The 71,576-nt window shown below is 39.5% G+C and overlaps 1 protein-coding gene and 1 pseudogene across 2 annotated transcripts; both read left to right on the top strand.

The window, feature by feature from the left end:
* The first annotated feature begins 37,771 nt into the window (after positions 1-37,771).
* Positions 37,772-39,198, top strand: LOC123936815 (annotated as a pseudogene).
* Positions 39,199-41,860: 2,662 nt separating this feature from the next.
* On the top strand, positions 41,861-69,631 carry TMEM33 (transmembrane protein 33). Of its 2 annotated transcripts, none has more exons than XM_045997096.1 (8): positions 41,861-42,003; positions 42,182-42,253; positions 46,834-46,928; positions 47,365-47,552; positions 52,488-52,555; positions 53,461-53,594; positions 59,312-59,395; positions 64,166-69,631. In XM_045997096.1, the coding sequence occupies exons 2-8, from the start codon at positions 42,209-42,211 to the stop codon at positions 64,293-64,295; spliced, it is 744 nt and encodes a 247-aa protein (XP_045853052.1). In that variant the 5' UTR covers positions 41,861-42,003; positions 42,182-42,208; the 3' UTR covers positions 64,296-69,631. The 2 variants fall into 2 exon arrangements, with proteins under 2 accessions (XP_045853052.1, XP_045853053.1); XM_045997097.1 differs by having other exon boundaries at positions 41,877-42,072.
* Positions 69,632-71,576: the final 1,945 nt, after the last annotated feature.

Here is a 71,576-nt window from a genome sequence, read left to right as displayed (position 1 = left end):
TACACGTCTGAGGTCTGGCAAGGGTGAAGACAATAGATCTATGAGTTTACAGAGTTGAGTTTTCTTAGGGGTTTGCAAAGGGAAGAAAGATCTATTCAAATGGGGGCATAACTTGGGGAGCCTGGGTGGCTTAGTGGGCTAAAACCTCTGCCTTCAGCTCAGGTCACCATACCAGGGTCCTGGGATCGAGCCCCATGTCTGGCTCTCTGCTCAGCGGGGAGCCTGCTTCCCCCCTTCTCTCTCTGCCTGCCTCTCTGCCTACTTGTGATCTCTGTCTGTCAAATAAGTAAATAAAATCTTAAACAAAACCAAAAACAAATGGGGGCATAACTTGTACTTTATTCTTTGCCATGAATCGGAGAACTTGCTGCCAAATCCGGGGGAGGACTTAGGTTGGGGAGGAGGATTCTACTGCTGATGTCAGCCCTGAGAAGACAAAACGATGCTGGCAGCATTGGTGGCTGGGATGCCTGGAACATTTGCCTCCTACTATTCAGAATTGCCCTGGCAGTTCTGACCTGAGCTTCCAATCCCGATCCCTAGGCAGAGGTTCTGATCCCACTGGCCGTAAGTGCAGTCCTGTTGCACCTGGGCATGAGGCAGAAGGAGAGGGCTTGGTAAATCATCACTGGAAGATCGTGAAAAGGGAGCTCCATATTTTTTGATGATCTAGAAACTCTGATCTTCACTTCTCAGGATTCCTTGACATCCGCGACAAGTCATTTTCTCGTAGGTGAATTTAGAGCTAAGGGGATATCCATTAGCTTAACTAGGAAAATGTTCTAGTGAATAGATTCTATGAGACATTCTATGAGACTGACGCGCTACCTACTGCGCTAACGAGGCACCTAGATTCTATGAGACATTCTAATTTCGATTTATTCTTCACTCTGTATTACACCCTTACTAAGTACAAAAAAAAATTGCCACGCCATTCTCGGCCTCGGAGGCCCATATCTCTGTCCGACAGTAATTATCATCAAGGAGATTTTATCGGAGACCTGCCTGCCCCTCAGATTCATTTCAGAGACACAGTGCAGTCAGGCAGTGTTGTGTGGGTCAGTTCCTTTTTTGGCATTTCGTCAAGGGGGTGTTTCACGCAGGAATATTTCCACAGTGTCCGGAAGAGGGGGCCAGAACGTGCCCACGCATTGATTCTCTCTAGTTTGACTCCTCAAGTAACTTGCCTCCTAAACTCTGTAATTTCCCGGCAATCCACCTCTTGGGCAATCCCTCCTCTATCATTTTAAAGACTTTTTTTTTTTTTAAGATTTCATTTATTAATTTGACAGAGAGAGAGCACAGTAGTGGGAGCAGCAGAGGGAGAGGGAGAAGCCAGCTCCCTGCTGAACAGGGAGCCCAACTCGGGGCTCGATTCCAGGACCCTGGGATTATGAACTGGGCTAAAGGCAGATGCTTAACCAGCTGAGCCACCCAGGCACCCCATAAAGTCTTTATTTTTGTAGCCGGTGCCCAGTTGTAACTGTGGCCTCACTTCTTGAGAGTGATAGTGCTTTTTTGTTTTTTTTTTTTTGTGTTTTTTTTTTTAAAGATTTTATTTATTTGACAGAAGAGAGACACAGCAAGAGGGGAACACAATCAGGGAAGTGGGAGAAGGGAGAAGCAGGCTTCCCACTGAGCTGGGAGCCCAATGTGGGGCTCAAACCCAGGACCCTGGGATCACGACCTGAGCCAAAGACAGATACTTTACGACTGAGCCACCCAGGTGCCCCGAGACTGATAAGACTGATAGTGTTTACTATATGGCAGCATCTGGAGTTGGAGGAACTGGCTTTGAGTTACAGCTTCACACATTCTCACTGTGTGTGGACAGAGTAGAAGAGGAAGGAATCTCTTGTGTGATATTCTGATTTAATTTGACTGGTTTCCAACCCGAGCCTCAGTACCTTTTACAACTCACCAGGGCATTCTTAGATGCAGCAAAGCTTAAAATCCTCTGCTCACTGGGGTGCTTGCCTGGCTCAGTTGGGGGACTGTGCAACTCGACCTTGGGGTTGTGAGTTTGATTCCCACACTGGGTGTGGAGCCTACTTTAGAAAAGGAAAGTAAAATAAAATTTAAGACCTCTGATCTCACCTTAAACTTACACAATGATATATGTCAATTATATCTCAATAAATCTGGAAGAACAAAAAAAAAGAACTTCTGCTCTAAACCGATGCATGGACAGAGTGCTTGGGGTACATGAAACCACAAGGCCAGGACCAAAAAGACGGGAAAGCTAATGGTAACTATGTGACTGAGGCTCTCACTTTGTTATATTCTTCAAGGAAAAAAAAAAAACCCAAGCCCTCTTTATAGTATCATTCATATTTTTTTGTGAATAGTGTCTAGGAGCATGCAGAGAAAAAGGAGAAGACATGGATGAGCTCAGTTCCAGGTTCTGACATTTCAGCTTTGTGACCTTGGATATGTCACTTGATTTCTCTTGTTCCTCAGATGTTCCAAAAGCTGGCAACATGAAGATGGTGATCTCTACTGCACGGGATTGTTGAAGGATTGAAGTATAATAACAACAGCTGCCATTCATTGTGGTCTGGTTCTGATGCTCAGGCAACCTCCAGGGGCTTTGTGTGAATTACCTCATTACTTCTTGCAAAATCCCATCTGAAGAAAGTCTTATGGGGAGACAGTGCACTGCGAAGACGGTGCTTTGTAATTGGGAAAGCTTTACAAATATCTGATATGATTATGATCCACATGGTTGAGGAACTTATACATCTGACTTGACTTTATTTCTTCCTCATACTTTTTTCTTTTTTTAAGATTTTATTTATTTATTTGACAGACAGAGATCACAAGTAGGCAGAGAGGCAGGTGGGGGGTGGTGGAGGGAAGCAGGCTTCCTGCTGAGCAGAGAGCCTGGTGCGGGGCTTGATCCCAGGACCCTGAGATCATGACCTGAGCTGAAGGCAGAGGTTTTAACCCACTGAGCCACCCAGGTGCCCCTCTTCCTCATACTTACAGTTATTAGCCATTTGTAGTTTTCCAAAACTCCCTTAACTTTGTAATGCCCAAGGCTGCATAACTGCAAAGTAGAGATGCTAGACTTTGTATTTGGCTCTTTTAACACTGAGATCATTGATCATTCCATTATATCTGATTAGTCCCTTGTAAACTGTAAAGCAGAACATGCTTGAAGCCAGCTCTTCCCTTAGTTCCTTGTTATACGAAGTGGGATCCGTAGACTTGCAGCATTAACTTCACCAATATCTGGAGAACTTTCCAAGTTTATAATGTTTGGTTTCATTCTGTCATTAAGTATGGTTTCTATCTTCTGGTATTGGTCCACATCTATTCTAGCCCTACTCTGAGCATATGAAATAGGACCATTTCTTTGAATGACACTTCCTTCACCAAAATAATTCTGCATTTAGGCATGTATTTCTTTTTTTTTTTTTTTTTTTTTTTTAAAGATTTCATGTATTTATTTGACACAGAGAGAGATCACAAGTAGGCAGAGAAGCAGGCAGAAGGGGAGGGGGAAACAGGCCCCCCACTGAGCAGAGAGCCCAATGCAGGGCTCAATCCCAGGACCCTGGGCCTAACCCACTAAGCCACCCAGGCACCCCCAGGGATGTATTTCTTAACTGAGAAGTCCAGGGTTGTTCTGGTTTTTATAGATGCTATTTCTCTCACCACATTTTAGAGGAACCAGGAGACATAAAACAGTCTTTGGTCTATAGGTAGTGGCTCAGTGGTTAAGCAGCTGCCTTCGGCTCAGGTCATGATCCCAGCGTCCTGGGATGGAGTCCCATATTCCCTATATATCGGGCCCCGTGCTCAGCGGGGAGCCTTCTTCTCCCTTGCCTGCTCCCCCATGTTTGTGTACCCTCTCTCCCTATCTCTCTATGTCATAAATAAATAAATAAAATCTTTTTAAAAATAAAAAATAAAATTACAGATTTTATTTATTCTTGTTATTTCTGTCCTTGGTTTTAATGAATGGACTGCCCTCTGCTGGACAAGAACCGTTAGCTCACTTGAAAACTGGACTTTTGCTACCTCAGATAAATCTGAATTATTTTCCTTCAGTTAATATGAATTAGATTCATACAAACAGTAAGAATTGAATCCATAATATGTCAAATTCAATAAAATACAGAACTCTCAGAGTCTTCTAGATAGACTTGCAACATCCTCAAGTCCAAAAACAGGATCTTCATCTTTGTATGGTAATTTTCCATTTTTCTGGAGTGATTGGAGAGTTGTGAATTCTAACTGGTAGGTCATCTCACAGTCACTGGTAATGAATTTCACCGATTAATCATTTGCAAAAACTTGGGACACAGCATGGAGCAGCATTCATGGACTGCTAAGTGACAATTTCAGCAGTGTTCGATGACAATAGCTAATACTTAGAAACTTATAACAAATGCTTTTGGTAAACTCCTACTCTGTGGGAGAGATATGGCTGCTATCCCTCTTGTGCAAGCGAGGAAACAGACTGTCACATAGCTAGGAAGCAACAAAGCTGGAATTTCAACCCTGGTAATCAGGCTCCAGAGAGTCTACTTTTAGCCCCATGCTAAATGGCCTTGCTTCCGAGTCCCAGCACCCTTCGAGATGCTGCAGGATCTCTACTGTGTTTTCGACGCAGACGTGGTCGTCGATTAAAATTAACCTGTTGCAGACCCATCTCCTTTTCCCTTCTGGCACTTTCTGCTCCCTTCAGCACAGTGACACCTGTCAAAGCGTTGTACATATCAGGAGGGCACAATAATTATTTCTTCTCAATGAACCTAGATTAAGGAGCCAACACCGAGGCAATCACACGAGGGTTTATTCAACAAGCTTAAAGTTGGGGCCAAGTATACCCGACACAGCGGAGTAGGGACTTGGACCCCGAGCTTAGTTAAGGCAGGGGTATTTATGGGTTCCTGTTACTAAAGCAGGGTGGGGCTTCCTGTTACTAAAGCAGGGTGGGGTCCTTAGAACTAAAGTAAAGTAGGGGAAAGTTCAGCCCTTGGGCACAGGGGTCTGAGATGGCTACCAGAGCTAAGATGGCTGTACTTATGCTAAGGCTAAACCTGAGGTGGGATGGCCTTGATTTTCTCGGCCTCCACACAAAGTGTTCTTTCAAAAATCTCAGCTCTCGGTTTATTTGTTCTTCGTTTCTTTTTCACACAGTCCTGGGGGTCTTACGTCAACCAGATCTTGTTACTTGACTCTTCAAGTCAGTATAACCTATTGGATTCATCACTGGTCCTGGAATCAAGTGTGGCACGTCCAGACCAAACTAGACCGTATTCACTTTGGCAAGCTTTCATCCTTCCCAGGCACTTTCTCTTGTTCAAGCCAGTGAACCAGATCTACATTTTTATATATAACACCTTAAAGGGGATCTTTGACATTGGACTTTGTGAAGGTCACAGAAGGATTTTATTGAAAATCACTGAACTCCAGAACAAAATCTGTGCAACAAACTCTAGTATCCCGTGGGTTCATCCTTCCCCCTACCCCTCCCCACTGCCCCCCACCCAGGGGTGACTGTGATGCATGCTCGGTCCTGAAACATTCCTTTTCCGGGTGAGCCATGTTATTCCTGTTGAAATATTTGCTTCCGGTTTCAGACTCTTAGAGACTTGCTTACCCACAAAAAGCATGGCCGCAGGAGCCACAGCTCTCTGTCTACCATCCACTGCTCCATGACTTTGATCTTCCAAGGAGTTTGATCTCCCTTTTGGTAGCAAGGCCCACTTCCTATTCAGAAAGCCTAAAACATCTCCCATTACACAGAAATGTGGACTCTTGACTTTCCTGAGGCCACAGTATTTTATCACTTCATGTTTGACAGCGTGGGTTTCCCCACACACCACTCAGGATGTAATAGCATTCCTAAGTGATGCTGGCTGTTGTACTTACCTGGGGGGACTCCGCAAACCAATTTTGTCTCTGTACAACCATTTTCCTGGGAATCAATGAGGCTCTTGAAAACTGCTTCGGGACTCTATATAAAATCATACACTGCAAAGATATTTTTGAAGAAGGGAGGAGAAGGCTACCTCAGTGGCCTAAGAATAGCATGGTTTTAAAATCCAGTCAATTATATCTAGTAAGGCAGACATGTTACTTTGTCTTTAAACTAAGTCTTTAAACTAAGCAGCCAGAAAACTTCCTGCTTCTCCCTGTTCCTAATAAAGCTCATTTCAAATAGTATTTGTTTGGTTTTTAGTAAATCTAGAAAGAGGAAACACTCCAGTAGGCAATATAACTTTAAAACATTACATTTGACACACATACAGAAATGAAATTGTAGAAACTGTCAGGCTTGAAGGATTGATATAATTAATATAGGTTTTAATTAAGTTTCCTTTTTTCCCCTTAAAGGAAAAAAAAAAAAAACCTTACCATCTGCATTCACCCAGAAGCACTTAATGGTTGAAATCAGACTGTCTGGGTGTTTGGGACACAAAAGAAACCTTTGAAAACTCTGATTTGGCCATATGAGTGTCAAGAACCCCCACCACAGAGCCAATCCAAAACGTGCTACAGTGTTTCCATTCAGAGAGTATCAATGTGCCTCTTTAATGGTTTTTCAGAATCCCAGGAAATTGTGATTACATGGCATTAGCTTTTCATTTTCTGAAGAATGGATGAAAAGCATGAGAGTCCTCTAAACAATGTGAAGAAAAGTATTTTTGGTTCTGGTAAACTTCTGCTGTTCTCCGATAAAAACTACACAGAAAATGCTTTCAAGATACCACACAATTATAGATACAATTGTCGCTCAGTGGTATGGGTGCTGGAGAGACTACAACCTTATTCAGCCTGAAAAAGACCCCCAAATGGCTATTGTCCCTCCACAGTTGCTTAGTCAAGGATGGTATTCATTCTAGGGATATCATGAATTTATTTTCCCTTCTCTATTAGATATGGATGGGTATTTTTCCATGGATCTGGGGGGAGGAAAGAGTTACAAGTAAATCGCTGTAGGTTTTGGTGGAAATTTATTTCATCTAGTTAACTCTGTATTTCCTATAAGGAGGAGGAAAGTACATGGTACTCCATTACAAGTTGTACAAGCTGTGGAAGTAACATTGACCTGATTATATTACATACGCACTAGTAGTACTTATCTACTATCGGTATCAACAAAAAACACTTGGCATAGGGCCAGATTGTCAGTGGAGTCTAATGACATGTCCAGAAAACCCAAGACTGTTCCTTCAGGACTTAGGTAAGAAAGCAAAGTCAAAAATCACAGAATATTTTAGGGCAAGATAAGGATTGGGACTACCATCACTCACATCATTATCCATTCAGTGTCTTGTGAGATCATCAAATGATACGAAGTCTTATCAGTGAACTCAAAGGCTCTACCCTTGTGCTCCTTGAATTTTAAAGTGAGTAACAATTACCTGGATGGACTTCAGATACTCGGCCCCTCCCCTTGAAGACCATGAGTCATTCTATCTGGGGTGGACCCCTGGAGCCAGCATTTGAACAAACATAGCAGATAGTTCTTAAGATAGACTCTTAAAGAAATAGAATTTAACCCTTTTTAACCCACTTTGAATATTCACCCAATCTGAACCTGCAGATCGTCCCTACCTGTTGAAGTGCTTTCAGTCATCTTGTTATTGATTTGAAGGTTCAGACAAATAATGTGCATTTTCTTTTCACATAGTAATATAGTCATAAATATCTCCTCCACTGTTACCTGGGGGCTTGGGGGAGGCTAAGCGGATACATTGTGGGAAAACCCTTTCACAGTCACAGGTATCTTGAAACAGTTCAAGTGACAATGGGTTTTCCTAAGCCTGGACATCTGTTTACTTAGCAACCCTCAAAGAAAAAGAGATCTGCATTTTTCCCCTCTTCGTCCATGGTGCGTATCCTTGCCACCGAAGATGTGGTGGGGGGACCCACAGCCTCGGCATCACCTGGGAGTTTACAGACTTTTGTGTTCCAGCCAGATCTATGGAATTACATTCTGCATTTGACCAAGATCCTCAGTGATCCCTGTGCACATGAAAAATGCATGCAATGAACAGCTATTTTTGGAAAGGAACCCATGGGGGAAGTATGGATTTCTTGGCAGGGAAATTAAGCATGCTCTAGATAACATCATATCAAAATGACCAAGTTAGTTTTATGGACTAAGTGGACAGTTTTTTGTTTATTGTTTTTTTCTTCCAGGATCTCTTATTTGACATTATCACAGTCGATCTGATCTCCATCTCCCAAATTTCTCCCCTTGAGGCTGCCTCAGGATTTTTATTGCTGTGACGGGATTTTACCACAATGATAGGATTTTACCGCAATGTAAAAGCCAATGTAAAATCCCCAGCCTCCCCGCAAATCCCTCCAGATGCTAGATCTCACTTGAACAGACTCAACCAGCCTCTCCTCTAAGCAAGGCTCTGGGCAGAGGTGAATGCTAAGGAGAACCGAGAAAACCTCTGCCCCTGGGAGACTTTTGGGTATTAACAAAGTCTCCACATAATCCTGTGGAGTATGTGAGAAGTCACTGCCCAAACACTGCCCAGCTAGGAAGGCCACACAACTGGGAAGGGACAGAGGGCGGGCTGCAAAGCCTGAGTTCTGAGCTTTCACGCAAAGAAAAAGGCAGCAGAGCTGCGAGGTGATTGCTGAGGAAACGGGGCATATTCAGCACCAAGAAAGCCCCTGTCTTCCTAATGAAATCGACAAAATCTCAGTCTCATGGAACCTGTGAAGCAGGCACAGCTCCAAGCCCCCACCCCTACATTGACCCCGGCACTAACTCCTCTTGAAGAAGGTTCTAGAACTTCCATGGACCGTTGAGTGCATTTACACAACTACTAACTGCAAGGTGGGCAAGCGCCACGGAAGGTAAAGGCAGAGTACTGTGGGAGCATCGAGAGCTAAGAGGGCAGCAGATCCTGTGAGGCAGTCAGGGACAAAGGAATCTCCTTGGCAAAGTAATCTCTAGACTTCCTGGAGGAGGTGGCCCTGGAGTTGGGCCATGTGGATCACGCGGATGCCTAAGGAACAGAGGGCCTCCTGGGCCTCAGTGCCATTGAAGTCATGAGTTGTGTTTAGTGCTTGGAGGGTCAAGGGAGGGGAGCCGTAGGAAGAACTGTCACCCTCTCCGGCTATGTCATAAAGAGAGTTAAAATCTCCAGGGAGGCCTGGATGGCTCAGTCAGTTAAGCGTCTGCCTTCAGTTTGGGTCATGAGCCCGTGGTCCTGGGATCAAGCCCAGCATTAGCTCGCTGCTCAGCGGGGAGCCTGCTTCTCCCTCTGCCTGCTGTTCTCTCTGCTTGGGCTCTCGCTCTCTCTCTTTCTGACAAATGAAGAAATAAAATCTTTAAAAAGGAAAAAAAAAAAGTCTCCAGCCCATTCCTAGCTCGGGCTTGCTCATCCAGGTAAGTTCATTTTCAGCCTGGCCGAGGAGGGAAATATTTACCATTGCGCATGAACCCCCTTCCCTGGATGAAGGCATCTCCTCCCCTAGAATCAGAAAACGTCAGTTACTCCCTTTGCCACAGGCTCTCTCACCGCGAGGCCAGGCATGCGATGATGGCCGGTCGCACCAGAAGCGAGTGTGGAAGAAGCAGAACCGGAGGAGAATCCCACAGAAGAGATCAGCAGCAGAGGCACTAGACACACGTGGGGCAAAACGCTGGCAATGTCTATGGTTTCAGCACAAACGTTCCATGTTCTGTGAGTGAGATGGAGGTGGTTCAGAGCTGCGGTACCTGGGCCCAGTATGGCAGCAGTGGTGGCTTCGTGGGACCAATTCCAGAACATGGTCTGGGGCCCTGATCTAGCTGTGTAGTCTCTAAGCCTTGTTCTTCAGCTGAACTGTTCCATAGACTCTAATCAACGTCTTTTCTCCTTAAAAGATTCACTGTTGATTTCTCTCCCTTGCAACTAAGAATCCTGACACTTCCAGTATGCTGGGCAGTGGAGGGCAATTCAGAATCGATGGGGCACTTGGCTGGCTCAGTTAGAGGAGCATGCCTCTTGATCCCAGAGTCTTGTATTTGAGCCCTTTGCTGGGGGTAGGGATTACTAAAAATAAATTAATTAATTAAAAAAAAAGAATTTCAGAATTGGGTCCCTCCCTTTACGTAAAAACCAAGCAATCTTGCATAGATTGAAAACCCAGTTGTGCTGATGTCCCAAATCATTTGAGGATCACATTTGAACGTTATTCAGTAGATTGCAGGGCACTGGGACTAAAGTTTGGGAGCCTATCAGGACAGCTGTAAGGAGAAATATAAAGAAAATGAGACGATCCTCATGAAATGACTCAAATCCAAGGTGTTTTCTCCCAGAGGGCCTTTGATGGAACTGTAAGAGGTAAAAGGGTCCTGAGTCTTTTGTTCAGCTAAGGGAAAACTGATTGTTGAACTTACATACGTGTAGTACTTTTTTAAACTCCAAAATTTCTTCTTAAAAAAAAAAAAAAAAAGGAAGGGTGCCTGAGTGGCGCAGTGGTTAAGCATCTGCCTTCAGCTCAGGTCTTGATTCCAGGGTCCTGGGATTGAGCCCCACATTGGGCTCTCTGCTCAGTGGGAAGCCTACTTCTCCTTTTCCCACTTCTTGTGTTCCCTCTCTCACTGTGTGTGTGCCTCTCTCTGTCAAATAAGTAAATAAATAACACCTTAATTTAAAAAATAAATTTAAATAAATAAATAAATAAATAGAGAGGAAGAGAGAGAGCAGGGGAGAGGCAGAGGGAGAGAGAGAATGAATCTCAAACAGACTCCCGGCTCAGCCTGACACAGGACTCAATCCCAGGAGATCATGACCTACGTTGAAATCGAGAGTCAGTAGCTTAACCAACCGAGCCATGGGGACACCCCGAGACTCCAAAATTTCTTTTCTCACCATCAGCACGATGGCACAGAGTGCTTTGAACAGGAGAGGCCCAAAACAAAAAAGTAGGTGTTAACATGTGCTGTAGGTGGGAAGAATTTCAGTGTGACAGAAAAGAATTCTCGAGACTCTCTACAGCTGTGAAACTAAGCTGCCAACTGAACTGGCAGGAAATACCACTCTGTTGTTGCCACCATGGATTCCAGAAGAGACAGACTTCAAAATATGGCTGTGGATGTTCAAATTGGATGAAACCATTCAACTTGATTCCCCATGCGATGCAATTCATAACCTCAGTTTCAAAGGTGTAATCTCCAAGCAAATTGACAGAACATATCTTAGAGCAATATATCATTTTTTGTCTCCCCCACGATAATGCCAGCCCGATGAAAGTCGGGCCTTTGAATATGTGTTTCAAAGCACATGTATTCTCAGCACATAGAAGGTACTAGATCAGACTTGTCTAGCAGGAAGAGATCATACTCCCTTAGAATAAAAGAGAGAGTATATGTGGGGAAATTCCATCCATATCATTTATTTTATTTTTTTAAGATTTTTATTCATTTACTTGACAGAGAGAAATCACAAGTAGGCAGAGCAGCAGGCAGATAGAGAGGAGGAAGCAGGTTCCCCGCTGAGCAGAGAGCCTGATGTGGGGCTCTATCCCAGGACCCTGAGATCATGACCCAAGCTGAAGGCAGAGGCTTAACCCACTGAGCCACCCAGGCGCCCCTACATATCATTTATTATGCTGACCATATCTTTGCAGCAGACACTTCTTGTCAAGGAGCATTTTTTTAAAGATGAAGCACGTTACTCTCCAGTGTCTATTCCCTTCCATTTCTGGGTAAATGAGTGCCAACCAGCATGTCATACCTCAGTTAGGTCTTTCTTATTCTGCACATCACTTCTCCCTTTAGGACTCTCCACTTTCAGTACTTTTAATGGATTTTTTAACATTTTATTTTTTAGTAATATCTATAACCAATGGGGTTGGAACTTACAACCCCAAGATCAAGAGTTGTATGTTCTACTGAATGAGCCAACCAGGGCCTCCCTTCCTGTTTTCAGCATTTTAAAAAAATTTTATTTAGTGATTCATCCCTTGCATATAACACCCAGTGCTCATTGTACAAAAAAATTTTATTTAGTGATTCATGCCTTGCATATAACACCCAGTGCTCATCGTAACAAATGCCCTCCTTAATACCCATTTAGCCCATCCTACCACCCACCTTCCTCCATCAGTTTGTTCTCTATCATTGAGAGTCTTTTATCATTTGCTTCCCTCTCTTTCTCTTTTCTTTTTTTCCCTTCCCCTATATTCATCTGTTTTGTTTCTTAAATCCCACACATGAATAAAATCATATGGTATTTGTCCTTTTCCAATGACTTATTTCACTTAACATAGTACCATCTAGCTCTATCCATGTCATTGGAAATACAAGATTTCATTCCTTTTGATGGCTCAGTAACATTCCATTGTATATACAAACCACATTTTCTTTATCCATTCATCAGTCAATGGACATTTGGGCTCTTTCCATAGTTTGGCTATTGTTGATAATGCTGCTATACACATCGGGGAGCAGGTACACCTTTAAATCAGTATTTTTGTAACTTGTGGGTAAATACCTAGTAGTGCATTTTCAGGGTCATTGGGTAGTTCTATTTTTAACTTTTTGGGGAATTCCATACTGTTTTCCAGAGTGACTGCCCCAGGTTGCATTCCCACCAACATATAAGAGGGTTCCCCTTTCTCCACATTCTCATCAACATCTGTTGTTTCTGTGTTGTTTATTTTAGCCTTTCTAACAGGTGTGTGGTATCTCATCATGATTTTGATCTGTGTTTCCCTGATGATGAGTGATGTTGAGCATCTTTTCATGTGCCTGTAGCCATCTGTATGTCTTCTTTAGAAAAATGTCTCTTCATGTCCATTTCTTAGCTGGATTATTTGGGGGGGGGGATGTTGAGTTTAAGTTCTTTATAGATTTTGGATACTAACCCTTTATCTGATATGCTATTTGCAAATATCTTCTCCCATTCTGTAGGTTGCCTTTTAGTTTTGTTGATTGTTTCCTTCGCTGTGCAGAAGATTTTGTACCTTTGAAGTCCCAATAGTTCATTTTTGCTTTTGTTTCCCTTGCCTCTGAAGACATGTCTAGTAAGAAGTTGAGGTTGAGGTCAAAGAGGCTTCTGCCTGTGTTCTCTAGGGTTTTGATTGTCCTGCCTCACGTTTAGGACTTCCATCCATTTTGAATTTATTTTTGTGTATGGTATAAGAAAGTGGTCCAGTTCCATCCTTCTGTTCAACTTTCCCAACACCATTTGTTGAAGAGATGGTCTTTTTCCCATTGGATATTCTTTCCTGCGTTGTTGAAGATTACTTGACATATTACTGTGGGCCCATTTCTAGGTTCTCTATTCTGTTCCATTGATCGATGTGTCTGTTTTTGTGCTGGTACCATGCTGTCATGATGATTACAGCTTTGTAATAGAGCTTGAAGTCTGGAATTGTGATGCCTCCAGGTTTGCTTTTCTTTTTCAGAATTGCTTTGGCTATTCTGGGTCTTTTGTGGCTCCATCCAAATTTTAGGATTGTTTGTTCTAGTTCTGTGAAAATGTTGGTGGTATTTTTTTTTTAATTTTTAAAAAGACTTTACTTATTTATTTGACAGAGAGACAAAGTGAGAGAGGGACCACAAGCAGGGAGAGAGGGAGAGGGAGAAGCAGACTTCTCCCTGAGCAGGGAGCCTGATGTGGGGCTCAATCGCAGGACCCTGGGGTCATGACCTGAACTGAAGGCAGACACTTAACCAACTGAGCCACCCAGGCATCCCTGCTGGTGGTGTTCTGATAGAGATTGCCTTATGTGTGTAGATTGCTTTGGGTAGTATAGACATTCTAACAATGTTTGTTCTTCCATCCATGAACATGGAATGTCTTTTCATTTCTTTGTGTCTCCCTCAATTTCTTTCTTAAATATTCTATAGTTTTCAGAGTACAGAGCTTTTACCCCTTTTGTTAGGTTTATTCTTAGATATCTTATTTATTTTTGGTGCAGTCTCGGCCTTTTGGCTAAGATCAAGTGTGGTGCAGTTGTAAATGGAATCAATTCCTTGATTTCTCTTTCTGCTGCTTCATTTTTGGTATATAGAATGCAACAGATTTCTGTAGAGTTTTGTGTCCTACAGCTTTACTGAATTCATGTATTAGTTCTAGCAATTTTTTGGTGGAGTCTTTCAGGTTTCTACATAGAGTATCATGTCATCTGCAGATAGTGGGAGTTGACTTCTTTCTTGGGCGATTTGGATGTTTTTATTTTTTATTTTTATTTTTTTAATTAATTTATTTATTTGAGAGAGAGAGAGAGAGCATGAGAGGGGAGGAGGTCAGAGGGAGAAGCAGACATCCCGGGGAGCTGGGAGCCCAATGCTGGACTCAGTCCTGGGACTCCAGGTCCCAGAATCATGACCTGAGCAGAAGGCAGTGGCTTAACCAACTGAGCCACCCAGACACACTGGATGTTTTTATTTCTTTTTGTTGTCTGACCACTGAGGCTAAGACTTCCAGTACTATGTTACTCTTTTCAATATTGAACATGGAGGTTATTTATACACAAAAAAACTTGACTTGAACATTCTTGGATTTTTTCCATGAACATCAGTAGAGAGTATGTTCTATTTTATGATGTGAGAGAATGTAAAGAAATGTTTTAACTTCAAAAATGATTCTGCTGAAGTATAGGCTTTAGCAACCTCTGTGAATCTCCAATATTCTCCCTGTGTTTGAGGTGAGCAATACTTCAAAGATATCTCTTAGACTTCTCACAGTGAGCAGTTTCCATTTAAATTGGCAATTTAGGGGCTCCTGGGTGGCTCAGTCGTTAAGCGTCTAGCTTCAGCTCAGGTCATGATCCCAGGGTTCTGGGATCAAGTCCCACGTCAGGCTCCTTGCTCAGTTGGAAGCCTGCTTTCTCCCTCTCACACTCCCCCTGCTTGTGCTCCCTCTCTCACTATGTCTCTCTCTGTCAAAAAAATCAATCTTTTAAAAAAATTAAAATAAATAAATTGGCAATTTATTTGTGAGTCTGCTATCCTCCACCTACTTTGCATAATTAATATTGTAAACAATTTTAATAACATTCTTTGATATTGGAGTTGGAAATGAAAATTTCATTTTAAATGTTTTCTGTAAATAATTTGATAGTTGATTCTGTAAATGTCATTTTTAATGTACATATACCTGTTTTCCCAACAACTGCCCTGGCACTAAGCCACACATTGCAGGGAATATTCTCTTTATTTTCTCAGATAAAATAAAACAACATACTGACCTTCATCTTTGCTTGGTTTACGCTTGCTGTGATGGAATTCACCAGTTCTGAATTTTCAAAATGAAGAGTACATTCTGATCACCTCTTGTTTTCTCACCGCATCTGAAAAGGAAAAAAAAAAAAAAAGGATAAACACAAACTTAATACAGGAATATAAAGTGCCTCTAACTCATCTGTTACAACCCAGTTTCTGAAGACAGACAATTGTATCCATTTTGTAGGGCTGCCATAATCAAGCATTACACACCGGGTGGCTTCAAACAGCAGGATTTTACTGGCTCCTAGTTCTGGAAGCCAGCAGTCTGAAACCTGGGCGGGGCCACCCTCCCTCTAAAAGCTGTAGGAGAATCCTTCTTGGCCTCTTCCTAGCTGCTAGTGGTTTGGCAGATCTTTGGTATTGCTTGGGTTAAAGATGCGTTACTCCAATCTTCTGTCTTCACGTCGCATTTTCCCTGCACTCGTGTTTTCACATGTTCATCTTCCTACAAGGCCAGCAGTCATATTGGACTGGGGGCCCCCACTCAGTATGACCTTCCTTAACTAATTACATTTGCACTGACCTTCTTTCTAAGTAAGGTCACATTCTGAAATACTGGGAGTTAGGACTTCAGAGTATCTTATTTTGGGTGGGGAACATAATCCAATCTATAATAACAAGTACTTTGCTATTAAAAATTAATGAATAGGGGCACCTGGGTGGCTCAGTGGTTTAAAGCCTTTGCCTTCAGCTCAGGTCATGGTCCCAGGGTCCTGGGATCGGGCCCCGCATCTGGCTCCCTGCTTCCTCCTCTCTCTCTCTCTGCCTGCCTCTCTGCCTAGTTGTGATCTCTGTCTGTCAAATAAATAAATAAAATCTTTAAAAAAAAGTAATGAATACTTGGGGACTGCCCAGGTGGTTCAATTGGTTAAGCGTCTGCCTTAGACTCAGGTCATGATCCCAGGGTCCTGGAATCAAACCCTGTGTCAGGGGCGCCTGGGTGGCTCAGTGGATTAAGCCGCTGCCTTTGGCTCAGGTCATGGTCTCAGGGTCCTGGGATCGAGCCCCGCGTCGGGCTCTCTGCTGTGCAGGGAGCCTGCTTCCTCCTCTCTCTGCCTACTTGTGATCTCTCTCTGTCAAATAAATAAAAAAAAAATTAAAAAATTAAAAAAACAAACAAACAAACAAACCCTGTGTCAGGCTCCATGCTCAGCAGGGAGCCTGTTTCTCCTTCTCCCCTCCCTCCTCCCCGGTTGTGCTCGGTCTCTCTCTCTCTCAAATAAATAAATAAAACCTTTTTTAAAAAATTGTCTTTAAAGATTTTATTTATTTATTTGAGAGAGAGTGAGCAACAGAGCACACAAGCAGGCAGAGCAGCAGGGAGGGAGAGGCAGACTTCCCACAGAGCAGAAAGCTTGTCACAGGGTTGGATCCCAGGACCCTGGTATAATGATCTGGACCGAAGGCAGACACTTAACCAATTAAGCCACCCAGGCACCCCTAAATAAAATATTTTTTTAAAAATTGAGTATTTAGATATCATCATTAATGCCAATTTATTATTAAAAGTATTTCTTGAGGGCACCTGGGTGGCTCAGTGGGTTAAGCCTCTGCCTTTGGCTCTGGTCATGATCTTGGGGTCTTGGGATGGAGCCCTGCGTCGGGCTCTCTGCCTGGCAGGGAGCCTGCTTTCCCCCACTCTCTCTGCCTGCCTGTCTGCCTGCTTGTGATCTCTCTGTCAAATAAATAAGTAAAATTTTTATTTAAAAAAAAGTACTTTAGGGTGCCTGAGTGGCTCAGAGGTTAAGCCTCTGCCTTCAGCTCAGGTCATGATCTCAGGGTCCTGGGTTTGAGCCCCACATCGGGCTCTCTGCTCAGTAGTGAGCCTGCTTCCTCCTCTCTCTCTGCCTGCCTCTCTGCCTACCTGTGATCTCTCTCTCTGTCAAACAAATAAATAAAATCTTTTAAAAAAAGTATTTTTTTGTTTGTTTATTTACAGCATAACAGTGTTCATTGTTTTGGCATCACACCCAGTGCTCCATGCAGTACGTGCCCTCCCTATTACCCACCACCTGGTTCCTCAACCTCCCACACCCCCGCCCCTTCAAAACCCTGGTTTTTTTTCAGAGTCCATAGTCTCTCATGGTTCATCTCCCCTTCCAGTTTCCCTCAACTCCCTCTCCTCTCCATCTCCCCATCTCCTCCATGTTATTTGTTATGCTCCACAAATAAGTGAGACCATATGATACTTGACTCTCTCTGCTTGACTTATTTCGCTCAGCATAATTTCTTCCAGTCCCGTCCATGTTGCTACAAAAGTTGGGTATTCGTCCTTTCTGATGGAGGCATAATACTCCATTGTGTATATGGACCACATCTTCCTTATCCATTCATCCGTGGAAGGGCATCTTGGTTCTTTCCACAGTTTGGTGACCGTAGCCATTGCTGCAATAAACATTGGGGTACAGATGGCCCTTCTTTTCACTACATCTGTATCTTTGGGGTAAATACCCAGCAGTGCAATTGCAGGGTCATAGGGAAGCTCTATTCTTAATTTCTTGAGGAATCTCCACACTGTTCTCCAAAGTGGCTGCACTAACTTGCATTCCCACCAACAGTGTAAGAGGGTTCCCCTTTCTCCACATCCTTTCCAACACATGTTGTTTCCTGTCTTGCTAATTTTGGCCATTCTAACTGGTGTCAGGTGGTATCTCAATGTGGTTTTAATTTGAATCTCCCTGATGGCTAGTGATGATGAACATTTTTTCATGTGTCTGATAGCCATTTGTATGTCTTCGTTGGAGAAGTGTCTGTTCATATCTTCTGCCCATTTTTTGATACGATTATCTGTTCTGTGTGTGTTGAGTTTGAGAAGTTCTTTATAGATCCTGGATAGGATATCAACCTTTTGTCTGTACTGTCATTTGCAAATATCTTCTCCCATTCCGTGGGTTGCCTAAAAAAAAGTATTTCTTAAAAGAAAATTTTGGTCTAGCAATCTGAGAAGAAAGCTTGAATATGGTTCAGCAAAACCGCAAGATGAGCCAGGATCATGTTAGTCACAGACCATGTTATACATACTGAGATGAGCTGAGGTGGAGCGAGCAGGTGGGTATAGTTCTATCCTATCTGCTCATGACCATGCCATCATCTACCAATATTTGGAAGAAAGAAAAATCTGGTACAAGTGGGTTTCCTGATTGCTATGGACGGAATTTTGCCCCCCTCCCCCACAATTCATTAAGTGAAGCCCTACCCAACCCATGATCATATTTGGAGATGGGACCTTTGGGGATACTTAGGTTTAGATGAGGTCCTAAGACCTTTTAATCACTTTGCTATGTTGCCATATAGAAAAGTTCGATATTCAAGAGTCAAGCCACTAATCTCTAAGCAACCATGGTTTTCTTCAGTAACATGGTTCTTTTTGGTAATAGTATAAAAACACAATGTTTCAGCTAATGCATACCAGAATATTTGAATAATTACCAAAAAGAACCATGTAACTGAATAAAATTGTTATTGATGTTTCAGTTATTTTTTGTTGTTGTTGTTTCCGATGTATCAAAACCAATGTCCCAATTATGTTTAAGAATGTGTCCCCCAGGGCGCCTGGGTGGCTCAGTGGGTTAAGCTGCTGCCTTCGGCTCAGGTCGTGAACTCAGGGTCCTGGGATCGAGTCCCACATCGGGCTCTCTGCTTGGCAGCGAGCCTGCTTCCCTCTCTCTGCCTGCCTCTCTGTCTACTTGTGATCTCTCTCTGTCAAATAAATAAATAAAATCTTAAAAAAAAAAAAAAAAGAATGTGTCCCCGGGGCGCCTGGGTAGCTCAGTGGGTTAAGGCCTCTGCCTTCAGCTCAGGTCAGGATCTCGGGGTCTTGGGATGGAGCCCCACATTGGGCTTTCTCCTCAGCGGGGAGCTTGCTTCCCTCTCTTTCTCCGTCTGCCTCTTTGCCTATTTGTGATCTCTGTCTGTCAAATAAATAAATAAAATCTTAAAAAAAAAAAAAAGAATGTGCCCCCTTATGGAGTCAGGGAGCACCGTAGGCTGGAAGGACTTTTGAGACAGTGAGCTGTAAGGTCACTGTCACATCACATCAAGACACCAAAAGCTTGACTCATCTCACTTCTTTAGTCCGTAGCTGTCCCATTTGAAAAAGGAGAAGGAATGGACTAATTGATGTTTGAGAACTCTTTTATTCGAGCATCCTGTGAATTTTACGCATGATTAATATTGATGCCCTTCATGAGAGCAAGTGATTGAATCATAGCTTTTTTTTTTTTTCTGTGTGAGTATGTTTCAAACATCCGAGATTTTGTAGTAGCCAAGAAATATATTGGAGTCTTTTTCCTGACGTGAGGGAGTAATTTGTGTCCCTCTTGGGGACTTATATAAACTATTTCACATTATTGGGCTGCTTCTGAAGACATTAGTCACCTTAAAGAGACAGTGCTAAATCATGGCTAGGTCAAGACCAGACCAAGAGAAACTTCCTTTGAATCCTCAAATAAAACACACAGTGTTTTAATATTTAAGGTTTTTTGACTCACCATACTGGCTACGAATGATTTTCTTACTATCATGTAGTATCCATTTTTTTAAAGATCGATTAATTTATTGAGGGGGGTGCAGAGAGTCTGCAGAGTCAGATGTGGAATTTGATCTCAGGATCCTGAGATCAGCATCTGCGCTAAAACCAAGAGTCTGATGCTTAACTGACTGTGCCACCCAGGCACCCCATATAATACCCATTTTGGAGGTTAGGATTCCTGAGAGACATTTCAAGTCATGTCAGCATTTGGTGTGAATGTCTCCGGGATTCTTGCCATTCTGTTCAGAATTCCTCTGCCCATTCCAGCTCCCCTGCACTACCCCCCCCCACACACACACAATGGGTAACTACTCATTACTGTCCCTCTGACACACAGGCTTTGAGATGGCTAACTTTAACTCAATTCACCAGGTACTAATGGACGAGATACGATATGCCCATGTCTGTGGTAGGTGTTACAGATATAAACATATCCAAAATAGGGACCTACCAAGATGAATTAACCACAAAGCATTCCTCGGGGTTAAGTAAACACACTGACCTGCTGTGCAGTTTCATTTAACATTGAACACTTAAATATCAGGGAACCACTAGCTTAGTTTTATGTTTTCTGTGGAGTTTTTATTAGCCTTATTTTTTTCACAGTTAATGATGATCTCTTTATCTTATTAATCTGGAAACTTTGTCTTATAATGCTATGACTGATTCATGACTATTTTTCATCAGTGTCTACAAGGACACTCCTATTTACTATTTCAAGAGAGAAAGCAAATGTTTCTTTCCTTTCATCCCAAAGTAATGCCAAACTATTAACATATCCATTAAAGGAAATTATGCTAAAGACACATTGTTTATAACCACACTTAAAATAATATGGTCAGGAGGTCATTCTTGCCCACCCTAATTCTGTAGTTGGTATTAGAAGATAAATTTGGCAAAAATATTTTTTAAAAGATTTTATTTATTTATTTGACAGAGCAGAGATCACAAGTAGACAGAGCAGGCAGAGAGAGAGGAAGGGAAGCAGGCTCCCTGCCAAGCAGAGAGCCCGATGCGGGGCTCGATCCCAGGACCCTGAGATCATGACCTGAGCTGAAGGCAGAGGCTTTAACCCACTGAGCCACCCAGGTGCCCCTTGGCAGAAATATTAATAACCAGAAATCCATGTAAAGTTCATACATTCCTGACTCAGCTGGCTCCTGTCCACCAATTAAAAGGCTGACAAAAGGTCAACAAAAGTCAGAGAAAAAAATTTTAATTTCCTTTGATATATTTCTTCATGAGGTAAAAGAGCATATAGCTAAGTACACAATCGTTAAATAATTATACCCAAAATCTGCTGTGTCTCCTGAAAGGTATTGAACCTGCACTTAACAAAGAAGAATGTTGACCACAAGTTTTAAGGATCTATCAACTAATCAGTCTATTTCTATCAGAATAAACAGTTTGAGTGGTGTAGACACACACTGTCTCATTTTGGTAGTCATTATTACATGCATTTAGTAAGCAATGAAAATGTGACTAGTTCAGGGGTGCCTGGGTGGCTCAGTCAGTTAAGCATCTGACTCTTGGTTTTGACTCAAGTCATGATCTCAGGGTCATGAAATCAAACCCTGTGTCTGGCTCCATGCTCAGAAGGGTGTCTGCTTGAGATGGTCTCTCCCTCTCCCTCTATTGCTTCCCCCTACAGTCTTGCTCTCTCTCTCTCTAAGCATAAAAAAATAAATCTTAAAAAAAAAAAAAGTGACTACTTCAAACTAAGATGTGCTCTAATATATACCAGATTTTAAAGGTTTAAATGAAAAAAAGAATGGAAAATATCTGATTAACATTTTATAATGTTGATTACACAATGAAATGATAGCATTTGGATATATTGGTTAGATAAATATATTAAAACAAACTTCATGTATTACATTTTAATCTAGAAGAAAATTTTATTTATTATTTAAAAATTTAAATTTATTTATTTATTTATTTGAGAGAGAAAAGGAGAGAGGGAGAGAGAGAGTGGGGGAAGGGCATAGAGAAAAGGAGAAGCAGACTCCCCACTGAGCAGGCAGCCCAACTCTGGGCTCAATCCCAGGACCCTGGGATCATAACCTGAACCAAAAGCAGACACTTAACTGACTGAGCCACCCAGGTGCCCCAAATTTACTAGAAAATTTTAAATTCAATATATGACTTGCATTTCTGTTGGACAGCTCTGATCTATAGTCTACTTTAAAGCACTTCACTAAAGACAATATAATTATGTTAGTTGTTTGCTTGTTCATTTGATTCTTAAAGATGGTATTTTTAGGTAATCTCTACACCCAAGGTGATGCTTGAATTTACAGTCCCGAGATCTGCATGCTCTACCTACTGCCAGCCAGGCACCCCACTTTATGTGTTTGCTAGCTTTAATTTCCCCCAGAAATGGACATTTGAAAGCCAGCATTCTGCAGATGTATCTTACAAATATTCCAAATATCTTTACCTCCAATCAATCCCAGAGGGCTAATGAGATAGTCCATATTATTATCCCAAATATATGCAGCCATATTTGGAGTCCAACCCTACTGGAGAACTGTATTTCCCCCTTCTCCCATTGGCTTTAGGCTTGGTCATGTGACCTATCTTGGCCAATGAAATGTGAGTGGCAATGACATATACCACTCTAAGCAAATGCCTTAAAAGATTTGAAATGATCCGCCAATTCTCTTTTCACTGTGACAAGACTTCATGTCCCATACAGGGACAGGTCCTGCACCCTGGCTACCCAAATGTAAACAACATGGAGCAGAGCCACAGCTGACCCTTGAGGGACATATAACCTGAGTGAGAAGGAAATCTTCCCCCAAGGGTGGGCACAAGGTAGGCAGAATATGGCCTCTGTTTTCCCACCTGCCCCAGAACCAAGGGTTAAGTTCCCCCAGCTTGGCAGGTGAAGGCCAGAAGCTGATGCAACTTTTTAGGAGGGATTCTGAACCAGGAAGCTTCTTTGTGAAAATTTTTCCAACCATCTGACATGTAAGGCTATTAGTGAAAGATTAGGTTTTCATTAAGACTTGTCAAAATGGAATTTTTCCTCTGTCAGCAATACACACAATAATGCAGTGTACGCAATTAAAAATGTGCCACGATTGGGCGCCTGTGTGGCTCAGTCAGTTAACTATCTGACTTCACCTCAGGTCATGATCCCAGTGTCCTGGGAGCAAGCCCTGTGTCAGGCTTTCTGCTCAGTACGAAGTCGCTTTGCCTTCTCCTGCCTTCTTCTCTCTCTCTCTCTCTCTCTCTCTCTCTCTTAAATAAATAAATAAATAAAATCTTTTTAAAAAAAGTGCCACCGAGGATTGTTTCATAAACTACTTAATGAAGAGGAGTAAATCATAGGAATATTTTGGAAAAACATTTAAATTCATATTTCTTGTTTCTTGGACATGCAATGTTACCATTAATGAAGATAACATAAAACCAATAATATCTTACTACAACGAGTCTTGTCAGTGCAAGGATTATATATTCACCCCATAAGAACACTTATTTGAGGAGCCCCTATATATTTTTATAGTTCATGCATGAGTGAAATTTGATTGAGTTTAAATATCTGATTGATATCAGATTTGACAGTAATTCTAAAAATTTAATTGCATATAATGTCATGTGAAGCTGAAAGGAAATTTTCTAAGTTACAGGTCATATTTTCTTTTCAATCAATCACACTAAAGGAAAGACTGAAAAGCTGTGGAGCCCCGTGGAAAGCTGAACCAGGAGATGTACTCAGAAAAAGCAGGGTTGACCCTTACTATGGTGTGTGGAAAGATCCTAAAATCTGTACCTCACTTGCTATGGAAAGTCATCCAGGCCTTGTTAAAGCAACATTGTCAGATTTCAGTGTCTTGGGGACAGCTCAACCAGAACATAGGGGTATTAGACTCAAGACATGTTACTAAACCACTTGGGGCCAGGGTATGCCCATAGGATTAACCCTTCCTGAGCCTACTGGACGGTAAGGTGAGACAACGGACCACAGGAATTTATCCATGGCACAATACCTACTGATTGCAGGTTTACTTTTCCTTTAAAAAAATTTATTTTGAGGAGAGAATGTTCTTACTAGTCTACAGACTGTCTAGAAGGATGAATTTCTCAGGTTTCTGGCTAGTAACAGAACTGTTAATGCTCCAGAAGGTAACTTGGAACTCTTGTTCGAGGGACATCTTGGATTTAAGTTAATACCTGGTTTGTCGTCTCTCTTGTGCATTCATCAGGCTTCTCTTTTAGGCTTTAACTCTCATTCCCTTAGCCAAGGAACTGCCACTAGTTCCTATGCTATCCACAACATGCCCTTAGCCTGGAATGTTCTCCTACCTCACCTCTGCAAGTCCAAATCTAAACACCTTCCAAGGGCTTACTCAAATGCCAACCATGAAATCCTCCGTGATCTGTCATTTCTTTGAACCTTCCAAATGCATTTGATTTGTAACTTTTTATAGTACATGTACCTGTCTTACTTGCATTAGTTTCTATGTCACACTTGGACTATTAAAAAAGAAGGTTGAGGGGCGCCTGGGTAGCTCAGTAGGTTAAGCCCCTGCCTTCAGCTCAGGTCATGATCTCAGGATCCTGGGATCGAGTCCCGCATCGGGCTCTCTGCTCAGCAGGGAGCCTGTTTCCTCCTCTCTCTCTGCCTGCTTCTCTGCCTACTTGTGATCTCTGTCAAATAAATAAATAAAATCTTTAAAAACTATATTAAAAAAAAGAAGGTTGAGCATTTGTGGTTGCCCTCTTCAGTACCTAATTTTTAAGTTGATTAGGTGCTCAATAAATACCCTTTATTATATTTTGAGAATATTTTGAGAATCAATGACCTAAGTGTAAAAGCTAAAATTGTAAAACTCGTAAGAGAAAAAGGGTTACACATTGATTCTAGAAAAAGGTTCCATTGTGTAATGGTTAGCACTCTGGACTCTGATTCTAGAAAAAGACTCTAGAGAAGGCTAGAAAAAACTTCACACATTGGATTAGGGAACAATTTCTTTGATATCAGACCCCTCCTCAAAAAGGATATATAACAAAAGAAAAAATAGATAAACTGTACCTTATTAAAAAATTAAAAAGCTTCATGTATCAAAGGACACTATCAATGGAATAAAAAGGCAATCCACACAATGGAGAAAATATTTGCAGATCATACATCTAAGAAGAGATTAATATCCACAGTGTCTGGGTGGTTCAGTTGGTTAAGTGTCTACCTTCAGCTCAGGTCATGATCTCAGGGTCCTGGGATCAAGCCCCATGTTGGGTGTGGAGGCTACTTAAAAAAAAATTTTTTTTTTTAAAGTATGATTAGACAGAATGGTGGAGACATAGGGCCTTGGATCTAGCCTCTTGGAATCATACCCCTCACCTTCAGGCAGAGTACTTTTTATTTTTTAATTGAAATATTAGTAACATATAATAGTCTATTAGTTTCAGGTATACATAATAGTGATTTGATATTTTTTTACATAATGAAATGATAAGTCTAGTTACCATCTTAGGCAGAGTACATTTGAGCAATTCTTTTTTTTTTTTTTTTTAAGATTTTGTTTATTTGACAGAGATCACAAGTAGACAGAGAGGCAGGCAGAGAGAGATGGGGGAAGCAGGCTCCCCACTGAGCAGAGAGCACAATGTAGGGCTCGATCCCAGGACCCCAGGATCATGACCCGAGCCGAAGGCAGAGGCTTTAACCCACTGAGTCACTCAAGCACCCCCCACCTTTTTTTTTTTTTTTTAAGATTTTATTGATTTATTTGAGAGAGAGAGAACATGTGCACATGAGCGGGGGAGGGGCAGAACCAGAGGGAGAAATAGACTTCTACCTGAACAAGAAAATGGATTCGGGACTTGATCCCAGGACTCTGGGATCAGGACCTGAGCTGAAGGCAGACACTTAACTGAGTCACCCCGGTGCCCTACATTTGAGCAATTCTTAAAAATAAGGATTTATCGGGCACCTGGGTGGCTCAGTGGTTTAAGCCGCTGCCTTCGGCTCAGGTCCTGATCTCAGGGTCCTGGGATCGAGTCCCACATCGGGCTCTCTGCTCAGCAGGGAGCCTGCTTCCCTCTCACTCTCTCTGCCTGCCTCTCTGCCTACTTATGATCTCTCTCTGTCAAAAAAAAAAAAATTAAAAAAAAATAAGGATTTATCAGGTTCATGAAAATTTGCCAGAAGTACATCTGTTGGGTTTGCTAACCCAAGACATTCTTCTAGGGAGCTAAATTTAATTCTTCCTAAATAGTTTCCTCATCATTTCTCCTTTCCTTCCTTTCAAAAGTATTTACTGAGGAACCTTACTGTGTAAGATATCATGGAGGAAAAAATGACAATATGGAGAGTAATTAAACATGAACACTTAATGTAAATGCCAGTTTTGCACCCCTATTATCCATGGGCACATTAATTAGCCTCTCTGTACCTCAGTTTCCACACCTGAAAAATGGGCACTGTAATATCACTCATTTTAGAGTCTTTATGCTAAACATCTTCTGTTTGTCCTTCCAGATCCACTACTTTTCTCTGCCCTGTTCCTGGCCCTGGGAGTCTGGCCTATATGGGCTCTATCAATCAATGTCCTTGCTCTCTAGTTTCATTTGGACTTGATGGATGGGCATCCTGGGAGATCAGATCAAGGAGAAAATCAGACGTAGATAGGAAAAGAGAGTTTGGTTGTTTCTTTTTTTTAATCCCAAGCTTCCTTCTTATCGGGTTACTGCAGCCTAGGGCAAGCTGCTGTGAAGACCGCCCTCTCAACAGGACTTCTTTTTTCTGAGCCTTCCCAAACATGCCCTCACTTTATAACAAGCCTAGAAGTTCTCACATTCATATTAACCAGCTACCACTGAAGACACAAGTACCAAGAGTGGGACTGTGCTTTTTGAGTAACTCAGAATGGGGTTCTGATTCTTCAATGTGAACAGCCAGATCCCGGAAAACATTCTCTAGACCATGCTAAAGAGTTCGAAGATGGGAGAATTTCTGCAACTCAAGTAAACCTTGTCAACAATGAAGATCTTGTTTTACTCCAGAAAAAAAAAAAAAAAGAGTTTGAAGATGATCCAGCTAGCCCTAGAATGAAAGCTAATAAAGTCTTTCTTATTACCTATCCCCTCCCCAATGTCTGGTATCTAGTTAGGGCTCCTTCAGTATTTAATGGATAAATGAAAGAATATTGGAAAACCAGCTCTGGACAGAACCAAAGGGAATAGTGATTAAAACTGGATTTTGTTTTATTTGTGTATAATATGTTTGTTGCTTACTTTTACAGGCTGTTCTTACTAAGCTTGTGTCAGTATATGTTTATTATTATACAATATGGATAACAATGATTATAATGGGAAGAATTTCTTTTTTTTTAAGATTTTATTTATTTATTTGACAGAGAGAGATCACAAGTAGGCAGAGAGGCAGGCAGAGAGAGTGAGAGGGAAGCAGGCTCCCTGCCAAGCAGAGAGCCTGATGCAGGACTCGATCCCAGGATCCTGAGATCATGACCTAAGCCGAAGGCAGCGGCTTAAACCACAGCCACCCAGGCACCCAAATGGGAAGAATTTCTAATTGTCTTTAAAACTAGGTAGACTCATGGACAAATCTTTTAGTGATCTGTATTGAGTTTTATGGGGTTTTTTAAAGCTTCTATTAGAGAAATTTAAGAATAAGGAATCTGAATTTTATGTTTTGAAATTGTCAATGTAACTACTGAATTTTGGTTTTCATAAACTTATATAAATTGTTTAACTAACAAGAAGCAGTAATGAAAACTTGGATGGGCACCTGGGTGGCTCAGTGGGTTAAGCCGCTGCCTTCGGCTCAGGTCATGATCTCGGGGTCCTGGGATCGAGTCCCGCATCGGGCTCTCTGCTCAGCAGGGAGCCTGCGTCCCCCTCTCTCTCTCTCTCTGCCTGCCTCTCTATCTACTTGTGATCTCTCTCTGTCAAATAAATAAATTAAAAAAAAAAAGAAAACTTGGATGAATATCTTTGAAGCTACAATAAAAGGCAAATATCTTTTATAGTCATAAAGATAACAAATATGCAAATATTACTTAAGCTATGAAACACCTACCTGGTGAAAAATTATGTAGCCAATAAAATATCGTGTAACAATGGCATAGGAATTGCTTATTATATTAACTGAAAAGAACAATATAAAAACTTTACAAATGAAAGATTATTACAATATAAGAAAAAAGCCCAACAAACACTTAGGCATTAATAAAAGCCAATGGTTGTCTGCATGTTTACATTGTGAATAACTTTTTCTCTTATTCTTAAAATGTTTTTTTCCAAATTTTCTAATATAAACATATATTTTTAAAAAAGATTTTATTTATTTATCTGAGAGAGAGAGGGAGACCACATGAGCAGAGGGAGGGGCAGAGGGAGAAGTAGACTCCCTGCTGAGCAGGAAGCTCCATCCCAGGACCCTAAGATCATGACCTGAACCCACTGAGCCAACCGTGTACCCCAAACATATATTACTTTCATAATGAAAACTGTTAAAGCATAAGGAAACCTATAATTTAAAATATAAATAATTTTCTTCACTAATGGAGAGGAAATATGTAAATCATACACAAATAAATGTAGGGGCACTGGGCTAGCTTAGTCGGTACAGCATGTAACTCTTGATCTCAAGGTTGTGAGTTCAAGCTCCACATTAGGTGTAAAGATAAAAATATTAAAAAAATCTTTACATTTGCTGGGGCACCTGGGTGGCTCAGTCAGTAAAGCATCTGCATTAGGTTCAGGTTATGATCCCTGAGTCAGGCTCCCTGCTCAGCGGGGAGTCTGTTTCTTCCTCTTTCTCTGCTGCTCCCCCTGCTTATGCTCTCTCTGTCAAATAAATAAAATCTTTTGGGTCGCCTGGGTGGCTCAGTTGCTAAGCATCTGCCTTCGGCTCATGTCATGACCCCAGGGTCCTGGGATTCAGCCCCCCATTGGCCTTGGCGGGAAGCCTGCTTCTCTCTCTTCCACTTCCCCTGCTTGTGTTCCCTTTCTCACCGTGTCTCTCTGTCAATTAAATAAATGAATGGAATCTTTAAAGAAAATAAAAAATTAAGCTTTTCTTATAACTAAATAAATAAATAAAATCTGTTTAAAAAACCAAAGATCCTTACATTTGCAATGATGTGGATGGAACTAGAGTGTATCATGCTAAGTGAAGTAAGTCAATCAGAGAAAGACAAATACCATATGATTTCACTCATATGTGGAATTTAGGAAACAAAATGGATAAACATATGGGAGGGGGAATAAGAGAGAGAGGGAAACAAATAATGAAAAAACTCTCTTGCTAGGTAAAAAAAAATGCATATTGCTAGGTAAAAAAAGAAAGAAAGAAAAACTCTTAACTGTGGGGAACAAACTGAGAGTTGATGGAGGGAAGTGGGTAGGGGATGAGACAGGTGCGTGATGGTTATTAAGGAGGGCACTTGTTATATGATGAGCACTAGGTATTATATGTAAATGATGAACCACTGAACTCTACTCCTGAAACCAATATTGAACTGTATGTCTACTAAGCAGAATTTTAAAAAAATAATTAAAAAATTTTAAAAAATCTTTAAAAAATAAAATAGAATACAAATAATTTTCTTTGCTAATGGAGAGAAAATATGTAGATCATAGACATATAAATATAAAATTATTCTTTTGGACTTTGATCAGAAGGATATATACAGGGGTGCCTGGGTGGCTCAGTTGGTTAAGTGTTTGACAATTGATTTTGGCTCAGGTCTCGATTTTGGGATTATGGGATTAAGCCTCAGGAGGGGTTCTGCAGTCATGGAGGAGTCTGCTTCTCTCTCTCTCTCTTCTCTTTCTCTCTCTTCTTCTCCCCCAGCTCCTCTCCCTACTCTCGCTTACACGCGCTCTCTCTCTCAAGTAATAAACAAAATTGACATTTTTTAAAAAGGGATAAATACAGCACTCAAAACTGACTCTTTCAGGCTTCCCACAAGCTTGCAAATCCCATTATATGAAAAAACCCACAGCTAATATCATCTTTAATGGGGAAAAACTGAGAGCTTTCCCTGTAAGGTCAGGAACAAGACAGGGATGTCCACTCTCACCACTGTGAAACATAGTACTGGAAGTCCTCGCCTCAGCAATCATACAACAAAAAGAAATAAAAGACATCCAATCAGCAGTGAAGAAGTCAAACTTCTACAATTCACAGATGACATGATACTCTATATAGAAAACCCAAAAGATTCCAACAAAAAAAGTGCTAGAAATGATCAATGAATTCAGTAAAGTTGCAGGATACAAAATCAATATACAGAAATCTGTCGCATTTCTATACACCAAAAATGAAGCAGCAGAAAGAGAAATCAAGGAATTGATCCCATTTACAATTGCACCAAAAACCATACCTAGAAATAAACTTAACCAAAGAAGTAAAAGATCTGTACTCTGAAAACTTAAAAAACACTGATAAAAGAAACTGAAGATGACACAAAGAAATGGAAAAACACTCCATGCTCAAGGATTGGAAGAACAAATATTATTAGAATGTCTATATTACCCAAAGCAATCTATACATTTAATGCAATCCCTATCAAATCCTGTTATATGCTATTTATTTATTACTATTCACGTTTTTATTTTACTGAAATTTTGTTATAACTTAAGCATAGCTGGATAGCACAATCTTGATCTATAGAGCTATTGACCAGCTCCTCTGTGATAAAATAGCAAATGAAAAGGATTTGCTTTGGGGCGCCTGGGTGGCTCAGTGGGTTAAGCCGCTGCCTTCGGCTCAGGTCATGATCTCAGGGTCCTGGGATCGAGTCCCGCATCGGGCTCTCTGCTCAGCAGGGGGCCTGCTTCCCTCTCTTTCTCTCTCTGCCTGCCTCTCTGCCTACTTGTGCTCTCTCTCTGTCAAATAAATAAAATCTTAAAAAAAAAAGAAAAAAAGAAAAGGATTTGCTTTGGTAATAAAGAAGCTTCAAGTCCATTATCTTCAATTTCTTTGTTTTTTCTAGATTACTGGACATTTTGATCTACTGGTTCAATAGGGAGGGTAAAGCTTATAGGAAGCTATTCCTTTTGCGGCTGTTTAAGAGCTTCAGGTGACAGGAAACAAAGCTAGACCGCTTGCTGCATCAGAAAAGAAACAGAAAACTCCAACTTCCTTGTGAAGATTAACTGGATACTTTGCACTTTTAAGCAGAAATGCTTAAAATTTTCACTTCGTCTCGCAAAACACTATTTGTGGGTCAATGATTGGAATTCATTGGTGGAAGTTCACTCTTAACTTTCTTTTTAGGAAGGAGATTATAAAACTTCTGGGATCCAGGTAGGGTAGTGACCAGATAACATTAGACAATTCCCTTGAATTGTTTGGGATTCAAACTTGAGTTTCTAATGTCAGAAGGAAGTAACCTGATCTCTGACTTTCAACCAGTAGCTGTTAGAGTCCCAGCCAGGTCTGTCTCCTGCTCATGCTGATATCTATAAGAAGATGGAAGAGAGTGAGGGATACTCTCACTTTCTGAAACCCTAGGATGTATCTCTTGTGTGTGTGTGTGTGTGTGGATCATATTCAACCTCTAGTACCTGAGCCTGCACTGAATTTTCAAAATAAGGTAAAATTATGACATATAAATATATAATATTTATAAACTAAAATTATTTTATAGGATATATAAAATAAACACATCAAAGACTTTATGTAGTTCATGTAGTTTATGTAGTTAAGTAATGAGAGAACTGGCAAATTTGTTAAAATTGGTTCAAAGGAGGAGTCAAAGAACTACAACTTTGTATGGAGTAAAGGAATGTTGAAATGGAAGCAAAACTGGATTTTGCTCTAGGAGTGGGTGGTAGAGACGTCAATTCAACCTCCATCAGGCAGGATTTATTTGCATGTCTATAGATGGCGGAAGGCAGAATAATGCCTCCTTCCCTCACCTTCAAAATAGTCCAGCAGGATTCTCAAAACCTGGGAATATGTTATAGGTGAAGGGGAATTAAGAAGAGGCAGATGGAATTAAGATTGCTAATCAGTTGACCTTATTATAGAGATTATCTTGGATCATCAGGTGGGCTCAGTGTAATCACAAGGGTCTTTAAAAGTGGAGAGGGTAAGCAGGAGGGTCAGAGGGAGCTGCAATGATGGAAGGATGGTCATAAAGATAAAACGGTGCTGACTTTGAAGACAGAAAAAGGGTCCAAGAGCTCAGGAATGGGGTGGTCTCTAAAAACCAGAAAAGGCAAAGGAATATAATTTCCCCTACAGTCTCTAGAATGGAATGGAGCCCTACAGATACCTTAATTATAGCCCAGTGCAACCTGTGTGGGACTTCTGGCTTCTAGAACTATAAGAGAGTAAAGTTGTGTGGTTTTCATGTGCCAAATTTGTGATGATCTTTAAATTAAGAACAGCTATAGAAAACTAACATACTAGAAAAAAAATTTAGTTGTATTGCTATCAGTTAACTACAACTTATAGAGTTTCAAAATAGCTCAGTCAAAAACAAAGGCACACACACTTACATACATGTACGTACGTAGATAAGACCTCATTCTTGTGCTATATCTGCAGAGCTTATGGAGCTTACCTTTGGGGCAGCAAATAAAAGTAGGAATGTATTCCTAATGAGATGAATGACTCAGCACTTAGTATTGCAAAGATGCCCTATCCAACCTCAGGATCATTAATCACTGATGGAAGCAGAAATGAGCAAATTGATGACTTGATGGTTCAGTAGAACCCCCCTTGGAAACTGGGGAGAGCCAAATCATCAATAACTCTGGAATCAATTCTTGCTCCATCAGCCAATTTCTAGCCAAAAGGAATAATGGCCTTTTAGTGGCCAACAGCTTCAGCTTTGGGGTTGTGTTACAACAGACTTTTCCGCCTTCAATTAAAATAAGCTGGATAACAGGAATTGATGTTCACCCTAAGGAAACTCTTATCAAGTCAAAATTGATAGACATGGTTGGGGGGGAAGCAAAAATATAAAAAGCATCAGATAAAAAACTGATGATTCAAGTGGAATTATATTGTTTCTGTTTCCTGGCATCTATACTTTGTTCTTTTCATAGCAACAGACTTAGAGTTTCAGATGAGGCGGATCCCACACATATTCCTTTTACTACTCCATTCAGACAAGAATGGGTGAATGACCCAAACCTGGCCCAACTGTCTTAATGATATGTTAAGAATTTATGAGACCAGAGGCACATGGCTGCTCAGTTAGTAGAGCATGTGACCCTTGATCTCTGGATCTGGAGTTTAAGACCCATGTTGGGGGTAGAGCTTACTTTAAAAATAAAATAAAATAAAATAGGGCACCTGGGTGGCTCAGTGGGTTAAGCCTCTGCCTTCAACTGAGGTCATGATCTCAGGGTCCTGGGATAGAGCCCCGCATCCGGCTCTTTGCTCAGCAGGGAGCCTGCTTCCCCTCTCTTTCTCTGCCTGCCTGTCTGCCTACTTGTGATCTCTCTCTCTCTGTGTCAAATAAATAAATAGAATCTTAAAATAAAATAAAATAAAAAACTCCTCACATCAAGCACACTCTTTAAAGAGGAAAAATAAGTGTGTGTGTGTGTATGTGTGTGTGTGTGTGTAGGGGAGTGATCTGGTTGGCTCAGTCAGTAAAGCCTGTGACTCTTGATCTCCTGGGTTGCATAAAACTTACTTAAAAATAAATTTAAAAAAATTAAAAAATCAGGTGCCTGATAGCTCAGTTGGTTATGTATCTGCCTTTGGCTCAGATCATAATCCTGGAGTCCTGGGACTGAACTCTGTATCTGCTTCTCCCTCTTCTTCTGCCCCTCTCCTCCTATTCCCCATCCTGCTTGTTCTCTCTCAACTAAATAAAATGTTTTAAAAAATTTTTTTAAATAAATGAATAAATAAATTACAGGGCCAGATTTAACCCATTGAGAATCAAGCTTGGATCATTACGGTCCTTCCGGTCTTTTCAAAGTAGTAAATTATTTTGCTCCTTTTCCACCATGAGTCTGTTTGGTATTAATTTCTGGTTACTTACAGTCAAGATAGCCCTTACCAAGACAACCATGTATATTTGGTAAGTTATCTCACTATTATTAAAGATAAAGCAAAGGCATATTAAAAATTTTAAGAGCTTACTTGAGCAGAAATCAATTTGAATCAGGCAGTGCCAAACCAGAAGTGTAAGAAGTGTTCCACTGACAGGAGCTCGGAGAAAGCCTTCTATTGTAGAGGAGAGGCAGAAGCAAAGCAAGGAAGTTATTTGATTGGCCATAGCTTAAACTTTTTTTCTTTGGAAATGAATAAATAAACCTTGTTTGGAAAGTTTTGTTAGCTCTTTGTGATTGATTATCCTTAGATTTTGTTTTCTTAACCTTGAGGCATCTACAGGCTTTGGTTTTGGATTGTTTACTTACACTGATAAGGTATCAGCACCACCTCTTTCTAATGGCCTCCTTGATTTAACATTGCGGAACACACTGATGAAGAAAGAAAGAAAAGAAATACACCAGAGGCAGAGCGCCTGGGTGGCTCAGTGGGTGAGGCGTCTGCCTTCAGCTCAGGTCATGATCCCAGAGTCCTGGGATTGAGCCCCACAAGGGGCTCCCTGCTTAGAAGTGAGTCTGTTTCTTCCTCACCCTCTGCCCCTGTGTTTCTTTGTGCTCTCTCACTCTCTCTCTCTCCCAAATAACTAAAATCTTAAAAACAAACAAAAAACCAGGGGAGGGGCACTTGGGTGGTTCAGTTGGTTAGGCATCTGACTCTTGATTTCATCTCAGATCATTATCTCAGGGTCAGGAGAGGAGCTCTGCATTGGGATCCTTGCTCAGCAGCAGGGAGCCTGCTTAACATTCTCTCTCTGCCTCCTCTTCTATGGCCCCCTCCTCCTGCACACGTGCACTCTCTCTCTCTAATAAATATATCTAATAAATAAATATTTGGGAAAAAAAAAGATACACCTGGGGGAAATATTCCAATAGTTAAATTTAAAAAAGCAAGGGATTTAAATAACATCTACATAAAACTAAAATGACTCATGATACTTCTTATACAAGAAGAATGATAGATGTCCCCACATTCAATAGTTAGCACTAACCACTGAAAGCTCTTAGAGAATCAAATATCTTGGCAAAGTGGCTTCAGCTTCTTCCACTATGAATTTAGTATATTTTATATTGTCCCCAAGTTGCCTGAAACACTGTCCTGGAATCCACATCAGGATCTATGGGATGCTGGGTGGCTTAGTTGGTTAATTGTCGGCCTTCAGCTCAGGTCATGATCCCAGCGTCGTGGGATCTAGTCCCAAGTTGGGATCCTTGCTCAGAGGGGAGCCTGCTTCTCCCTCTGTCTGTTGCTCCCGTCCCCCACAGCTTGCACTCTTTGCTCTCTTTCTCTCTGACAAATAAATAAAATCTTTTTTAAAAAAAGAATCTATAGTTATATTTGAAGCCCAAGGGAATGACACAGAAATGGAGAAAATATAGTCTTTATGATGTTTCTGTTCTAGGGAGAAACAGCAACAAAAGCAAATCTGTTAGTTACTAAAAGTGAGCACGATTTGTAAGAATAATTATAGTAAACCTGATAAGTTGTTATCTCCTTATTTTCATTCACTCGAAATAAATCATTTCTTTTTTGTAGCATTTATAGAACCTCCAATGTAGTGCTACATCGGTGGTCCTTTTAGTCCTCAGCACATCTGAGAATGCAGAAGACGCAAAAAGAATTAAATCAAAGGAACTCCATTATTAGAATCATATGATTAAGTTGGGTCGGTCAGCAACACGAAGTCAACCTACTAAAAAGAGTTTGAATGGGGAGTATCATCCTTCATAAATTGGGCAAGCAAACCATGAACCACTTGGAAAACAACAGGTTTGTGCCCTTCTCATTTACCTTAATTTAACAGGTGCATGGAGCCATGGCCTGGCAGTGTCTAGATAAGCTTGGGGTCTAATGTTGTGGGACAGATTTTTCCACCATCCTTTCCCCATATATTCACTTCCTGTTCTTATTTAGCTTTCAAAGGCAAAGGAAAAAAATGAACTCATAACAAAGGACTTGTATCAAAACATAACTTTAATATTTAAATAGACTTAAAAAAAAAACTCCAGCAAACCAATAATAATAGATAGCATAAGAGACAAACAATCCAATAGAAGAAGAGACCACAGAATAGAAAACCTGAACGGCCAATTAAGTTGTGAAAGGGTGCTCAGCTTCACGGCTACTAAGGAACATGCAGATTAGGACAAAATGATATAGCATTTCCAGACACATAAGATTGGTGGTAACTAAGAATAACAAATGTTGTCTGGGATTAGAGATATTATTGTAATCTAAGTACAACTACCAGGAATAAATTTGCAATTATTTCAATATACAAAGTTGAAGACATCCCAACCTACCAATTCCAATTCTATTTTTATTTACTTTTTATTATTATTCTTTTTTAAGATTTTATTTATTTGTCAGAGAGAGAGGGGGAGAGAGAGAGAGTGGCAGGCAGAGACGGAGAGAGAAGCAGGCTCCCTGCCAAGCAAGGAGCCTGATGCAGGACTCGATCCCAGGACCCGGGGATTATGACCTGAGCCAAAGGCAGCGGCTTAACCAACTGAGTCACCCAGGCATCCCAGGACTATCTATTAAAAATGTACAAGGAGGGGCACCTGGGTGGCTCAGTGGGTTAAGCCTCTGCCTTCAGCTCAGGTCATGATCTCAGGGTTCTGGGATCAAGTCCCGCATGGGGCTCTCTGCTCAGCGGGGAGGCTGCTTCCCACCCCCCCCACCCGCCTCTCTGCCTGCTTGTGATCTCTGTCTGTCAAATAAATAAATAAATAAATAAAATCTTTTTTTAAAAGTGTACAAGGATACTAATCTCTACTATACATTGTTTATTGTGCAAGTACAGAGATAATACAAATATATGTAATAAAAGTATAAAAACATAAACAGAAAGAATACAGTAACTTCAGTGAAAAGAAAGCTCCGGATAGTTAGAATAATGCAATGAGGATAGGTTTCAACTCTATACATTGATTAAAAAAAGACAGACTCTGAAGCAAATATGGCAGAAAATTCACTTCTGCGAGACATGTATCCCTGCCAGCACACAAAAAATTCTTTAAAAAGATGTACTGGTGTTCCTTATTTCAATGAAATGAACCAAAGCAAAACTCCCATGTATTTGTTTTCCTAAAAGTTACCTTTCTGAGAACTTGTCACACTGGATCTTTCCAGATTCCAAAGGGCATCCCTTGCAATTTTCTAAATCTTAGTAGCTGTTAAATTTTCCAGGGCATGAAACAAAGGGAAAGTTTGAAACATGAAGTAAGATGTTGAGAAAGAATGACTCTAACTGGGTAACACATCCTTTTGAAATCCAGCAACCTTGCCATAGTTTTCCTTCGTTCCTCAAGATCATCAGAGCTGACAGTTACTCACCAAGAGTCACAGAGATGTTTGTGAGCCTGGGGATCTCCTGGGAACACTGTACTGTGCTTTGGGATATATGTTAATCCCTCAGATTCACTCACTTGCTGCTTAAAATGTAAAATGTTGAATAAGAAGTTCTGGATACAATTGTGAGGCCCCTTGTCCTGACTCCTCTTGCAGGCCCCAAAGCAACTTTTTTCCTTTTACCCATATAGGGTGTAGAGATTACTTAAAAATAAAATCTTAAAAAAAAAAAGACTATCAACCGAAAGTCTTTCACCTTCTTCTATTCCCCATTGTTAAGCTTCTCATGTTTGCTTCCTTGAAACGTATGACCTTTGAGAATGTAAAGTCATTGAATTATAAGAAAAGATTAAATGAATTCTCTAAAGGAATAAGAATATATTCAGGAGTTTCACTGAAGGATTTTTTCCTGATGGGAAAATTGGGAGATTGGTGATAGTGTCACTGGGCAGTGAGATTCAGGAGGCATAGTGGTATGCTGGAACCAGCTCATATTGGCTTGCAAGAGCTGATTAAGTTTTTCAGAATTTTGTGAGCTGGTTGTTATGCCCAGCCATTATTAAAAGGGTAAGTGTACACGTTTGCAATAAGTTATATTAAAAAGAGATAATAGAGGGACATGGCTGACTCAGTAGAGTGTAAGACTTTTTCTTTTAACTTTTTTTTTTTAGATTTCATTTATTTATTTGACAGAGAGAGAGATCACAAGCAGGCAGAGAGGCAGGCAGAGGGAGAGGAGGAAGCAGGCTCCCTGATGAGCAGAAAGCCCAATGCAGGGCTCGATCCCAGGATCCCGAGATCATGACTTGAGTAGAAGGCAGAGGCTTAACCCACTGAGCCACCCAGGCACCCTTAGAGTGTAAGACTCTTGATCTTGGGGTTGTGAGTTCAAGCTCCATGCTGGGCACAGAGATTACGTAAAAAGAAAAAAAAAGATAAACATTTAAAACTCATTCATTCTTAATTTTTCAACTACATTTTATCATTATCTATGCCCTTGAGATTATTTATGTCTATTGTATCTGCATGATGGGAATATTGCATAATGGTGTGTTATGCACAACTCTTCCCAATTCCACATTCAGGACACTATGTTGATAGTTTGAAATAGGCGGTGGTGAGGATATTTACAACATGGCAACACCAGCAGGCATTATAGATCAAGGCTCAATTTATTAGTTTGTTGATTGTCTAGACTTAAAAGTTATGGAGAGAATGTTGATGCAGATTAAACTTAAAAGTGTGTTATGTCTGTAGCTGTTAACATTGTAAATAGCATTAAAAAATTGAGTGGGAGCTCCTGGGGGGGTCAATTGGTTAAGCATCTGCTTTTTGGCTCAGGTGGTGATCTCAGGGTCCTGGGATGGCTCCCTGCTCAGTGGGGAGTCTGCTTCTCCCTCTTCCTCTGCTCACCTCTCTCTCCTCCTCCCCTCTGCTTGTGCTCTCTCTTAGTTGTTTCACTTTCATTTTACTGCTTAAGAAAAATATCAAGCAATATTCATGGAATTATGCTGGTTTATCAATAGCAACAATATGTTGCTTTGGTTATAAAAACTCAGTAAAAATCAACAAAAGTGTTTTGTGAGAATCAATTGGTTATACGGAATTTAAATAGAGGACATTTATAAGTTAATATTTTTGTAATAAGAACATTTTTTTAAGTAGTTTTCAGGCTTGAGACAAAGAACTCTACATGCAGAATGGCATCTTACATATGCTGGACAGAAATAAGAGGATCAAGCCGCGGCCAGAGAGATTCCAGAACTGCAGAGACCTGTTTGATCTGATCCTCACGTGTGAAGACAGAGTGTATGATCAGGTGTTGGAAGACCTGAATTCCAAAGAGCAGGAGACCTGCCAGTCGGTGCACGTCATCAACGTGGACATCCAGGACAGCCACTAAGACGCTACTTTGGGGGCGTTCCTCATCTGTGAGCTGTGCCAGTGCATTCAGCATACGAGGACCTGGAGAATGAGATCGAGGAGCTGCTTCAGGAGTTGGAGAAGAGGGGCAGAGCCTTCCTGCACACGGCCTGCTTCTACTGACCCAGCTGGCCTGGCGCCAGGCGCACCGCCCACCCTCCTGAAGCCATCTTTTTGAGCTTCCTTTTGTTAATACTTTTTTCTTCTTGATACTTGCTTTTACTTTCAGGTACTCTGCCGGCCGGCTGACGGCAATGGTACCAATAAACTGTGCATAGGAAACACAAAGACACAAATGCGTGATTCAAAACAATCACGTTTTCTCTCTCCCACACGTGTACTTACAAGTGGGATGTTGATTATAAAGGTTTTTTTTCTCTCCCCTAAACAGTAAACAATGGATTATAGTACATTTCCCCCACGCATTTGTGGCTTTCATTGTGGTCCTTCCCTTCCACCCCGCAAACTTGCTGGAATGCACAAATAACCTGAATAAAACAATGGGCTTTATCTTGCTGGGGGGTGGGGGATGGGAAACAAAAACCTTGAACTCACAACCCTGAGATTGAACTGAGACCGTCAGGCACTCCGTAATAGGATTCTTACAAATCAGTAATACATGGGAAGGTGGATAGGGGGTGGGGATAACTGGGTGACAGGCATGAAGGAGGGCCCCTGATGTGATGAGCACTTGGTGTTATATGTAACTGATGAATTACTGAACTCTACATCTGAAACTAATGTTGTATTATATGTTGGCTAATTGAATTTAAATAAAAAAAATCAGTAATACATATACGTATATATTGCTATGGACTGTATTGCGTCCTTCTAAAATTCGTATGGTGAAGCCTTAACCCCCAATATGACTATTTTTGGATGTAACATCTTTAGGAGATAATTAAGTGTAAATGAGGTATAAGGGTGTGGCTCTACTAATAAAATTGGACAGTCCTAAAAAAAGAGAAGCGAGATCACTCTCCCTTCCTGCTTCCTAGCAGGAAAAGGCCATGGGAGCACACAACAAAATGGCAGCCATGTACCAGTCAAGAGAAAAGACCTCAGAATGAAATCTACCTTCCAGTGTGTTGGTCTTGGACTTTCCACCATCCAGAACTGTGAGAAGTAAATTTCTGTTGTTTAAGCCCCCCAGCCTATGGTATTTTGTTATGGCAGCCTGGGCTTACACACACACACACACACACACACGTTGATAGGTGACAAATAATTTTAAGAAATGTTAAAGAATGCTAAGTGCTATAAAAATATGGAGTAAATGGTATGTGAGAAGTGTAGTGGAGGTGGCATTTTAGGTAATCCAGGCTGTAGGTCATGAGGACCTGAACTTGGGCAGTGACCTTAGAACAACCGAAGTCTACATGGCTGCAAGAGGGCACCATTTGACTTGTCGGCTACAACTGACCAGCACCTGGACGGCCCATGGATGTTGGATATTTCTCCTGTATGTATGTAAAACATCCCACTTACTCCCCTGAGTTTTAGTTTGTTCCTCAGATCATCCTCTATCCTATTGCTAGAGCAAATGTTCTAAATCTCATGATGTCACATTTCTGCTTATAATTGTATCACGATTGCCTGGTTAGCAAGGAAGGTCAAGTTCAGATCTCCTCCTTAACACATCTGCCTACCCCCCCTCTCTTTTTAAAGATCTTATTTATTTATTTGACTGACAGAGATCACAAGTAGGCAGAGAGGGAGGGGGAAGCAGGCTCCCCGCTGAGCAGAGAGCCCGATGTGGGGCTCGATCCCAGGACCCTGGAATCATGACCTGAGTGGAAGGCAGAGACTTTAACCCACTGAGTCACCCAGGTGCCCCTGCCTGCCTCTCTACGTCACACCTTTTCAATCCACTTCTCCCAGTCCCACCCCTATCCCAAACATGCACATCCCTTCATTCTGGGCATACTAGGCTAGTTCCTTTACTCTGCCCTGTTGCTTCACGAACTTTTTGTTGCTGTATCTGGAAATCTTTCCTCTGTTTAGCCAACTTCTCCTTGTTCTTCAAAATTTAGGGCCAGAATTACTTTTTCAAAGAAACCTTCCCAGACCCTTTCTGATTAGGTCGCCTCGCTCTCTGTGATTAACTTGGCCTCTGCATATTACATTGAGCATATTACACAAACTCTGTGCTGTGGTATTGATTTACTTGTCTGTCTTCCCCACAATCTGTGTCATATTCATTCTTTTTATCCTCCATGCCAAATATGGGGCCTTTCGCATAGTAGGTCTCATCAAGTGCATGTTGGAAGAATTAAATTTTTTTTTTTTTTTAAGATTTATTTATTAGAGAGAGAGCGCGAGAGCGCGCAAGCGCACGCAAGAGCATGAGCAGGGGAGGGTTAGAGGCAGAGGAAGAAGCAAGCTACCTGCTGGGCAAGGAGCCCTAGGCGGAGCTCCATCACAGCACTCTGGGATCATGGCCTGAGCCCAAGGCAGCCGCTTAGGAAACTGAGCCACCCAGGTGCACCAGAAGACTTAATTTTGTAAGTAGAACCACAGGGCTTAGTGAGCCCCTGGAGGAAAACAGCAAAGAAAACATTTCTGAGGCTTAAGAAGTAGACGTTTTGCCGCTTGGACATTGACGGGGAGGACCACCTGGGAGCTGGAATAGACGGAAACATTGCTCTGCCAGCCTCTCTTCTCAGCTTACACAGCCAATCAGAGAGCCGGACAGGCGAAACTGAAACAAGAAAAACTACAGTTCCCGTCATACGTCAAGAAACCGCTCTCGGTTTCTTCTCTTCGTCACCGCCTCTTCCCTACGGAAGTGAAAGGAGCACTTCCGGGTTTGGCAGTAACCTGCGCTCAGCGGCGGCGTTAGTTCGGCCCTGTTGGGTCTTACTCAGAAGCTCCGCCTCTCCCCGGTTTTTCTAGAAATCCGGCTTTGCTCTTGGTGGTGTCGTACAGGTATCTCCACTCCACTGCGGGGGCTCTCGAGGCAGTGCTCTCCGGAGCGGGCGAGACTTTCCTGTTGAGGTTCGGAGTCCCCGTAGGGCGCGGCGGGCTTGTGGCACGGGACAAGGAAACCGGTTACCGGAATCGCGGCTCCGTGCTGACATCCCCTTTTTTCCCTTCCCGATTTCAGCGTCCCAGACGCGTGTGTGGGTCTCCCATGGCGGATACGGCCCCGAACGGCCCCCAAGGGGCGGGCGCAGTGGTAAGTGAGCAAGCAGGGTCTTCTCTTTTAATTTACTGGAGTTAGGAGGGAACGGGAGGTGTCGGCAAGGCTGTTCTGAGACGTTCCACCTCAGTGCTACAAGGGACTGGGATTAATGATTGAGGTGGGGGTAGCGTTGCGAGGAGAGATCCTGAGCAGAGATGCAGAGGAAGCTACAAGTTTTCTGTTTCTTAAGCCACTGTGGGCCGGGCTGGAGCAGGTGGCTCTTAGCCGTATGCCAGGGAAATCGGGCCTTCTTACCCCCCCCCCCCCCACTCCCCGCCAGTTTCTAATTGTCTTAGGTTCCAAGGTTGAGGATGCCAGCTGAGGTGCCGCGACACAGGCCTCATTCCGCACACGCGTGCTAGCGGAGAACGTCTCTGCCCGTTTTATGGCATTATATGGAAATTACGCAGTGGGGGAAGAGCAATCTTTTGTTCTTTGTTTTGTGGGTTTTTTTGTTTGTTTTTCTTTTCGTCATTTTGTCCTTTACGAAGAGAGATAATAGGTTTCTAAAAATATTTTATTCTTTTAAAAAAAAGACAGAGAGCACTAGCGGGAGGAGAGGGGGAAGCAGGCGCCCCGCTGATGAGGGAGCCCGATGTGGGGCTCCATCCCAGGACCCTGAGATCATGACCTGAGCTAAAGGCAGCCGCTTAACCGACTGAGCCACCCAGGCGCTCCTAAATATTTTATTGTTAACGTGCAGATCTGCTTACTAGTAAGTTGTACCTAAAGCATTGTTGCTCTCTAATTTTAAACACTATAAATATGTTTTTTCCCCCCTTTAAACATTTTTTTCCACTTGAAACATTTTACAGCATTTCCATTTATAGGCACAGTTTTCTTTTTCATTTTGTTGAACCCTTTGAGAATTATTTGCATACACAATGATGGCTGATTCATAAATACTTAAGTATTCTTCAATACCACAATGCAGTCATTGCTGCAATTTTTGCAGTTAAATTTCATTGATACATGTCATTATCTGATTTATAATCCATTTTCAGATTTCCTCCATTACCTGTTAAAGCTGCTTCCTCCTTATCCAGGATTTAGTCCAAGCATGCATTTTGCTTTTACTGGCATTAAGTCTCTTTAGTCTAGAATAGTTCCTTTTGCCTTCTTTGTACCATTTTTGACTCTGAAGAGTTCAGACTTGTTTTGCTTCTCAAACTGAAGTTGCTTGTTTTCTTTCCCTTTATAACTTGATTCAAGTTGAATATTTTGGAAGGAATATTACATAAATGATATTCGGTCATTTTCCGTGCATTATATATATTTCAGAAACATTTTATGTTAATTTATGTCATCATTGGAGATAAGTTTGATTATTTGGTTCAAGTGGTTTCCAGCAGACTCTCCACTGTAAAGATAACCTTTCTGTGGCATCATGCTTTGAGATTGAATAGTTTTTCACCTCAGTAGGTTTTCATCCAACGTTTCATTGATTTTTTTTCCCCAAACTATTTATAACATGGCTGGATTGTTGACTCTTAAAGTGTAAACCAGGAGTGCCTGGGTGGCTTACTTTTTAATTGTCTGCCTTAGGCTCAGGTCATAATCCCAGGGTCCTGGGATCAAATCCTTGCATTGGGCTCCCCTGCTCAGCAGGAGGCCTGCTTCTCCCTCTCCCACTCCCCCTGCTTCTGTTCCCTGTCTTGCTGTGTCTGTCTCTGTCAAAAAAATAAATAAAATATTTAAAAAATAAAAAAGAATAAACCAATACACTTTTTTAAACCTTTTTTATTGTGTACTAAAATGCAGATACATAAAGGTGTACAAAATAAAATGAACGGATAAGTGATTTATTACAAAATAACCACCCAAAACCGAATAGATTTCATTTTATTTTATTTTTTAAAATATTTATTTTTTTTTTAATTTTTTAATTTATTTCTTATTTTTTATAAACATATAATGTATTTTTATCCCCAGGGGTACAGGTCTGTGAATCGCCAGGTTTACACACTTCACAGCACTCACCATAGCACATACCCTCCCCAATGTCCATAACCCCACTCCCCCCTCCCAACCCCCACTGCCCCCAGCAACCCTCAGTTTGTTTTGTGACTTTAAGAGTCACTTGTGGTTTGTCTCCCTTCCAATCCCATCTTGTTTCATTTATTCTTCTCCTATCCCCCTAATCCCCCATGTTGCATCTCCACTTCCTCATATCAGGGAGATCATATGATAGTTGTCTTTCTCTGATTGACTTATCTCACTAAGCATGATACTCTCTAGTTCCATCCACGTTGTCGCAAATGGCAAGATTTCATAAAAATACTTATTTTTATAAAGATTGAATTGTATTAGAGAGGGAGAGCACATGTGCAGTGGGGAGGGGGAGAGGGAGAGAAACTTAAGCAGACTCTGTGCTGAAATCAGAGCCCAGCTTCAGGCTTGAGCCTGAGATCATCACCTTAGCGAAACTGAGAGTCGGAGGCTTAACCCACTGCGCCACGCAGGCACCCCAAAAAGATTTATTTTTAAATTTTTAAAAAGATTTCATTTATTTATTTGAGAGAGAACAAGCACAAGCAGGAGGAATGGCAAGTAGGGGAAAAGCAGGCTCTGCGAGCAAGGAGGTGGACATGGGGCTCTATCCCAGGACCTTGGGACCATGATGTGAGCTGAAGGCAGCTGCTTAACTGACTGAGCCACCCAGGTGCCCCAAACATTTTATTTTTAAGCAGTCTTTATACCCAGTGTGGAGTTTGAATACGCAACCTCGAGATCAGGAGTTGCATGCTCCATTGACTGAGCCAGCTCGATGCCCCTAAGCTTAAATTTCAAAGAACATGTTCTAAAATTTCAGACTGTAGTGTAAAGTCTGAATTTTCTAGAGAACCTGAGTACTGTAAGCTAGATTCATTCTTCCACTTGACTGTGGGTGATCATTTAAATTTAGAGAAGTCACAGTATAGGGGGTTTGGATACAATAAAGTAGACATATTTCCAAAATTACCTGCATATTGTTAAAAAGACATGCAGTGGGGGCGCCTGGGTGGCTCAGTGGTTTAAGCCTCTGCCTTCGGCTCAGGTCATGATCTCAGGGTCCTGGGATCGAGCCCCGCATCGGACTCTCTGCTCAGTGGGGAGCCTGTTTCTCCCTCTCTCTCTGCCTGCCTCTCTGCCCGCCTCTCTGCCCACTTGTGACCTCTCTCTGTCAAATAAATAAATAAAATATTTAAAAAAAAAAAAAGACATGCAGTGAAACATCTTTGGATTTTAAAATGTACTTGGACTTTTTCCAAAAGGTTTTTATATCTTTTTTTTTTATTACTATTAAAGATTTATTTGAGACGGGGACAGAGCCTGAGTGGGGGGAGGGGTAGGGAGAGGGACAGGCAAACTCCCCACTGCGCAGGGAGCCCTATGTGGGACCCTGTTCCAGGCCCCGGATATCATGACCTAAACTGAAGGCAGACTCTTAACCAACTGAGCCACCCAGCCACCTGGTTTTTGTATCTTTCAAAAGATAACTAAGTTAGAGTGCTTAGAGTAGTGTTTTAGACTCCGTGTTAAGATTCATTAGTGAGTTTTGAAATCCCATTAGTGAAAACACTACTTCTAAACATTAAATAGAGTACAAAGTACCAAAATCCATTACACATTGGAAAGATACTGTTTTGTGAAACTTCTTTGTAGAAGTTTATATATTCATGTATGTTTGTATTGAACTTTGATGTAAAAATTATTAACGTAGATTCTATCAGAAAACATAAAAGCCACTTTAGGATTTGAATACAAGATACCTTTTGAAGAGAAAACAGATTTTAAGTGATTCTGTTAGTGTTAATAGCTCCATCCTTGGCAAACACAGCAAGGGCAAAGATAGAATGAGAAAACATGGAGAATCAAGTGGGTTATGGGAATTTAATTTAGGGCCACTGAAATAGGGTACGATGTATGGGCCAGCTTCCAAGGGATGAGGAAAGTCATAAAATTGAAGAGGCAGGGACTCTTTAACATTTGACAGCTATATTTTGAACCTTAGAGTATGTCGGGCCCTTGTGTTTATGTAAGCAAATTATGAGTTAGGTAGTGAATGACTGTTCCCATGGTTTTACGTTTCTCCTTTGTAAGGTTTATTTAATCCAAATTGGCTTTGTGTGATGCCTTTTTACTCAGCTCTGAAACCTGTCTATTTGAATTTGAGATTTCTAAGAATAGGTGTTATGGTTCTCTTGAGAGCAATTAGTCCTTATTTAACGTTCTTTTAAAATAGATGAAGCCAGTATTACAACTGTTGAAGGAGTACAGACTCCTGTAATTGTAGTTAAGTTTCTGTTCCAACGATTTCTTTGTTCTTAGTCTTTATTTTTTTAAATATCAGCTGGTATTTTTTTATTTAAGTGTTTCTGCTGCCTTCTGAATCAGAACTATAGGGTGTTCAGAGGTGTCGCTGAGCGGATAGGTGAAACAGTTGCCTTAGGAGTTTTCACAATTTAATGATCTTAAGTAATCTCTCCAGGGTTCTTAAAACATTTTGAATAGGAATAAGACTATGTGATCTTCACCCTTGGAAAGATAATTTGCATGTTTAGTTACTACAGTATTTTTCTTTTTAAATTTAGCAATTCATGATGGCCAATAAACTGGACACGGCAATGTGGCTTTCTCGCTTGTTCACAGTTTACTGCTCTGCTCTGTTTGTCCTGCCTGTTCTTGGGTATGTATTACACAGATTTTCTGTTTTTCTTTGATACTCAGTTGTTTGGTGGGTTTTTCCAGACTGCCTTTTATGTGCCGGGCTTGTTAAACTGCAAGAAGTTCTGGGGCAGATCAAACACAGGTCTCATGCTTTAGGTGCTAATAACTCAGTAATAGCACCAACTGGAGGGATGTCTTAGGTCCCATGCTTTGTGAAAGCACATATTTTTTTTCATTTTTGATTTTTGCACTTCAAGAAGATGACTGCTTTATAGAATTCAGTTGGGCAGATCTATGAAGGGATGCTTCTAAGAAGGTGTAATAGGTTCAAGTAGTTCTTTTCTATTGACAAGTAAGAGATTTAGAGGTTGTGCAATTATGATGCAATCCACAAAGGAGGAAGAGACCTGCTAGTTGTTATGTCTCATGATAACCTCTCCTCTGGTAATTTGCAGGTTGCATGAAGCTGCGAGCTTTTATCAGCGTGCTTTACTGGCAAATGCTCTTACCAGTGCTCTGAGGCTGCACCAAAGATTACCACATTTCCAGTTAAGCAGAGCATTCCTCTCCCAGGCTTTACTAGAAGACAGCTGCCACTACCTGCTGTACTCACTCATCTTTGTCAATTCCTACCCTGTTACAAGTATCCTTTTTGTGCCTTTTTGACAAGAAGTCACCTACCAAGTGTATAGGAGATCTCTTCTGATTATTTTTGGCAATAGGAGGGGTTCAGCGATGAGGGCTTCCATGAACCTAGGTTGGTTGGTTTGTTGACACTTAATTTGAATGAAGATGCATTTAGTGTAAGAGTTTCTGACTCTGACATGTGAAATCTAAATTAGAAGAGCAGACTGGGAATTTTAAATTTTGTATCTTTGTTCTTGCCTCTTGTAAGCTTCTCTATTAGCAATGGGTATTTCAAACTTCAGATTCAAAGCACAGGACTATGGAGGGCTTATTTTAGTATTTACAATTTTTTTTTTTTTTCCATTTAATTCACATCTTTGGGAAATTGTCCATATGTCTTGCTTTAAAAAAAGAGAAATCCTCAGCTCTTTCAACTTCTAGTGAACTAGAAACAAATGGAAATTCATCAAGAAGTAACTTATTTAAGCAGAAAACTGGATAATAAATACAATAAAAACTTAGTATTTACCGTGGATAGAGTAGAAAATAAGGACACGTATAATCTTTGGAGCTAATGAGAATGAAATAACTCATTTGGAATTGTATGTTTACACATTTTGAAATGTGTTGGGTGAGAATAGGTTTACTCAAAAGGCTGGGGAGGGTTGGGAAGGAGTGCTGCAGTTTAATATGTTCGGGAAGCTCTAGATTAAACAGTTTGAAGTGGGTTTCTTTACTACAGGACTTTTGATGTGCTAATGTGCATTGTGAGGCAAAGGGTGACTGGAGTTTCTCAATCATTTTTAATAGTCTGTCCCACTATGGTTCCTCTGTCCCTCCAGAAAGTATTTTGTGCTTTAAGGGCTGCTCTTAAGAGTTTTTAAATGTTTGATATATTCTGATAAATTCATAAGCTATACATGTGTCTACATAACTATACCTAATGGAAAACACAATAAAATCTGTCTCCAGGGCTAAATATTAGCTATTTAGATAATACTTTCTAGATTATGAGGTACCAAATTTTAAATAGATGTTTGAAAAGTCTTAAGGAAAAGAGAGTAGGTAACTGAAATATTTTGAGTACCTGTTTTGTCAGTGCATATGAACTTGGTATACTTAATCCTTGCAACACTGAAAAAAATCATAGTGAGCATCATATATATATTTTTTTAAGATTTTATTTTTTAGAGCACCGGTGGAGGTAGAGAGGAGGGAGAGGGAGAAACAGACTTCCCCACTAAGCAGGGAGCCAGATGTGGGGCTCCTTGATCCCAGGACCCTGAGATCATGACCTGAGCAGAAGGCAAAGGCTTAACTGACTAAGCAGACCCAGATGTCCTGAGCATCATATTGATAAGGACACTGAGGCTCAAGGGGTTTCAGATAACTTGCCTGACATCACACTGGCAAGTACATAGCAATGCTGACAAGGTCTTTCTGACTTAAAGGTCTACCTAATTTACAGTTAATGTATGCGTAACACTTTCTTTTTTTTAAGATTTTATTTTTTTTGACAGAGGGAGAGATCATAAAGAGGCAGAGAGGCAGGCAGAGAGAGAGGGAAGCAGTCTCCCCACTGAGCAGAGAGCTGGACTCGGGGCTCGATCCCAGGACCCTGAGACCATGACTTGAGCCGAAGGCAAAGGCTTAACCCACTGAGCCACCCAGGCGTCCCTGAGTAACACTTTAATATAGTTTTGAAATCTTTCTGTCTGTGCCTGGACAAAGCCAGTCTACACAGCAGGTGGTCACTAAATTTTGTTGAGTGAATCCTGAGTTGATGCCCAATGAGGCTCATGATCAGTTAAGACAACCTCTCTGTGTTTTCTCTGCAATTGGTTATTTACTAGCCCCTCTCTTTGGGAGTGTTGAAGAGTAAGGATTTCATGTTCCTTTAATTCTTACATTAGAGATTGGGGAGTGGTGAGCAATAGGAAGAGCCTAAACTAGTAACTGGCAAGAAATACTAATTTGGTTCTTAAAGTAGTTGAGTATTAGGTTAGTGAATAAAGGTGATCCCAAAGTCATATTACAAAGTTGCGTTCTGATCTTTGGTGTTAAAAAGGTGATGCTGTCCTTGCTCTAATGATGATAGGTACTTAGAGTTTAACTTTGTAGATTTTTCACCCTTTACATTTTCTAGATAGTTTAAAAGTAACAATGAAAGCTTAGATTATGAATCTCTCTCTCTCTTTTTTTTAAAGATTTTATTTATTTATTTGACAGAGAGATCACAAGTAGGCAGAGAGAGGAGGAAGCAGGCTCCCCGCTGAGCAGAGAGCCTGATGTGGGGCTTGATCCCGGGACCCTGAGATCATGACTGGAGCCAAAGGCAGAGGCTTAACCCACTGAGCCACCCAGGCGCCCCAAGATTATGAATCTCTTATCAAGGATTTGTGAACTATAGAATGTTAGTGGTAAAAAACTCATTAGGAATCTGTAGCTTTTTTGGGTAATATTTATTTGAGAGAGAGCACACTAGCAGGAGTGGGGGGTGGGAAGAGGGAGAGAGAAATCTCCAGGAGACTCCCTGCTGAGCTTGGAGGCCTGCTGAGCACAGAGACAGAGCTGAGCACAGAGACAGACCTGGGTCGGGGCTCCATCCCATGACCCAAAATCATGACTTGAGCTGAAATCAAGACTTGGATGCTTAACTCATTGAGCTACCCAGGCACTCCCTGCCCCTCCTGGTGGATTAGGCCGCTGCCTTCGGCTCGGGTCGTGATCTCGGGGTCCTGGGATCGAGTCCCGCATCGGGCTCTCTGCTCCGCGGGGAGCCTGCTTCCTCCTCTCTCTCTGCCTGCCTCTCTGCCTAGTTGTGATTTCTCTGTCAGATAAATAAATAAAATCTTTTAAAAAAAAAAATTATTTCTTTGAGAGGGAGAGGGAAATGAAAGGGAAAGAATGAATGAGGGAGAGGGAGAGAATTCTGTAGCTTTCATGAAACTTAGCCTAGGAAATGAAGTTAGCGTCAGAGCCATGACTGGAAGGAACCCAGATATCTTGACTGTTCTTTCAGGGTTCTGTTTTCATTACCTGCATTGCTTCTACTGAATCAAGGCTTCAAGTTAGGATATGTGTCAAGGTTTAAATGTAACTATTTAAGAAGCAACAGAATTTTACAGTGGCCTTGGAGAGGAGAGGTTTGTAGCTTTCATCAGTTTCAGAGGGATCTATGATTGATTAAAAAGTGTGAAACTATATATACATGGTCTCCACTGAGGAAATTGGCATTTTACTTAATTCTTGTTAGTGTCAGGGAAGAATTGGTCAAGATATCAACTTGGAGAACTATATTAGAGAGGTAGGATTTTTCTAATCCTTGGGTATAATAGGTCACTGTCTGGCTTGCCAGTTGGAATTAGGCATTTTTGGATCCTAATGAATTATGGTGGTAATGGATTTGGAACTCCTTGTGTTACAATAATCACCATTTCCCATCACACCTAAGCTTTCATTTAGTGTAGAAAAATATAATGGTTCATTTCTTAGAAACTGCCTGTACTTTTTTTTTTTTTTTCAAATGAGGGTAATGTAAGCATTTTTTTTTAATGTAAACATTTTTTGATGTATATATATATATTTTTTAAATAAGTAAACTCTACACCCAACATCAGGCTTGCACTTAGAACCTTGAGATCAGGTCGCATGCTCTGTTGACTAAGCCATCTAGGCACCTCAGAAACTGCAAAAACTTTTTTTTTTTTTTAAGATTTTATGTATTTATTTGACAGAGATCACAAGTAGGCAGAGAGAGGGGGAAGCAGGCTCCCCGCTGAGTGGAGAGCCCGATGTGGGGCTCAATCCCAGGACCCTGAGATTATGACCTGAGCCAAAGGCAGAGGCTTTAACCCACTTAGCCACCAGGTGCCCCTGCAAATACTTTGAGGACATGTATTTTTGCCATTCATAATGAACTAACAGTTTATATCATTTTATGAAAATACTTGACAAGTTTTGTTGTTCTTATTATTAGCCTGGGAGAAATTGGGGTAAATAGGGTCTTTTGAACAATTTTCGTTATTCAAAGAGCTGAATGAGAATTGCATATTTATCCATGACATAAAGCCGAACAGTTGAACTCAAAATCGTGTCTGTAATTAAACTGATGAGACTCTCAATTAACAGTACTACACAAACCCAAATATATATACACACACACACACACACACACACACACACATATATGCTTTTTATTTGTACAGATTGAGAACACATGAACTGTACAAGCAAGGTAGGTACAGTATATTGAAATAATGGGGATCTTGTAGGAAAGAAATAATGGAAGATCTTTAGTTGAGGAAAATAGGGAAGTACTATTTAAAAGTGGTTTTTTTTTTAATTATTTTTTTTTTTTTACATAAACTCTACTTTTAATGTGGGGCTTGACCTTATCACCTCGAGATCCAGCCCCACCCCAAAATGGAGTCCTGTGCTCTACTGACTATGCCAGCCGGGGCACCCCCGAGGAAGTACTTTTTAAACCATTATGCCAGACTCTTTAGTGAGCAGTTTTGATGAGGAAAGCAGGACCAAAGAAAGGACCACTGCTTTATATTTGAAGGCCAAATTATTCAGGCCAGGATGGACATTTTGGGGTTAAAAGTGGTAATATTTCGAGGGGACCTGAATTTTTTTTTTTTTTTTTTTTGAGGAGGCCTGAATTTTGATAGAATTTAGGAAGTGTTCATAATATTTTATTATCTAGTAGAAAAGAAAAAAAACTTTTCAGTGTTTTCTTAAAAAAACTGAGCTTTAGAAAATGAAATTGTTTGCAGGTAGAAGAAAAAAAAAAAAAACTTCATTTGGTTCCAAAGTAAAACCACAGAAGCTATCACTGAAGTTGTTTTAGCAGATACTGGTTCAGATCTATATGGGGCATCATACATAGCCTGTTTTACAAAGTACTTGATAAATGTTAAATATTTTCCTTAATTGTTTTCTCCAGTGAGTATTTTCCCAGTCTTGTTATTCTCTTTGCTTCATGCTGCCACATACACGAAAAAGGTCCTTGATGTAAGTAGAGCTCTGCTGTTTTTTTGACTCCTGCGTTGCAGATTGTTGACATGAATTTGAGTTCTAAGACATTTTGGTATTTGTCAGGAAAGTTTCCTTCAATCCCTGCAAACTTGTTGTAAATTATTAGTCATTTGAAAGTCTTAAGCTTGAAATTTTTTATTTAAGTTTCACAAAATACACTTTATAGGTAAAGGATTATATTGCAGAATACCCACCAGTTCCCAGAGAATTTCTGAAATTTGAAATAGATCTGTTTTTTTAAAAAAATCATTTAGGTTTTGTAAGTTGTCAGAGATCTCTTGTTCTGTCGTTGCTTAATTTTAACATACCAGGTAAGTAGAGTGTACTGAATTTCTTTTACTTTAGTGTTCAGAACTGCTGCTTTCCGAAAATATTTTCTTATTCCTAGGTTGGAACAGGAAGCCTCGTTAAGTGTGCCAGGCAGATTGACTGCATATGCACTGACAGTTGAATTAAAATATCCAAATGTTTGACTTGTGTTGGCCTGTTTCTTTATTCATCCAGCTTTTTGGTCACAGCAATAATTGGATTCTGTAATTTATTTAGCTAAGGACTTACAAATATCTTAACTGTATTACTAGGTATTTTGTTATGGTAGGGTTGAAATAACCACTATTTTTTTGTGACATAATCTAGTCTTTAAAAAAAAAAAAGCATAGAAATGACCTACTAAAGTTGTCTTGTTTTTCAAATACACAAAATCCAGCAAAGCGGGAAAATATACACTAACTTTTACATTATTTTGTAAACTTTTATATTACCATTTCCAAAATGTCTTTTAGTTGTATTACCTGTTGGATATGCTGTTTGTCTAAAGAAAGAAGATATTTGAGTAATCAAAAGTGCTTCATTATTTCTGATACTGTTTTCTTATGTTTTAGGCGAAGGGTTCAAATAGTTTACCTCTGCTGAGATCTATCTTGGATAAATTAAGCGCTAATCAACAGAATATTCTGAAATTCATTGCTTGTAATGAAATATTCTTGATGCCTGCTACAGTTTTTATGCTTTTTAGGTAAGAATAAAAATACATTTGTTTTGGGACGCAGATGACTAAGTGAATGTAATAAAGGTATTAACTCATTTCATCTTGCTTAAATCTGTTAGATACTGATGTGCAGAGCTAGATTGATCTTAGCAGCCATTTTTCATTGTATCGTAGAGAACCTGAGATGTATGGTAAATCTAGGAACTTGCTTATTATTCCTTGTGATTTACCATTTACCATTTTGAAAATTTATTTTAGAATTGCTGCCCTTGAAAGAATCTTAGGAAGCCTCATTTAATGTATCTGCCATTATTTAGATGATTTTTCTTTCAGACAAATTACGGTCTGATATTAATAGCTGCCTATTATCACCTCCGTGTTTTGTTTTTATCTTTTTTTTTTTTTTTTTTAAGATTTTATTTGAGAGAGAAAGACATAGCAAGAGAGAGCACTAGAGGGGAGGGGAGCAGGAGCTGGGAGGAGAGGGTAAGCAGGCTCCTTGCTGAGCAGGGAGCCTGACTTGGGACTCAATCCCAGGACCCTGGGATCCTGACCTGAGCCAAAGGTAGATGCTTAACCAACTGAGCCACTGAGGCGTCCCTTGATTGTTCTTAATTATAGAAGTAAGGCATGTGGGGTGCCTGGGTGGCTCAGTGGGTTAAAGCCTCTGCCTTCAGCTCAGGTCATGGTCCCAGGGTCCTGGGATCGAGCCCCACATCGGGCTCCATGCTCGGCAGGGAGCCAGCTTCCCCCTCTCTCTCCGCCTGCCTCTGCCTACTCGTCATCTCTGTCTGTCAAATAAATAAATTAAAAAAAAAAAAAAAAAGTAAGGCATGAATAAAAGAAAGCTATTCTGTTAGAAATTAAAACATCAGGCTAGTATTGACCCTCCCCATCAAGATTCTTGCATTTAAGTTTTAAAACCTCATTTCTGGGGAGATGGGTGGGAGAATGGGTAAAAAAGAAGATGGGGATTAAGGAGTGTGCTTGTGATGAGCACTGGATGATTAAAATGAAAACTTACCAGAAAAAAAGAAGGAAATGGAGAAGCATAAGCTTCGGTTACCAAGTCAAAAGTTCTTCTCTGTCTCTATTAATGTGTTTATCTTCTTTCTTGTGGAAAGAAAAAATTACTAGTTTCAAAGCTAAATTGGAGAAAAATTCAGATCAGCAGGAAAAAAAGTAAAACTACATTTCTGCCTGGATTATTGCTTTTTTAGTTTTTCCAATAAGAGGACATTACAGATAAAAGCTAAAATACCATTTGACTCTGAATTGTTGCAGTTCTGTCCTCTTCTCTTATGTCTTTGTGCATGTTGTACTTTAAAAATATTTATACAGATACATAGAAAATACATACTATGGGTGCAGGATTTTGGGTTTTTTGGTTTTTTTGTTTTGTTTTGTTTTAGTTTTTTATTTTGTGTCAGAAGTGCCATAATCCATCAGTTATCTGCATCTTGCTTTTTTCCACTCCTCCAGTATATTTTCGTGCCCTATTCATGTTGATAGATACAATTTTTGTTGTTCATTTAATGGCCATGTAGTGTTTGGTCGTATTCATATGCTGCATTTTACTACCTCTTCCACATTGATGGGGAAACGTATGTTTCCAAAGTTTTGTTTTTCTAAATATTGATGGATGAACATCTTTTTACCTTTTTTTTAAAAATTTTTATTTATTTTAAATAGTCTCTACTCCCAATGTGGATCTCAAACCCTATGCTGCTTCGACTGAGCCCTCTTTTTTTTTTTTTAAAGATTTTTATTTATTTATTTGACAGAGAGAGATCACAAGTAGGCAGAGAGAGAGAGAGGAAGGAAGCAGGCTCCCTGCTGAGCAGAGAGCCCAACATGGGGCTCGGTCCCAGGACCCTGGGATCATGACCCGAGTCGAAGGCAGAGGCTTTAACTCACTGAGCCACCCAGGTGCCCCAACTGAGCCTTCTTTTTTTTTTTTTTTTTAAAGATTTTTTTTTTTATTCTTATTTATTTATTTGACAGCGAGAGACAGGAGATCACAAGTAGGCAGAGAGGCAGGCAGAGAGAGAGAGAGGGAAGCAGGCCCCCCGCCGAGCAGAGAGCCCGATGTGGGACTCGATCCCAGGACCCTGAGATCATGACCCGAGCCGAAGGCAGCGGCTTAACCCACTGAGCCACCCAGGCGCCCCTGAGCCTTCTTTTTACCTTTCTGCTTATACTTTTGTGCCTGTGTTTTCTCTAACCTAGAACTGATTTTGTTGAGTCTAAGCTAAGTGCATTTTACACTTAATAGACCATCCCAGACTTTAAGATGTCTGTATTTGCAGTTTTCCATGATCTCATTAACTCGAAAAACTTATTTTTTATGAAATATTTCATTTTAGTGTGCATTGCCTTAATGAGTGAGGTTTTTGCATGTCTGACTCTTTAGCAGTCTGTAAGCCAGTAACAGTTTTATAGATTTCCTCATAAATGCACTCGTTCCATTCTTATAAGTAATGTTTTTCTTGGAAACTCCAGGATCACCACATGTTGCTCAGGCTGTAGGATCTTAAGTTAGATAATATAATCTAAATAAAGTCTGGAATGGCAGAGTGGAAAGACTTATTGGGTGTTAGGGACCTGGATTCTAGTTGATGTGATCATTAACTTAGTCTTTTGAGCATTGATTTTTTTTTCACATTTAAAAAACTTAAACTGATTGTAATTTTCAAGATTATTGTACAATAGATGAGAATTTACCAGAGATATTTAAATAGAGAAATCACTTTGTTATTTTAAAAGACTAACATAAGATTATAAGGTTTTATTCAGTCCCTAGTAGGAAAAGCTGTTGATGATTTAATGTCATTTGCATATAACACAAACTATAAAATTAAAAATAACTTGAAGTCATTATTCCTTAGATGCTCCCTCCATTATAGAAAGACAGTCTAGTATTAGAAGGCTTCATTAAGTTATATTTTTCTGAGTAATGCTTCAAGCTTTGTATTTAAGAATGAAGGTAAATTCTGTGAGTTTATCTTCTGTATACATGGACATGAGTGTAAAAAAAGAGGATGAGATCTTGTAGCTTTATTCATTAGTAGAGAGCTTGTTACATAATAGTAATGCTAAGATGAACTGCTTGAAGCTAAAAAAAGCATGAAGTAAATTTATGTGTTGTGATGGGGATAATCCTCAAGATAAAGAAAATTTAGAAATTTGCTAAAGGGCGCCTGAGTGGCTCAGTTGGCTAAGCGGCTGCCTTTGGCTCAGATCATGATCCCAGGTCCTGCAGCGGGCTCCCTGCTCACTGGAGGGCCTGCCTCTCCCTCTCCCTCTGCCTGCTGCTTTCCCTACTTATGCTTTCTCTCTCTCTGTCAAATAAATAAAATCTTAAAAAAAATTTTTTTTGTTAAGAACTGTGTAGGGTGTTGTTCCCTTTTATATTTTGGGATATGTTTGTATATTTAAGGGCATATAAATGTTTTTTTCTGCTTCCAATTGCTTTGGAATGGGAGTGATAATGCCACTTCCCTCTTGGAATTGTTAAATGGATTCAGTGCATTGTAAAGTGAGCACTGTATCAGTGTCAGTCATTATATGCCCTCGTGCATGTGAATTTCTGGAAAGATTAATATTAGAGACTGAGCTGTAATTCTGAGGAAGGAGCTAACTTAGATGATGGAAAATTTTTCATTGAATATTCCTTTCTGTATTTTCTTTATTTTTAAAAATTTTTCAATTTTTAAAAAAATTTATTTATTTGACACAGAGAGAGAGATCACAAGAGGCAGAGAGGCGGGCAGAGAGAGAAGGGGAAGCAGGCTCCCTGCCGAGCAGAGAGCCTGATATGGGGCTCGATCCCAAAACCCTGAGACCATGACCTGAGCGGAAGGCAGAGGCTTAACCCATTGAGCCACCCAGACATCCCTGTATTTTCTTTAGTATGTGTATTTTTCAATTTGAAGAGTTAAAGATTTGTCACAGGAGTTATTGGGGAAAGTGGATGTAACATTCAGTTTAGTGATTAGTTTGTAATCACAAATTTTTATTATGAAAGTAATATCACAGTTCAGAAGAAAAGGTAAAAATTAACTTTAAAAACCACATTAGCATCTTTAATGTATTTCTTCAAAAAGTTTTAATATACAATTATAATAATATGTATAGTTTTATAGTCTGCATTCTTCAAGGTTGCTGTATGGTTTTCATAATCAAGATTTTACATAGTTGAATATTAACTCTATCAAATAAAGGTAATATACATAGCCTTGCTATTAACTGTCCAAACAGTGATGCATTTAATTTGTAATTATTGCTAGTGAATGTCTTAATCCAGATGATCTTTCCTAGGAAGAAATTCTTGACTTAGAATTTCATAAATATGTATATGGCTCTTAGGTATTAAAATTGTGTTTAACCAAGCAAAATAGTAGAATAAGCTATGTGAATTTACTAGGGAACTTGTGTGATTTTACTAGTTTTTTTGTTTATATAAAATGAACTGGGGTGTCTGGGTGGCTCAGTGGGTTAAAGCCTCTGCCTTCGGCTCGGGTCATGATCCCGGGGTCCTGGGATCGAGTTCCGCATTGGACTCCCTGCTCCGCGGGGAGCCTGCTTTCCTCTCTCTCTCTGCCTGCCTCTCTGCCTACTTGTGATCTCCGTCTGTCAAATAAATAAATAAAATCTTAAAAAAAAACAAGTAAAATGAACTACTTTTCATTTACTATGTTATGAAGTTTCAAAATTTGATAATCAGTTATTAGTGGTAATTATGGAAGCATTTATACATTTTCTTCTTTTGAAAGATTTTATTTATTTGAGAGAGAGATGGGGGAGGGAGAGGGACAAACAGACTCCCTGCTGAGTTGGGACCAATCCCCAGACTCTGAGATTGTGACCTGAGTTGAAGTCAGAGGCTTAACCAACTGAGCCACCCGGGCACCTGTATACATTTTCTGGTTCATTTAATAGCATTTAAACTTTTTAAAAGTGATATATACATAAATACATGTTTATAAAAATTTAAGCAATAACATTTTACTTGTTAGCAATCACATATATTCTTTTATTTCTTTTTTTTTTTTTAAAGTAAGCTCTCTGTCCAACATGAGGCTTGAACTTAAAAACCCCAAGATCAAGGGTTGCATACTCTACCAACTGAGCTAACCAGGTGCCACTCTTTTACTTCTTTTAAGAATAACTTTGATTTAGGGGTGCCTGGCTGGCTGTTAAGTGTCTAGCTCTTGATTTCTGCTCAGTATATGATCTCAGAGCTATGAAGTCAAAGCCCCATGTCGGGGTCTGCACTCAATAGGGAGTCTGCTTCTTTCTCTCTTGTCTCTCTCTACCCCTTCCCTTGCTCGCACTCTTGTTCTCTCTCTAAAGTAAATAAATACATCTTAAAGAAAAAAGAGTAACTTTGATTAAGACTTGATAGGTATTACCATGACCATTTTTTATTTTATTTTATCTTATTTTATTTTATTTTATTTTGAGAGGGTGCACACGCATGTGCACCAAGCGAGCGGAGAGGGGCAGAGGGAGAGGGAGATAGGGAATCTTAAGCTGGATACGGGGCTCAGTCTCAATGATCCTGAGATCATGACCTGAACCAAATTCAAGAATTGGACGTTTAACAAACTGAGCATCCATTCGCCCCTACCATGACCATTTAATGAAGACACACACAGGCTCCGGTTAAATTGCTTTAAGTTTTGAGAGTATACATATGAATTGTTAATGTGTATTTCTTGCCCTTGATTTGTTCATTTCAGTGGCCAAGGAAGTTTGCTCCAGCCTTTTATATACTATAGATTTCTTACTCTTCGATATTCCTCTAGAAGAAATCCATATTGTCGGTAAGCTGGTGATTAGTTTAAATGTCTTTTTGTTGAGAGTATTATGAAATACAGTATTTATGACTTGTAAGAGTTGTCTAGCTTCTTTTATGTTAGAATTTAGAAGCAAGTGATATTTTTGTAAATTTAAGTTCCAGGCCTTAGTAGGATTGGTGAGGAGGTGGTTGTATTTCTTTTTAGAAACTGAGACCAGATTTACCTTGATCTCCACTAAAATAGTACACCAATAAAACAGCATTCAAGTTTAAGGAATTTAAAGATGAATAACACATTAGTCCCAAACTCAAGGCACTTTCCTAATTGAAGAAACAAAACCGTATATCAAATAATAAGGAAATAATAGTTGAGGATGCAGTGTTCACAAACGCATGTATGATGCATTGTTATGTTTGCTTTATTGTATCAATACTGTAGTCCACAGGAAGAAGTCAGAAAATAAAAAGAGCCCATGAAAGTTTCACAAAGCAGAGATTTTAATTTGTTCAAGAAAGATTAAAGCCTTTGAATAAGACAGAATAGGTGAAAGCATTTTAGGTAGGAAAATAGTAGGAACACAAGTTCAGAGCCAAGAGGTAACAAGCCATATTTAAGGGGCATTGAATAGACCTGTTTGACTATACCAAGGATTCTGAATGGTAAGTGGTTACACTTAAGACTAATGTATATTGGAGCTAAATCATAAAATTTCTTGAATTTCAGGATAAGAAGTTTGGAACTTATCTTTTAGATGTATGAGAATTATGGTTTGGACATGATCATATTCTTCTGGTAGTCTTGGTGCAGAATAGTTTGGAGTGGAAAAATGAGGAAGCAGTAATATTTTAATAAGTTACTATAATGTTCAGGAATGGAGGCTTCAGTGATAGAGTAAGTTATGCATGTTGTTCTCAGAAGTTAGAGTAAAACTGAAAAGAATAGCTTTTTTTTTTTTTTTTTAAATATTTTATTTATTTATTTGACAGAGAGGTCACAAGTAGGCAGAGAGGCGGGCAGAGAGAGGGAGAAACAGGCTCCTCACTGAGCAGAGAGTCCGGTGCGGGGCTCGATCCCAGGACCCTGAGATCATGACCTGAGCCGAAGGCAGAGGCTTAAACCACTGAGCCACCCAGGCGCCCCAAGAATAGCTGTTTTTAATAGCTTCTTGGATATGTTACTGAGAATACTAATGTTAACACAGTTTTGTTTGCAAATTTAAAATAAATTCATTGTATAGTAGAATTCAATCAGAAATCCAGTGAGTGTTTTAGCATGATCTTTATTTTCATGAGCAAAGTAAAAACTGAAATCGAATGCTTTTCCATCATTTGCCAGTTTTATAGATTTAGGCAAGTTTTTTAACTTTAGGCAAGTTACTTAAATTTTAATTTTTTCATTGGTAGAGGAGAAAAATCTCCTCCTGGGGATGAAATGAAGTAATAAAGTGCTTAGATTCTGTTGTGTTTTTAATACATAGTTTATTTTCCTTTTTCTGTGATTCTAATTATCCTGGAGTGGCTTTTATGTTCTGTTAGACAATGTCTTCTTACAGTACTTCCTAAAATAGAGCTTACTTCAGACACAGGTTCTTAGTGAGTGCCTAGTCAGAAATAAACTTTCGGTTTTACTTGATTTTTTAAGATTTTATTTATTTATTTGACAGAGAGATCACAAGTAGGCAGAGAGAGAGGAGGAGGTAGGCAGAGAGAGAGGAGGAAGCAGGCCCCCTGTGGAGCAGAGAGCCCGATGCGGGGCTCGATCCCAGGACCCTGAGATCATGACCTGAGCCGAAGGCAGAGGCTTAATCCACTGAGCCACCCAGGCGCCCTGATTCTGTGAATTTTTGCCCTTGTTTTTTATCTGGTTCGTGTAGTCATTTCAGATAATATCTTCTGGTCCCCTGCCCTAGTAATCCATTTTTCATCAGCAGCTTTGTTTTTCTCTGCTTCTTTATACCCTTTTTATCTCTAATCCCATTTTTCCCACTTGCCCTTAAGTCAGATTAGCACACAGAAAAATTTAGAAGTGTCCAGTGGGATAAAAATGGAAACAGTAGCTGGATCCAGGTAATACAAATATGTGTTAATAAGTCTTTTCAAAGCTCTCCCATAAGCACACAAAACACATCAAAACAGTGGAAAGGAAATGGGAAATATTTGAGCTTGTAAATATTGATAAACAGCCTATAAAACTACATTTTCTGTGCTATACTTTTTTGTTAGGGAGTTTGCCAATTTGTACCATTTTTACTTATAATTTCCATTCCCATTTTAATGGTATCAGTCCTTTTTTAGATGTTGAGGGTAGATTATTCAGAGCTGTGCTGTCCAGTATGGCAGCGGGCAGCCACATTTGATTTTTTTTTTTTTTTTTTAAATAGGCTCCATACCCAGTGTGGAACCCAACGTGGGGCTTGAACTCACGACTCTGAGATTAAGACCTGAGCTGAGATCAAGAGTCAGATGCTTAACTGATTGAGCCACCCATGTGCCTCACATTGAACATTGAAATAAAAACATTAAAATTCATAAACTTTAGGGGCATCTGGTTGAGCATCTGCCTTTGGCTCTGGTCATGATCCCAGGTCATGGTATCTAGCCCCATGTCAGTCTCCTGCTCGGCAAGGAGTCTGCTTCTCCCTCTCCCTCTGCTTCTTTCCCTGGTAGTGCTCTCTCTGTGTCAAATGAATAAATAAAATCTTAAAAAAAAAAAAATCTTAAAAAAAAAAACAAAACCAAACAGATGGGGCGCCTGGGTGGCTCAGTGGGTTAAAAAAGCCTCTGCCTTCGGCTCAGGTCATGGTCTCAGGGTGCTGGGATCCAGCCCCGCGTCAGGCTCTCTGCTCAGCGGGGAGCCTGCTTCTTCCCCTCTCTCTCTCTGCCTGCCTCTCTGACTACTTGTGATCTGTCTGTCAAATAAATAAAAATCTTTAAAAAACCAAACAAAAACCAAAAAACCAAACAGAATTTATAAACTTTAAAACTCAGTTCCTGAGTCACATTAACCAGTTTCACGCACTCAGAAGCAATGCGTGGCTGATAGTCACCCTGTTTAACAGCATATAGAGACACTTTGATCATCACTGACCATTTATTGTCAGCGCTGCTCCAGCACTGTGACTTGGTCTAGATCATACCAGGGACAGATTCTTGAATGAAAGAACTAGCTCTGTGACTTTAGGCAAGCCAATGACCTCTTTAGGCCTCATCTGTAACCTGAGGGGTTTGCTTCGAGTATTTTTACGGTGCCATGTAGTTTTATTCATTAGTCATTTATTCAGAAGACAGTGATTGTGTGTTGGTGAAGTCTGAGTTCTGGCACATGGGTGCCTGAAAGTGCATGTTGCTGGAGTTAAGGACGTATATAGGGAAGTCACGAAGATCGGTGCCTCAAAGGAAAGAGAGGGACAAGATCATGAAAGGGTTTGGAATTTATTTCAAGATCGGAAGAGCATTTGGAGTTCATAAGATGGAGGGGTTGAGAATATGATGAGATCTGATTTAGAAGTATTCCAGAAAATGCATTACATCCTCAGCAAGAGGAAGAATGGACCACTTTGGAGACTATGAGAGTAGTTCAGAGCCTGAGCTAATTCTGTGTAAAATAAAAGAGATAAATTTGAAAGATTTAGCAGGTAGGAGCTTAGGGTTTGTGGAAGACTAAGATAAGGAAGCCCAACACAGGATACAGAAGGATAGAACAGGAATTGATGAGTCAGGATGCAGGATGTATGCAGGATAAGTCAGCAGATAAAGTGAAAACTCAAAAGTGAATAATGAAAATTACTTATGGTGGTCTTTCAGAATCTCTTGTAAATTACAGTTCAACCAGCATACATGATTTTGTGTCTGTTAGCCTGTACAATGTATGTGTGGTGTATACAGCATGTAATAAAGAGTCCTTTGGAGGCAGCGAGCACAGTAAAAGTTCACAATGTGTATTGGGCACAAATTTGCAACACAACTGGAATATAGGGGTCGTGGCAGAGAGTGGGAGAGGAGATGAAGCAGAAAATTTGATTAAGACCAGATTCTGGAGGGTGTTAGATGTTAAAGAGTTGGACTTTAAGTGAAGGTAGACAAGAACTGGTTTGAACAGTGGGATGATCCAATTGGGAAGTGGCCTTTGTTGAGTAACTTCTGTGCTGTCTCACTTAAATTACTCTATAGCTGACTCCATGAAGTATGTATGCCTATTTTGTAGATGAGGAAAGCTCTAAGAGGCATTATGTTTAAGGCAATAGTTTTTTTTTGGTGTGGTTTTTTTTTTTTAAGTTTTATTTATTTATTTGAGATGGTGTGAGAGAGAGCATGAGAAGGGAGAGGTTCAGAGGGAGAAGCAGACTCCTGGCTGAGGGGGAGCCTGACCCAGCCTTTGCTCAACCAGCTAAGCTACCCAGGCTCCCTAAGGCAATAATTTAAGGAAAATAGTAGGTGGGAGTGCCCATAGTATATAATTTTCACTCTGTTGCTCTCTTTTTTAGAACTAGTTGAATATACCTAAGTTAAATGTGAAAATGATGTGACTCTACTGTAAAGATACAAATCATCCTTTATCTCAGCCCTTGGAGATAACCATTTATTAGATGCTTTTGTTAAATGAACCCCCCCCCCCCACCTCCCTGCAAAAAACCGCACAAATGTTGATTTCGAGAATTTTATTTTGTGTGTTTCCTACAGTGCATTCTAGTTATTCCTTTTACTTCAGATTCTTTACTGACTGTGGGAAATCCTCAGCATTTGTTTTGTATTCTTTTTCCTTTTGTGTCTGAACAAAAACCGTTTTATCTTGCAGGACCTTGTTTAATGAACTGAGGATTGTTGTTGAACACGTAATAATGAAACCTGCTTGCCCACTGTTTGTGAGAAGACTTTGTCTCCAGAGTATTGCTTTTATAAGCAGACTGGCACCAACAGTTGCGTAGTTTAACATCCAGCTAAGTTATATATAGTAGAAATAAGCATTTTTAGCAGTTGGTACTTCTGCTAAGGGTTGTTAATTCCAGGTGTAAAACTGACCTCAATCCAATTTACATACACGCATCTCAATGGAAAATTTATCATTTTCCTGGCATGTTAAATCAAGCCTTTTAAAAAGTTCCCAAGAAAATTTTATTGTGCTGTGTTATTAATGGTTAAGGAAGTTTCTGTCCTGTGATCAATGTATCAGAAATTTTTTTAAATGCTGCTGTGCCTTTATCATGAAGTACATTTATTTTTCTTGTAAAAGGAACTTTAAAATTTCTTTCAACCTAATTGGTACCCTAAATTTATATCTGGCATGATTCCATTATAGTAATATTAACATACATGAATTCATTATATTTTGAGACAGTATTCTTTTGCCATTCAGTAATTTTGGTTGATGATTTTAAAAGAAACATTTACCACTATATTTAATTTCAGATTGTTATTAAATTCATGTTCTGCTGCTTTGTTAGGATTTGTTTTGGATATACCATTTTAAGAGAAATTCTGCATGCATCTTGTATCTTATGCTATGATCTTCCAAACTTTTATTTCCATAACTACTTAATGTGGCTTTGAATATTTTTTAAAAGGCCGAACTGTAAGCGTGTTAGCCAAGTAAGCGGGTCACTATCTGGGGTCACTGCTGTTTTACATCAGAAAGCCTTAGTCGTTATACAGCTTTCCTTTTAGAGACCCATCAAGTAACCTTTCTCAAATAGGAAACCCTTTTACAAATGTGGACACATAGATGATTAGCATTATTGTAGTTTATAGAATTAGATTCTTGACTGCCAATTTTCTTGGTTTCTTAGGCTTGAATTTTCATAGACAGTTGCAGCAGTTCAGATGTCTTTTGAAAGGAATGTAACTAAAGATTGAGCATATGCCTGTGCGTGGGTCTGTTCTGAAATAATAATGAAGATTATCCTGTAGATTACATACTTGCCCATCAAATATGATTTAAAAGGTTAAATGGAAAGATTTATAGGTAAGATAATTGGTGGGGAATGGGGCTGAAAGATGAATTGTGGGGGATTGGTGTGTATTTTAATTTCTTAACGTATAGGTAAATTTGGGAGTCTTGGGTGTATTATGCAGCTGTGATTTGAGTTGTATAATATGTTAAATCCTGTTTGTTGAGCTGCCCTCAACTTCTTTATAAAATTCATTCTGATCTTTATTACTGTTGCATGGTTGGGAATGTTTAAAACACTGCAAAAGTTTTAGTACACGGTGATGTAATGGTTTTTGTAACCAGTTTCCTTCTGTCTGCATGTAATTGGATTTCTCATACATTTATTAGTAACTTGTCAGTAACATCAGTTTTCTTTTTGTTCAACTTTCCCATCTTTGGAAATGTGATGTCTACTTGATAGCTCAACTGTAGCCAACTGTTTTGTATTTTTTTAATATTTATCTACTAAGTTAGAAAAGCAGCCTCATGCAATACAGTTGATTAGGGTCGGTGGGTGGGTGTGTGGCTAGCCTCATCATCACTATATATGTAATCTGATGGTTTTAAGAACTAATTTTCTAGAGCAATAAATTGACTATAATGTTAAGTAAACAGTATATTATTGATTCCTAATGATGTCTTTAAAAATTAAGTCTTGAATTATATCAGGAAATCTTGGCAGCTGAAGTCATATTTATTTTTAAGTTACGTGTTTTTTTGTTTTCTACAATTTTTAAAAACCTTGAGATAATTTTAGATTTATAGAACAGTTACAAAAATAGAGTTCTTGTATACCTTTTACTCAGCTTCCCCTTAATATTAACACCTTACATAACTATACAGCATTTATCAGAACTAAGAAATTAGCCTTGGAACAGTACTGTTAATTAAAGTATAGAACTTACTCAGATTTCACCATTTTTTCTGTTAATTAATTTTCTCCTTGTGAGCTGTTTTTACTGATTGTCTTTTAATGACCTATGAGTGTGCCTCTGTTCTGAGTTTTTCCTCTTTAGTTTGGGAATTACTGTTGGTCCAAAAGATTTCCCTAGAGGGAATAATTTCATGTTGGTTTTGACAAAAAGAATTTTTAAAAATGTAGAATACTCTGTGCTTTAAAAGTTGAGGCTTTTTATCACATAACAGGATTATATTTCTCATATGCTCCTGTTGGACTGTTCTTTACTGGAAGGTTTGATTTTTAAATAAAATTCCTATTCATGAAAAAGTAAATTTTACAATTTGAGCATTACTGGATGCTTAGTTTGCATGAGCTTGTACCTAGGAATCCCATGATATGTGTCTGTACAACCAGCTGATTTGACATCTGGAATTACAGTTTAATATGTATATCTATCAAAGTAAAATTAAGGAAATACAGTAGCAGTATATGGAATGAATGAAGTAGAAGAAATTATAGCATAGCTGAACTTTATTTTACTTCCAAGTTTAAAAAAGTTAGCATCCAAAATACCTAATTCTTTAGAAGTGCTGTAGTGCTATTCTAGGACTTTTAGATATTAAACTCTCTGGGACAGGTGGAAATCTAACATAAAACCTACTTTTATTATAACAAGAATTCTTTATTCCCTTTGTATACCTGATTCCTTGTGAATATAAACTCTATTTAATATCAGTCCCAAACTGAAATTTCTTAAAAAGTAATTTTGCTCCTGGAAGTAAGCAAGTAATTTAGGTATTTAGGAACTTCCCTTACAGGAAAAATCAAGGCATGCTGATATTAAGCCAGAAGTTTTTATGAAAGACTTAGGATTTAATAACTGTGAATTGTAAAGCTATCCAATACCTTTTTTTTCTAAAAATCAAGATCAGAAATTCTGATTAGGTTTGTAATTTTAGGACATGAATATCATTCAATGTGGAAAGGAAGGTGAGTGTATATGTAGTGAGATAAGTGGAACTGAGAGATTGCGTGGTTGTTTTTTTTTTTAAGTTTGAGATCAGAGTGAATGAAATTAATTTTGAGGGATTGTGGTTAAAGACTCTTACTTAATCCTAAGGAGTTTATTTTGATTCATAATAGTTATTCTGAAACTCTTACCCCACTCATGCCTGCCCAGATCCCCCTAAGATCTGCTAGCCTCAAAGCTACCACCCGGGCTTAAATCAATTTTGATTCTGACTCTAATGAAACAAACCTCAAGGGAGAAAGTAATCCCAGACAGTTATGGATATGATCAGCAGATGGCACTCTTTCCCAGTTGGAAGGTTAAATGCCACCAAAAGTGCGGAGGCAGCCATAAAACTAAGGATCTGATTTCACCCTTTTTAATATGTAATTACTCAAAATTCAATAAATATTTAGTAAACATTTATGGTGAGTTCCTAGTAATGTATTGAAACTACATTACTATGTATTGAATTATCTTAAATCATAGTAAAATATTGAAATGTTGAAAACCTGGAAGAGTAAGTACCCTATTAATGTTTATTAATGTTCTAATCAAATGGTAATACAGTCCACAGTTTAGGGCAGCATTATTCAGATCATGGACTCTGTGTTGTTTTTTCTTTATAAATAGTGCCTAAGTCACCTAAAAATACATGAATTACAAAATTGTTCTTTGTCCTTAATTTTCAGGTGTGTAGAAAAATGGTACTTCAAATTTTTTCATGGTCCTTTTGTAGGTACACAAGATAAAGCCAGTTCAACCTCTTAAAATTTAGACTTCTCATGGTAATGTAAAAGCATATTGAGATTTTTGGTTATTTTATCGAGAAAAATATCTAGACTTGTAAATTCAGTTTGAGTTGCAGTGACAGCTAGTTTCTCTTTTACACCTCATTGGAATTTCTCTAGGATCAGGAGAATTCTGCAGAGGCTATATGATAATGTAGTTCAATAGATAGTGTGCCAAAGGTGTATGTTTATAAATCCAGGAGTCTTTTCCAGGGTTTGTTTTAATGTGCAGCCCTCTTCTAATATTCAGAATGGAAAAGTATTACTGGATCTGGTATTAAGGGTAAGAAAGGAACTGCTAAAAGTTTGGGAGGATTCTTGGTAGTAATAATTCTAGGACATTTGTACCTTCTAAGGTGGCATTCAGGTGGGTTCTTAGAAAGAACCTGGTTTTTTCTGTGTGTGGTATGAACTCTCTAGAGCGCTCTTGTGCAGGGCAAATAGGAAAACTGCTTTGAGTTTGAGTTGATGTGACAGGAGATAAAGTACAGTATTTTTAAAATCTAAAGCAGATTCTGTTTCTTAGGAAAGTGATAAGGAAAAAATTGGTAGATACCTTTGCTGGAATCTAAAAATTAACTCCTACTAAAGGAGAAGGAAAGTCTCCAGAGTCATTTCACACTGTCTTCATAGCATTCTTAAAACTAACTTTTTGATATGCTCAATCCTCTTAAACTAATTTTTTTTCTTGGTTCATGACAGTTGAATTCCAGATTTTCTTTTGTACCTTTAAAGCAGAACAATTGCTTTTGACATGAATTTTTGCTTACATCGTATATATTTGTAAGTTGAGACCAAATGGGCAAAGTCTTGGGCAGGAAACATTTGTGATGTGTCTATATTGGGAAAAAATGTAAAAGGGTCACAAAGATTAGAAAGAGCCATAAAAAACTGCTTGATTTATAAATGCATTAGTTCTGGTGCTCCATATAATGGGATATATTGAACTAAAAAATTTGTATATATAGTATGTCAGCATTTCTTAGTAACTTCTCTTGAATCCATTTTTAATATCTAATATTGTACAGGTTGGGGAGTTATACTCTTCAGGCCAATACTATCCAGACTGTATAAATTTATAAAATAAATTGAAAAATTCATCATTCTCCTATATTCAAGACCAACACACATAAATGCTAATGCAGGGCTCAGAGGGAAAATATATTTCTCCTGAATATTTGAGAAAATGTGAAGTCCTTTCAAGAAAATCTAATAAACATAATAATCATAGCCTGCTGACACTAAGGAAAAAGGACCTCATTCGCTCTTTCTTTTATGCAGCGATTTACTGGTCCCTACTGATTTCCAAATTGGATCACTGTAGTAAATTATCTATGCTGGTACCTGTGAAAGTAAGCGCTGGGATCCATATTTGTTTTGTGTTCTGCTTAAATCAGCAAGAATGATAAATTTGATGGTGTGAAATTGAAAGTGTCAAGGGCTTCTTTGGTGATTGAACAAAATGATGTCTCCACTTTAATTTATTGTGACCCTTTTTCACTCTGTGTGCTTTGTATATCTAATATTTATTTCAATACAAATTAAATTCTTGTTCCTTCATCTGTATTGTTATATATCTAAGATTTTATTGATGTAAAAATCGAATTGTGTAATAAAAATCTCTCTGGATTTAAGCAGATTTGAAAATGTTATGTTGCAAAAAAACATTTACAGTTAGAATTCAGCTTTCCATTGTGCTTCCATTGCCTTATTGTTAGAATAAGGTGAATTTGAACACTTCTATTGTCCTCAGCCCATTACACATAATAGAAATGGTGTAATTTTGTGGTCTAAGGTGAAACTGGGAAAAAAAAAAAAAGAAGTTATAGTGGATCTCTCAGCTGTTTGAGTGCTTTACTTCTCTACCTTTTTTTTTCAGTGAGATTTATTGCCTAGTGGATAAGTTATTTATAACCCTCAAACTATTTACAATATACAATATACATTGATTTAGTTATACAATATCTAAATCAACACATATATAATAACTAAATCAACACAGGATAACATAGAGGAATATATTTTCCTTAGGTGTTTAGAATTGGCAGATAGTTTCTGTGTCAGTTTTAACAACTTGTACTAAGCAAAATGCTATATAAGTAAGTAGTTTATGGTTTTTGTTTTTGGTTTTTTTTTTGGTTGAATTCTTTGAATTTGGACCTCTGCAACCATTATGACCAAGAGTTCCATGAGTAACAGGTCATTTCATTTAAATAACCAAAACCCCTTAAGACAAAGAATTGAAACTTGCAGTGATCCAGAATAAAATGGATGTATTTTTTCTTTTTGTCATTAACTCCTAAAAGATACAGTTGTTAAAAAAAAAAAAAAAGATACAGTTGTATATGCAGGTTTCTCTGATCTGAAGTAATGGTCCTTGATGCAATGAACTCTCAGATTCATGTTTTACAGTTCAATTTGATAATATCCAAAGCATATAGTTCATCTTATAAAGTGTTTAGTAAATAGGCTTTTATTCCTTTATCTAAAAAGCTAAATTTCCTTTTGGGGCTTATAGTCTTATTGGGTTTGTTTTGAATTAATGTTTTATATATGACTTCATATTTTTCTTTCCCAAGGACAGTCCTCAATTAAAAAAAAAAAAAAGCAGAAGTACATTCTTTAAAAATATCGCAAGGGGGCACCTGGCTGACTCAATGGGTAGAGCATGCGACTCTTGATCTCGGGATTGTAAGTTCAAGCCCCACATTGGCTGTAGAGATTACTTAAAAAAAAAAAAAAAAAAAAGAAAGTCTTAAATGGGAACACCTTTTAGAAAACTATTTTAGAATTTTATGTGGGCATATTGCTGGTAATAAAATATATTTTGAAGGGGGTAAACATTTACCCTAATTAGAACCTACCAGAGGGTTGGTTTGTTTTTGCCTTTTAATATTATAAAGTCAGAGGATCTGTAAAGCTTATACTGTTTGGGTTATTATATTCATTATAGTTTCTCTAAAATGGTTTTGTGGCAGCTATACTTGATACTTACATAGCACTAATAGCTTTCAGTAACATCGGTATTTTTTAACCCTTTGAAAGTACAATGCCCAAATTTGAAGCAGGTTTATAAAATCATTCTTAGTCTATTGTCTATATACTGGGAGTTACCAGATTCTCAAAGTTTAAAATATTAGAATCTTATTTTAATTACAAGCACACTGCCCCCTATTGGCAAATTTTCTGAAAAATTCTAATGGCTTAGTTTGCACGTAGTAAAAATCATAGCTTGACTCCTGATTTAATTATTTCTAGTTGGTTTTTACATTAAATGCTAATTTGGGTCATGAATGGATTTTTTATTCATGATTTCAACCTTTTAATGTTATGAAGAGCTTTTAGACAGTGATCATTGGTTAATAATAACTATTTCAAGATGCCTAAGTTGAGCTAATGAATTTTTTCATTATATTTATAAGACAAGTAGACTTTTGTATCTGTTTTAAGACTGTGAAACCAGAATTCCAGATAAGCACATGGGAATTTCCTGACTGATAATTTGTGAAGGAAATCAGAGTACAGCTCTCATTTAGACCATGCTCACTTGAATGCATGTTTTTATAGTCTAAGTGATAG

This window comes from Meles meles, chromosome 2 (assembly GCF_922984935.1).
Source record: "Meles meles chromosome 2, mMelMel3.1 paternal haplotype, whole genome shotgun sequence".
Taxonomy (NCBI): domain Eukaryota; kingdom Metazoa; phylum Chordata; class Mammalia; order Carnivora; family Mustelidae; genus Meles; species Meles meles.
Note: the sequence above shows the minus strand (reverse complement) of the source record. Positions and strands in the feature narration are given on the sequence as shown.

What these genes read in the sequence shown, in the direction of transcription:
- TMEM33 (XM_045997096.1), top strand. Translation starts at nt 42,209, where the DNA reads ATGGCGGATACGGCCCCGAACGGCCCCCAAGGGGCGGGCGCAGTG. An exon ending in CCCAAGGGGCGGGCGCAGTG is followed by an intron (nt 42,254 to 46,833) that starts GTAAGTGAGCAA and finishes TTTTAAATTTAG; the next exon opens with CAATTCATGATGGCCAATAA. An exon ending in ACAGTTTTTATGCTTTTTAG is followed by an intron (nt 53,595 to 59,311) that starts GTAAGAATAAAA and finishes TGTTCATTTCAG; the next exon opens with TGGCCAAGGAAGTTTGCTCC.